The sequence below is a fragment of the Impatiens glandulifera genome, chromosome 8 (genome assembly GCF_907164915.1).
Source record: "Impatiens glandulifera chromosome 8, dImpGla2.1, whole genome shotgun sequence".
NCBI lineage: Eukaryota > Viridiplantae > Streptophyta > Magnoliopsida > Ericales > Balsaminaceae > Impatiens > Impatiens glandulifera.
This window is the reverse complement of record NC_061869.1, coordinates 12,668,878-12,740,966: the sequence shown is the minus strand read 5'-3', so window position 1 is coordinate 12,740,966 and position 72,089 is coordinate 12,668,878. Positions and strand designations below refer to the sequence as shown.

Sequence of the window (72,089 nt, the reverse complement as noted above, 5' to 3'; positions counted from 1 at the left end):
ACTGATGCTGGTCAGCCATTCTTTTACTGGTATAAAGAGATCTTTTACTTCTGTAGACTGTAGACACTTGGATTTTGTTTTTATCTGTCTGTCCTTATTTGAAAACAAATTGCATCTAGATCTAGTTTGTAGATCTCTTCAAACCTGTTTCCTTTTGATTCTCAATCGAATCTGTTTCTTTTTGTTTGAAAAAAAACAGAATTATTTGTCTGGAATGATCAAATATCATGGAATAGTTCTTATGCATCTCAATTGCAGGTTAGATATTGGTGATGGAAAAGGGATTGATCTAAAAGAATGTCCAAGGTCAAAGCTTAAGCAACAATGCATCAGATACCTTGGACCTGTAAGTAGACATCTTGGTTTGAAATGATTTGATAGCTTATTTTTCTTATGGGTTGGTATTGTTTCACCATTCAGCAAGAGAGGGAACACTATGAATACATTATTGACGAAGGGAAAATTGTTCATCTACAAAGTGGAAGGTTTCTGAACACGAATGAAGAATCGGGAAGGAAGAAATGGATATTTGTAATGAGTACATCTAAGAAATTATATGCTGGACAGGTATACTTTGAAGAACACTTTAAAATATTCTTCTTTCTGTTGGAATTTACAATATTGACTTTAATAGAGAGATGGAATTAATTTTTTCAGAAACAAAAAGGAAGATTTCATCATTCTAGTTTTCTGGCTGGAGGATCTACTTTAGCTGCTGGAAGGCTTGAGGTTGAAGATGGATCTCTTAAGGTATACCTACTTAAGTAAGCATAACTAGCTCTTATATATGCCTTGTTTTGTGTTTGCAATTGAAAAGAGTAAGATAAATGATAATTTTACATAATTTGATTCTAAGTGGCTAGGACAAATGAATGTATTCCTTACATCCACTTGATCTTTGACACATCTTTTCAGACTTATTTGAAACTATCAATGAATCACTTTGGTATGTTGATTTTCTGATTGAGAAGCTATGAATGAAGTTCTATTTCAACATTTTTGCAGGTCTCTTTGAATCAAATTCTTTTAAACCTTTTCCAAGCCCAACATCACACTGTCTTTTCCTGAAATTGTAATTCTATTGTACCCATGTTGGATTTGGACAGTACTAAGTTCAAACACATCCGAATCCACACCCCAAATGAGAAAATCGTCTCAAAATGAATCCATTACTTTATCCTCTCAACCCTTGAAGATTCAATTCCTAATTACTTTTGTTTTCAATGTGGAAGAAAGTTAAGAAAATATAAATAAAAAGTAAAAAGTTCTAAATGTCCTTAAAGTGGTCCTAATGTTTGGTTCTATTATTTGTTTAATTTCAGTCCATATCTCCTTACAGTGGGCACTACCGTCCGACCGAAGAAAGGCTCCAAAGCTTTTTGTCCTTTCTCAAGGAAAATGGAGTCAACCTTGATCAAGTTGATGTAAGCATAGACAATTAATTGTGATCTTATTCTTGTCTTAAATATAGATTCCTATTGTTTTCTTCTGTCACACTAATTTCTTTTCAAATAAACCACTCTTTCGAGAAACCTACAATTTCTACTTACTAATCTTCAGGTCCAGAAGTCAAATGAGGAATACGAGTACGATGAGGGGAAATTGTTCAAGGAAGAAGTCGCAGTCCCATTATCTGTCACTGCTAGCGAAACTGAAGAAAGTATTGAAGTTTCTGAACCAACCATAACTGATACTCAAGCTGTAACAAGGATCAACAGCTATAAGAGAACTTTTTCAGGTGGTCTGGAGAGTCCAAGAGCGGATGTGCCTAGAAAAGCTATATTAGAAAGGATAAACTCGAAGAAAGTAGCAAAGTCATATCAGCTCGGGCATCAACTGTCGATGAAATGGTCAACTGGAACAGGTCCGAGGATCGGTTGCATTGCTGATTATCCTATGGAATTGAGAGTCCAAGCGATGGAATTGACAAATCTTTCTCCAAGGATTTCTCATATGCCCTTGGCTTTCAATCTCTTATCGCCCACAGCTGCTAATGGGAACGCCGAAGTATCGCGTGAATGAATCGTTAGTTTTATTCAAATGGATTTGAGTTAAGGTTTTAAGGGTTAAAGTTGTAAGATTAACTTCTGTTTTATGTTGTTTATAAGGCCAGACAGCCTTAAGGCCAAACTAAATAATGTGATAACAAACTTTGTCATGTCTGTTTCTTATTGTAATCCAGTAAGTTTTAAGGAAAATAATCTGTTTTTAAAATATGATCTTTTGTTTATATATATTAATTTATTTATTTTTGAGAAAATATTTTACTACATTTAGTGGAGGTTATGCCTTATTAAATATAGTTATTTGTTGGGTTCTTACCAAATTATCACAATGCTAGTTAGAAATGACATTAATCCACATTAAGCATATAAAGTTTATGATAATAAATTATATTCAAAAAATAATAATTTGATTGTAAAGGCTTGGACAATGATGAGATTTAGGATGTTTTTATGTTGGTAGTACATAAGACTATAATTAATTATTTATGTAGATGAGGAGAGCTTGGAAAGTTATGGGTTGATTTCTGCATCATGATTGATTGGATGTGGGACATTGAATTTTATGATAATCTTTACTAATTAACCTTGTCACAATAATTTATTAAGAAGACAAATGACAAATGTTTTGGTATATCATGGGAAATAGTATAGTTTTGTTTTTGAATTTTGAAACATAATTATCGTATTTTAATTTTTGTAAGTAAAAATTGAACATGTAAATTTTGATCTTTTAAACACTAACTTTTACTTAATGTACCCTAATGAGTTAGTTCTTTAATAATAATAATAATAATATTCAAAATGATGGATAAAAAATTTGTAACATGGAGTCCGGTCATTAAATTACACATCAATAATGTTATTTGTCAATTGACTTAGAAATCACGAAACGTCAAAGTTGAACATCTATTGAAATGCGAGATGGATAGAAATCAACCAAGGTTTTAAAATAGTTTGGACTAAGATAGGACTAAACTCTATAGCACATTAATAATGTAACGTTTATTTGTCGTTGGTGTTTATTTTATAAATATGTTGATGTTAGATGTATATTCCTTAGCCGTGATTACAAAGAAATCGATTCCCCCGATAACTTTGAATGAGCTTAACATTCAACAAATTTAAACTCGACTTCTCACTGACTTCATGTTTTTTAAGAAATTTGAGCGAGTTGTTGACGAATATGATTTTTGACAATCTAACTCGACTGATAGAATATATATCCGAGTGAGAGTTTTCTTGTTTTTTTTCTCTCATCTATTCTTTTTTAAGTTTGTTTATTTTAAGAATTTTGATACATTTTATTTTTACTAAATTAAAAATTAATTCTCCTTAAATCAAATAAAGAGTTACAAATAAAACATTAATTTGTAATAATAAAAAATAACATATACTAAATAATAAAGATTTACAAAATATTAAAATTCTAAAGAAAATCTTCTAACAATCATACAATTTTCAAGGTGACTCCAAAAACGAATTAATGTGAGTCCATAACAATGAGTAATAAAGTAAAGCAAGTCGAACAAACCAATGAAGTGATGTCGGAAAAATCTCTACTCAAAATTCTAAGCGACAATTAAATTTGTCTTTGTCCAAGGGTCGGTAAACAACCGTGAAAAAAATATGGTCAAATGATATCATCTACAAGTATGGTCAAATTAACGAGAAACTCATAGAAATTATTAAAAGATACATGTAAAAAGAGCATCTAGACCCACTAAAGATTGAGAGTATTATTCGAATTACAAAAATTCGAGACGATAAAACCAATTCGACCAAATAAAATATCGTACCGAACAAAACATAATATCAATTCAAATTTAAGCGGTAAAAAAAAACGAGTCACCATCCAATACTAAAAAAAATGCCCAAGGAGAATTCATTAAAGGGAATGACTTTTCAATTTCTTTTAAAATAAATTATATAGAGAAAAAATACTTAATTGAATTAGAACCAACCAATACAACATAGAAAATTATATAAACACAATAACAAAGATATATTCATCACCCAAAAATATATAACTTATCAAAAAGAGTACTATTCAGGACAATTACAAAACGAATAAACAAGACTATTTATCAAAAAGACTAACTTGAAGTATTTTAGAACAAAAATAGTGGATATCGAATAACACAATACGCCATAATAATTCTTTATGTCGAGTACTATTCGGGATGATGCCTCTGGTTAAATGAAATATGTTAATGCACCATATTAGTTTCTTATGCCGAACTCATTTGTTCAAGGTTTAAGTTCTTTTCAGAATTCTCTATAATTTTATTGAGTAAAAATTATAAAGAAAAGAAATGAGAAAAAAAGCATTTTAAATAAAATCATCATGTTTATAACAAGACCAAAACATAATAAAAGTATAAAAGTATAAATATGCATTTTTTATTTTTATTATATTTAAATTTAAAAAATATATATTTTAATAATTAAATTAATTAAAAATTCAAATAACTTTTTCTTATTGATTATTTTCAAATAAATAAATTAAATAAAAACTCAAATAATTTTTTTTATGACATGGGTTATTTTCTGATTGGATCAACATTCTCTAAATGAACTAATCTATATATATATTTATTTATTATTTTCATGTGTAAATATTTCAAAATAAATAAATAAAAGATAAAATATGTGCAAAATTTTAAAATTAGGAGGATTCATGTAATCTTGAAATCATCCAAATAAATAAATAAAATTTCAGCTATCAAAATTTAAACACTCTCATTAATGGTATCAAGGGCATAAAACCATACATAAGTATCATTTCAAAATAGTACAATCAGGACTTCTTAAGCATGATTTCATATTAATCAAACAATAAACATAACTAGATAAATATTTTTTATGAAGTTCATTTCAAACAAATCATTTTTCTTCATAACATCATCGAATGGCTCATCAAATTCATTTTATTCATTTTCAAATCTTCATCCCTCAAATTATCATCAATAATCCTCCTCGATCAATTTGATTTCATTCAAATATTCGTCACTCAAAGTAATTATCAATTATCTTCCTCTAAGTATATTTCATTTAAATCATTTTCAAAACAATTATATAATCTATCATCTTAAATTAAATACTAATTTGATATCCACATGAATCTAAATTAAGAATTAATTGTAACCATGGATAACAATCCAATCTAAAAGTTCATATTCACGCCTTTCTTGAAATTTAGTAATTCAAAACTTAAAACCGAGGACAGGAAAATTGTAATAGTTTTCGACCGAGAACCATAAGTTTGATCACATTCTTTTCAACCCCAAATTGGGGTCTTTCCTGAAATTCGGTGGTAAGAGCATGTTTTAAAACTTTTATTTAGCTCTAAATTTCCAGTTCTCAGCCATTCGAAATCTAATTTGTGGGACATAGAATGTATTTCATACTAAACTAAATGTATTTTGATAATTATCTTTAGAGTTTGAAATAATTTTATGAGATTTTTAATACAAATGCTATATGTTGAGTATATATAGCTTTTAAGAAATCTTTCAGCAGAACCTAACTTTGAGGTGTTGCCATTATAATCAATAAGTCTGTTATTTCAAATTCACACATCTTGCCCATACAAAACCTTTTTAAGCTTATAAACTTTATATTCCTCTCATTTCTTTTCAAAACTATTTGTTTGCTCAACTTATACCAAAACACATCCATTTGATCTATATAAGTCAAATATAATTTATTGAATGTTCTTGAACCGTAACCCTTTAACAACCAACCTCGCCTTTTACTTATCTACTTTATCAAGTTCATTTAATTATTTTTTATTGAACTTCATAAGTTTTCATGTTTCATTTCTTACCATTGACTTGATCTCTTATTGTATTGCCTCTTTCCACCTTAATCTGTTAATTGCCTCATCATATATTATAGTATTCAACTCAACATACATTGCTAGATCTTAGCCAGCTAGGCACTTAAACATAAGTTTTTTTTCTCCTGCTAAACTCTTTTGAATTTTGAGATAATTAATATATATCTTTTTTAAAGAAGGATATCATATCATTTTCATTTATATCAGCATTTTTTTAAATCAAATATTATGAGTGATAATTGATTTTTTTAGTGGACGGTTGATAATCAACGCTAAAAAATAATTAATTGACCATTTACATATATGGACGAAATAATAAAAAATACAAATAATGAGAAAATACTTATAAGAGTAAATCCATATGAAAGATCAAATCAAATAACTTTTTATTAAAAATATAAAAAATAACTCGAGATCTAATAATTTCTTCTTATTTGCCGATAAAAAGAAGACAAACATGGACTCGAAAAAAAATATCACCAAAACTAAAAATATACTTTATCAAACAAAATACAAACTCAAATTTGAATGGTAAATAAAGAAACAGTATATCCTATAATGCCAGAAAAGTGGTTAAGGTCAAAAGAATAAATATTTTTTCAAAACATTTTTTTAGAGTAAGAAAAGAAAAGAGAAGTAAATATTAAAATTATATATATATGATTTGGAATAAAATTATAATATGTGTTATTTAAAAATAATTATTGGTGATAATTTTAAAGAAGTATATAATATCTTTGATAAAAATATTAAAAAGTACTAATATATATTAATGATAAAATAATAAATAATATTTTAAAATATAAAATATTTTAATATTTTGTTTAATGGTGTGATAGAGATTAGATAATAATTTTTTTTTAATTTAATTTATTTAAATAACTCAAACAAAAAAATTAAAAAAATTCAAATAGAATAGAGAACCTAACTATGTTCTCATCCAATGATTCTAAAAGAAGGGAAATATGGTTCATGTAACTAGTCGTGGTATATTTGTTTCCTGTAAAAAAAAATTAAAAAAAAAGAAAAAAGAAAAAGTGACAATTATAAATCACCATTTCACTGAAAAGTTGCAGAACAAGTGTCTCCATATGATGATTGTACACATCAATCACAAATAAAATACTATAAATTATTCTAATTAAAGTTGTTTTATTTTAAAATTTAATTAATCAAATTGTACTAAATTGTGACATGTCCCAAAACTATTTTTCATAATACAATTAACCATGAGAGTCGGTTTGATAGTATTGGTATAATTTTGGGTTTTTACTCAAAATTTAATATTTTTTTGTTTCACTTTATCTATTATATATAAAAAAAGTTATTTACATACTTTTCCATCTTTCTAATCTCATCTATTTTGATAAAATAATTATTAAACTTATTTATAAAAAAATTAAATCAAACAAAAAATTTACTCTAAACTCAGGTAAAAAAGTATGTATTTAACTTATTTAAATAAAGCCAAGATTTATTCAAATAAATAGTTTTGAAACTTGTTCGTTAAAATTTTAAAAAAATCAAATATAATTCAATAACATTTAATTCAGCATTTATCAATCACAATATTTAATTTATTATTTAAAATATTAAAATAATTATTTTTATCATTATATAATAATTTTAAATTTTTCTCAAAATTATCATTATTCAAGATTTTTCAAATAATTCATAGATTATTAAAAAATAATAGTATATGGAACAATATAGATCTTTTAAAATTAGATTTTTTGAGTGAAAGACTTTACAAATATCAATATTTAATGATTTTTTTTCTTAAAATATAAAATAGAAGTTATTTTTATATTTTAATTAATGAATTTGATGTTATGACGGATTAGAGAATGGATAAAATTATGTTAATTTTTTTTTTTAAGATTATTTAAAAAAACACAACCAAACAAGCCCAAGCCTCACAACTAATTAAATAACCTTGATGAATAAAAATATGATAGAAAAAAAAATATGATACACCAAATAAACATTAATTTATTTATTAAATAATTTTAAAATAAGCGATAGAACTTCATATATATTAAAAATAATATATATAACTTAAAGCTTAATTAAAAATAGTATTAGCTAAATAAAATGTGTCCATTTTATTTATAATTAAAATCATTTTAAATTGAGTGAAATTCGTATTAACTTTCTAAGATATATAGATAAATAAATATATTATATTTATTAATTAGGGGAGGATTAAAGTATTTCAGTTATAATTAAATTCTAGATTCATTTTCAAGTCAAAAACCCCTTAAAAATTAAACTAAACTAAGTGAGTAAAAGTAATATATATTGTCTAATAATTCCAAATAATAACCACCCAAAATACAAATAACTATTGAAATTAAATAATATATCTTGATTTATTAAAACACCTAATTAAAATGTAACAAGTCATGCTAGGTTTTATATTAATATATATATATATATATATATATATATATATATATATATATATATATATAATATAAATAGTAAAGAGAGAATTTAGGATAGGTAAAAAATGACCTATCGTAATTTAATTCGCTGAAAAAAACTAAATTTTTTTTATATTTTATCTGTCCTCAAACTTTATTTTTCACCAAAAATATGTCAAAAATAATGTTTAACACATTGAACTTGAAAAATAAAAAATATTATATCTAACTCAAATCAAAACTTGGAATTTTTGACTAAAAAACAAAGTGATGGGAATGATTGATACTATGAACCTTTCAATCCTTCAATAAAGTCACATGGCCATAGGCTTGTGATATTATAAATAAGCTTAATTGTATAAATATCAACAATTTCTTTTTAAATAATCAGAACAGACTCAATTTTTTTTAAAACAAATTTCAATATATCCTCTAGTCTAAAATATTCTGAAAAATTATAAAATGTTTTGTTTTAATTTCTTCTCATTTATATATAGTTAATAAATTTAAAAAAAATATAATAGGATGACATTTTCAAATAACTTTATGATCTAATGATATGATGGAAAGATACTAATCAAAGACAATACAGTTCATGTCGTTCCTCAAATAGAACTATTCTAGTTCAATTCATTTACCTCTTCAATTGGTAAAAACCGGTACATAATTAATTAATAATCCCAAATTCCACACATAATAGAGTTCAATTTTTATTACTTTTTTTTCTCATTTCAGCGTTTTCTAGCTGCGGTTTCCCTTTGAGCATTGAAGAATACTGCGGCAACAGGAGCTCCAAGGCAATTTTCCGAAGCAAACCGTCGAGTATTAAAGTTGTCTCTAGACTCGGGTTTTCGGTTAACAGATTGTCTACTATTCTGCTTGAAAATCACAAACACGAACCGGTGAATTCCTATAATAGGCCTTGGCATTTCATACTGCACCATTTCCTTTCCTAAATTAAATTTACATATGAAAAAAATGAGTTAGTAAGTGGAAAGAATTTATGATTATTGATATTTAATAATAATTAATTTTTAAAAACTATTTTAATTGATAAATTTATTTAATTTAGTTAATACTCATTTAAATGTAAAATTGTGAGTTATTTAAAGATTTAGTTCAACACTAGGAACTTGTTTGATGTTGATTTTTTATATAATTTTGATGGGTTTTGAAGTTAGTTATTTGAGATAGGTTTAAGATAAATTATTTAAATATTTTTTTGTATTTAAAATATAAATTTAATAAAAAAAAAAAGATCAAATGAGCATATACAATATTAGAAATATAGAGATAAAAACTTACCAAATGAGGAATCTGTGGTGCCAGGTATATCTGTGACAATCCTGATAAATTCTCAACCATAAAATTATTAGTCAAGAGTACATTTTTATCTTTTCTGTATGAATAAAGAATCTTTACAGTATTATATTCTAGAATGTCTTTAAAATAAATCTAAATATTATCTTATCCAATTTATTCATCAAATACTAAAATATTATCATTTTTTATATTTTTTAAATCTTTTTATTAAAAAGAAAACTAAATCTACTCAAAATCTACAATTCTTTAAATTAATTAAAATTTTAAAAAAAAATCCACTAGCACCTAACAAACTCTTGTACTTCAAGTATCCAACTCTCAATCTCATGAGAACATGAACTTGTTATTTGAGTTTATTTGGAATTAATTCACTTTTATCACATTTATTTAATTTTTAATCAAATCACTTAATTATAAACCAATAAAATATTTTAATCATTTTTTACAGAGTTAAACACACCTACTATATATATATATTGTCAATTTATACTTAAATAACTCACTTTTTAATAAGGGTATATATAATCCCTAGGAGAGGCTAGCAAAACATTCAACCGCCATGAATCTAATCGGTATTTTCAATACAAATGAAACATGTAAACCCTAACCAAAATGAAACCAAACTCAATAAGCTATAACCAGTTGGTTATTGATTGTTGGTTATGGTTATCCAAATAAGCCATAAATGAACTTAGTGTTTGTATATATACCAGTGTAAGTGCTCCCTTAGATAAGGGTCACTAGGGCCAGGAACATCTGGGTCAGTCATCACCTACAAGAAGATTAGCATAAATAATTTTTAGGGTTTTGATTGAAAGAATGATATAAAGAGAATAATGGGTACTTACCAAGGTAAAGAAGGTTCTAAGATCACCATCATGGATTTCAACCCTAGGTTTGGAAGAGAGTTGGGAAGGATAAAGTTCATGTCCATTGTTGACTTGCTTGTTGTTGTAGGTAACCGATGTTTCTATTGTGGGAATGAAGGGATCAAGTATGTCCCCTATCACTCTCCCAACTGTCAGAGGCCCAACCCTAAATGCCATAACAAACAAAGAAAGCTAAGAGAGAACAATAAAGGATTCAATGGAATGACTTCCCCTATCTAGCTAGACCTCCTATATATACTATCTCTTAGCATAAACGAATTCAGAAAGTAAAATTACGGTGAACTTGAAAAAAAATGAAGCAGAAATTGTGAATTAAATGGTCGGATCAATGTGAGTTTTTAAACAAGTAATGATTTAAATTAAAAAAAAACAAGAAATTAGGAGTTCATGAGTGTGTTTAAGTCCATTTCAGCCTTAACCCCAATAACGTAACTGAAATGACAAGAATGGTTTCTATAAAACCAAATATCAAGATTCGATTCACACTTAAAATAACTTAAGTGTTGAAGTGAATATCAATATAAAAAAAATTACTTCAACCAGGAGTGTTAAATCTGCAATATTTCTTAGCAATTTTATAATAATATTTGGTAAAAAAAATCGTTTTAAAATAGTCTATTACATAATATCCAATTACTTTATATAAAAACAATACTCAATTTAAAAAATATATGTCCAAAACGTCTCTAAATATAATATAATTTAAAAATGTGACAAATTAATTTTAAACGAAAATGATAAATTAAAATAAGATGACAAACATTTTTGTTCATTTGGAAAAAGTCTTAAATAACTAAATTTTTGATAATTCGATCCTCATATGAAAATGACCCAAATTAGAGTTTTAAATAGCAATTGAGACTATTAAAAAATAATAAAAATCGTTTAAGTATAATGACAAAATATTAAATGAGAAAATAAAAAAAATTATAAAATAAAAAAGATGAGAAAATACAAACACGTTACCCAACAAGTTATCGAGTTCGTAAATTTTCAAGAAAAACAATTAACTCTTCGTTCGACTCTAGTGATTTTCTAGAACGAATCTAAAAAAATATCACAATAATAACATTACGTATGATACACATCAAACAACTAAAATATTGAAGATTCGATGATTTCTTTCCAATTAAATAGTTTATCATAAAATAACCGAGATTGTAACAAAAATATATAGGAATTGTTGGGAAAACACCTAATAACAACGAAAAAATAGTTGTTATTTCCCTATTTGTATACCACAATGAGACAATCAAGAGAATCAAAATAAATAGCAAACAACAAAACTAAGAACACAAAGACACGTCAATTTTAAAGTGAAAATCCAACAAGGATAAAAAACTACGGGAAACGTAGGCCTCTTAAAAAACTTATTCCCTAAACTAAAGTTTTCATTGGATTCACATCAAATTAAATTTACAACAATAGAATGATGAAGTTGTCATCTAAGTACTTTTTAGTAAACACGTAGTGATCTGATGTAGTTTTACTATATCCACGACTCATCATAAACGAGTCAAATTTCTTGTACCACTATCTCGGAGCTTGTTTGAGTTCATACAATCCTTATCTCTGAATTTGAATCTCTCAAGTTGCTCCATATAAATCTCTTCTTCTGATTCACCATGAAGAAAGTAATTTTCACATCAAATTGTTCCACTTCTAGGTTCAAGCGTGCAACCAACCCTAGTGCAAGTTGGATTGAGCAATTCTTTACCATCGGAGATAATATTTCTTTAAAGTTGATTCCTTTCTTTTGACCAAAACCCTTCACATCTAACCAATCATTGGACCTAAGTTGTGAGATTTTTGGTCTTCAACATGTACACCCACTTATTCTTCAGTGCTTTCTTTTCTTGCGGTAGTTTTTTCAAGTCTACGTGTGGTTATCATGTAGGGACTGCATCTCTTTTGGCAGGGCTTTAAACCACTCATTCTTGTCATCTATTTTGGCTGGTTCTTGGTAAATTTCTAGTTCTCCTCCATTAGTGAGAAATATATACTCATTGGAAGGATAACTAACAGAGGGTTGATGCTCCCTATGAGATATTCTCATAGGTTGTTCTATTGGTGTTGATATAATTTCTTCCTCAATGTGTTCAATTGACTCGTCATTGTTAACATCATTACCGTCGCCTTCCTTAGTATCTCCCCCATGATCAGGACTCATGGCAGGTGGAGTTGTATACAAACTAACACGAATTTTAGTAGAGAGACTTGCTTCTTCAATATTGTCACTATCACCTGTAACTTGGTCTTTTAGAAACACAACATCTATAATTCTCACGATCTTCTTCGTCATCGGATCTCATAACATGTACCTGAACTCTTCGTGGCCGTACCCCATGAAGACACATGGTTTCTCTTTATTGTGAAGCTTCGATCTTTCATCTTTTAGGATATGAACGTACGCCATGCAACCAAAGACTCTCAAATGCTTATAAGATACGTCTTTTCCTATCCAAATCATATTTGTGAAGTAATTGTTCAATGTTATTGCAGGAGAAATGTTTATCAAGTCAACTATGGTTCTTGCTGCCTCCCCCAAAATTACTTGGGTAACTTTGAATGAGACAATATACACCACACTCTTTCTTTAATCACCTGGTTCATTCTTTCATCCACACCGTTGTAATAAGATATCTTTGAAGGTGTCTTCTCCAATATGATACCTATAACTAGAAGAGAAATGATTGAGATAGAGAATTTGAGATATGAAATGAGTGAGGGAATGACGTGGCGCAATCTAATTGGCTTAAAAAATAATTTTTTTTATCTCTCTTCTTACTCTTTGTCATTTTTTCAATCAGTGATATAGTGATACATCATTCACTCCATCATTTTCTTTTTCAAATTCTCTCCCTTATCACTTCTTTAACTAGAATTTGGTATAAATATTGGACATAAAAGGATAGAAAAGTTATGTTGAGACGAGGAATGAAGAATTGATGAAGGGATATAGATACTTAACTAATAAGGATAATACAATAAGGAAGAGAGAAAAATTCTAACAAGAGAATTCAACTAAAATTTTTCATATCTATTCTTAACAATTATTATTATATTTATACTACTCTATCAATAACTGTCACTTCCACCATAGTGTAATAATCCTAATATTCTTTCCTCTTGTATCACTACCCTCACATTCACTTCATTCGTCCACGAACGACAATAGTCGAAGATTCCGTTGAAAATCTAAGATATCCAGTGGCTCTTTGAACCATATGAATAACCGAAATTGTTTCTTTAGACTATCAGGTGGTTCCTCAAACCATATGAAGTATTTGTAACTCATCAACGAATTATGACAAAATTATTCGAATATAAATTTTATCATTTTGGTGGTTCTTCAAACCAAAAAAAATATCCAACTTTTGTCTTAAATTATGAAATAATTGAAATTGAGGATCGTTGACCAAGATTCGTATTTGAGACTCTCAAATGAATCAATTATCAAAGAAAATTGAGCTATGCCTTGATCAACTTGATCACAATCATATGTATCAATATATTTCGATTGCTTTCCTGTTTGTTAATCACTTTTAGTGGCATATTATTTTCCAAGACTAATTTTGGTACTTACAAGGAAATAATCGATAATTTTGAAGTACCGCATATCTCTTCTTTAAACTCAAAATTTTCGTATTTTGTCTCATATTCCACTTGAGTCTCCACTTTTTCTTCATCATCACTTGTTTGTTGGGCCACTTGAGGAACCGACTTGAGGTCTTCAATCCGTCAATATAGTTATATTTTTTCTCTAAAACATCCATCGATATTTTAAGTGTTTCACCCTTAACATTTTTTTTCTAATTGCATAATCACTTTTTGCATTGAGGTCAACATTTCTTCCATTCAGTCGAGTTGCTTATCATTTCGATCTAATCTCTTATCACTTTTCTAGAGCTTTAAACACATCTTTTAGCTCGTTTTTCATTTTGAGTTCCTTCATTCAGACAAATTTAGTTTGGGAAACTTGTCTTTCAAAAGAGGCCTTCTCTCAACAAGTGCACATGTCTGTTATTATTTCAAATAACTTAAGCTTGTTTCTTCCCTAGCAATCCTTTCTACTACTTCCACTTAAATTCATTGATAGAATTTTCAACAGAAATGCAACAAATACACAATAGAAGCACACTTATTCGATGCCTATAACATCTCAAGCCGAACCAATTCCACCTTCATCTGACTTCCATGCAATAATTAGAAATCTCAAACTAGTTCAGACCATAAATTTTCAAAATAATATTGTTTTCTAGTTCGGCCTTGAAATCCACATATACACAGTAGAAACATAACAATATATCACAGAACACACAAGTGACACCCTATCTAATAATAGTTTATATGCTCATATTTTGTTCTGCTATTCATGGTTCACCATTGCTTAAAGTATCTATTCAAAATCAATCATTATTTTCGATAAAAATTAATTGCAAATCTAGTGACATTAACTTCACACTGAGTCAATTCTTAGGGTTGAAGATTTATAGGCTTTATGATTGACAAAAAGGCACGATGATATTCCGATTAGAACTAGATTTTTACAACCGGAGTCAGACCAGTCAGACATTGATTGAGCTTCAGAACAGTTCAAACCAATTCAAAGAAGATAAGTTCAGCCGCTTGGTTAATTCTTCGCGATCGATGCGATATCATAAAATGATCGTAATGCCGTGATTTTTCTAATTATTTGTGATCGCGCGACTTACGCTGTTTTTTGCTAATTGTTCCGTCTTCTTCGTTGCTTCTTCTTCATCAATTGTTGATTCTCTTCTTATGTTATTTACTCAACGATCTCATAATTGCTTTTACTCTGATTAGAATATGCAAATTTTATTGTCCTTTGAATTGCAACAATTCAAATTTCGGATGAACTCGTCAGTATTAATCCAAGAACGATGTTTTGATATTAATGTTACTGATAGAGATTAATCCCATGGTTATTATTGATAAACAATGTTACAATATATACTAGTCAAAAGACTCTTAATAAGGTAAACCACTAATCTAGGAATCTAAACAAGGTAACCCACTAATCTAGGAATCTAAACAAGGTAACAAGATATATACAATATACTAATACACCCCCGCAGTCGAAACGGGAGATTCTCGGACGCTGAGACTGTCTCTGAAATCTTCAAATAGTATGCGCGGAAGTCCTTTGGTGAATATGTCAGCGATTTGAAAACGAGAAGGCATATGAAGAATGCGAACTTTACCTCTATCTACTTTTTCCCTTACAAAGTGTATGTCCATTTCGATGTGTTTGGTACGTTGATGTTGGACCGGATTTTGGGAGAGATAAATCGCACTTATGTTGTCGCAGTAGACCAGTGTGGCTTTGTCCAATGAGATACGAAGTTCTAACAATAAATTGCGAAGCCAACAGGATTCGGAGACAACATTGGCAACTCCTCTATATTCAGCTTCAGCACTAGAACGAGAAAGTGTGGATTGCCGTTTTGACGACCAAGACAGAAGATTATCGCCTAGGAAGACGCAATAGCCAGATGTAGAGCGACGGGTATCTGGACATCCTCCCCAGTCTGCATCAGTATATGAAACGAGTGTAGACAGTGAGGATTTGTAAAGATGAAGGCCATAGTGCTTTGTACCCTGTAAGTATCGAATGATTCTGTGTAAGGCAGCCAAGTGAGCCTCTTTCGGATCATGCATGTGGAGGCAAATTTGCTGGACTGCATATGAAATATCAGGACGTGTGAAAGTAAGATACTGTAGTGCTCCGGCTAAACTTCTGTAATGAGTGGGGTCAGAGACTGGTGGACTAGTTGATTTTCCAAGTTTGCAATTTGTATCGACCGGCGTTTGTGTTGATTTGCAAGTAGACATTCCAGCACGATCAATAATTTCTTCAGCATATTTCTTCTGACTAAGACAAAGTCCATCCTTAGTATACGATACAGCAACTCCCAAGAAATAGCTTAATTTACCTAAATCCTTCATAGCAAATTCTGCGCCTAAGCTTTTCATGAGAGTCTGACGTAACTGATCAGACGAAGCCGTAATGATAATGTCATCAACATACAAGAGTAGATAGGCAATTTCGGACCCATGTTGATAGATAAAAAGCGAATGATCAGTCGTGCTGTGTGTAAAACCGATTGTAGAGACAAAATCTGCAAATCTTTGATACCAAGCACGAGGAGCTTGTTTTAAGCCGTATAAAGATTTGCGCAATAAACAAACATGGTCGGGAAAGATTTTGTCTCTAAAACCGAAAGGCTGATGCATGTAAACTGTTTCGTTGAGATTACCATGTAAAAATGCATTCTTGACGTCCATTTGGTGAATGGACCAAGACTTCGATAAAGCAATGCTCAGAACAGTTCGTATGGTGGCTGGTTTGACAACAGGACTAAAGGTTTCTTCACAATTGATTCCAATCTGCTGAGACCTGCCATCACCAACAAGACGGGCTTTATGCCTCTCAAAAGAGCCGTCAGAGTTAGTTTTATGCTTAAAAATCCACATGCATCGTATAATATCAACACCCTGAGGACGCGGAACCAAGTCCCAAGTCTTATTACTAATTAAAGCGTTAAACTCATCGTCCATGGCGGCTTTCCAATTCGGGTCTGATAAAGCTAACTTTGGGTTTTTGGGAATAGGCGATGGAGATGTGAGTGTGTTTAGATTGAAAATGCGTTTTGGACAGACAATCCCATCCATTGCGCGGGTTCGTATTGTCCGTGTTGGATTGATGATGGTTGGTGAATGATTTGGACGGTTTGGTCTTGTGGACGGGCTGGTCGTGTTTGGGTTTGGGCCTGGTGAAGTGGTGATGGGTGATGGTGGGTTTGGTGGAGTGTGTTGAGTTGATAATGGGCTCGGTAATGGAGTGTTGTTTGGTGGGGAAATGGACTCGGTGATGGGCGGGGTTTGGATGTGTATTGGGATGGTTATTGGTTCGGATTGAGATGGGTGAGTTGAGTTTGGGTTTTGGACAAGAGAAAAGGGAAATTTTGTTTCGTCAAAAATGACGTGACGAGAGATGATAAATCTTTTTGAGGCTGGGTCGTAGCATTTGTAGCCGCGATGATTAGAGGGGTATCCTAAAAAGACACAAGGGGTAGAGCGTTTATGAAGTTTGTGAATAGTGGTTGGAGGAAGAAGAGGATAGCAAAGACAACCGAAAATTTTTAGGTGAGAGTAAGAAGGAGTTCGGTTATATAGAAGTTGAGTGGGTGAGAAATTTCGAATTTGTTTATTTGGAAGAATATTTAGGAGATAAGTGGTCATTTCGAGGGCGTGATGCCAAAAATTTAACGGGAGAGAAGCATGAGTAAGCAATGTTCGAATCATGTTATTTATGGTGCGTATTTTTCTTTCTGCTTTACCATTTTGAGGAGAAGTATAGGGGCAAGAGAGGCGAAATTGTAGACCATTTTTGTCACAAAATGTACGAAATTGACTGTTGTTATATTCAGTTCCGTTGTCACATTGGATTGTTTTAATGGGCTTTTGAAATTGTGTTTGAATTTGATTTTGAAGTGTAGAGAAGACGGAGAATACTTGGGATTTGTTTCCAATTGGAAAAGTCCAAAGGAAATTTGTGTAATCATCAAGAAACAGAATATAGTATTTATGTCCATTTGTACTTAGCACAGGCGACGTCCACAAATCACTATGAATAATATCGAATGGGGAAGTAGTATAAGAGACAGAATTGGTAAATGGTAACTTAACTTGTTTACCAAAGATGCAAGACTCACAGAGTTTAGACCCTAAAACGGGCTTACAAGAAATAGAATTTGATTTATTGAGAGAATGCAAAATATCGACACCGGGGTGTCCTAATCTATTATGCCATAAATTTGACGAAATTGCAGTAAACGAAGAATTAGTTGGGGGTTTTTGGCTTTGGCTCGACAGAGAGAGTGGGTAGAGATCCCCCGAGCTATTGTTCCTCATGATAACCTTCCCCGTCTGGAAATCCTTTACAGAAAAACCAAGTGAGTCAAATTCTACAGAGACGTTGTTATCACGAGTAAACCGACGAATAGATATAAGATTTTTAATGAGTTTGGGAGCATGTAGAACATTGTTCAGAAGTAAGGGTGGTAAGGGTGGTTTTAAGTTAGTTTTACCAATACCGCGAATCGGGATTTCCTGTCCACTCCCAACAATGATATTTTTAACACAATTTAAATTAGAATAAGGCGAGAGACTACCTGAGTTGGGTGTCATGTGTGAAGTTGCTCCCGAATCCATGTACCAAGTATCGTCAGGCGGAGTAAGGGATAAAGTGTGCATCGCCTGATTGATATCGGTTGCAACGTAACTTTGGGGCTGCTGCTGGCTCGTCTCAGCCATGTAGGCCTGCTGTGGCCGAGAACCGAGTACGCCTGCTCCTGCTGTCCGAGTGTGTTGCTGCTGATAGCCAGAACCGCGCCAGGAGGCGCCTTGTTGCTGTTGACCAGATGCGTGCCAGGGGGCGCTTTGCTGCTGCGGCCAGATCTGTTGTGTCGGGTAGGGACAAGGGGGTGCTGTCCAGCCCGCAGGCGCCCACTGTGCCCATTGCTGTTGGCCAGGAGGTGCCCAGAATTGCTGCTGCTGGTGGTATGTGCGGCTGGTGTTGCGACCGCGTCCTCTGCCGCGCTGGCTGCGTCCTCGGCCCTGGCCGGCCTGTTCCTGCGCGCTAGAGGTGCCCTGCTGCTGCTGCTGGCCGGTAGCACGGGCTGATTGGCTAGAGTTGTTTCCGCGGCCTTGGCTACGATCGTCCGAGGCAATAAAAGAGGTGTTTGTGTGGACGAATTCATCCTTCCTTGTTTCAACAAGGAGCAAATCAGATCTAGCATCGTAGAAAGATGGGAGAGGCTTCTTTTGACCTATTATGGTGGCGATTGTTTCGTAGTTTTCATTCAAACCCCCAAGTAGACGCAACACCAGTCGATTTTCAGAAACGGGGCAATCAACATTAGCAAGTTGATCCGCAATCATCTTCAATTCAGTGCAATAAGCACTCATGTTTGGGAAATCATTGAGACGAATTTGAGAAAACCTATTTTCAAGATACATAGCGCGAGAACCTGTGTTATCTTGAAATATATTCGCTAAACGTTCCCAAGCCTGAGCAGCCGTCATACCAGGTTTTTGGATCGTGTTTAGTAGATCCTTGGATATTGTTCCAAATATCCATTGCTTGACAAGGGCGTCAAGGCGTTTCCACAGAAGAGAGTCGGTCTCGGAAGATGTTGAAGGTGTTTCGGAGGCGTTGGGAGTTTTTGGTTTGAGATGTTCGTAAACATTGTGAATCAAGCAGTGGTTTTCGAGAAGGTCTGCCCAAGAGAGATATTCCTCGCTACCCATCTCTAGGGTGATAGGAATTATGGAGCGGAGATTGTTAACAGAGAAAGCAGAGTGGTATTGAGAAACAGACATGGTGGTGGGCGTCTGACTTTGATTGGAGGAGGAGTCTGAATTAGTAGGTGGGACAGACATTAGAAGTTTGTGCGTGAGGCAGCAAGGTGGGAGGAAGAGAAAAAAAAAAAAATTCGATTGATGATCTTGAGAGGATCTTTACTCTGATACCATGATAGAGATTAATCCCATGGTTATTATTGATAAACAATGTTACAATATATACTAGTCAAAAGACTCTTAATAAGGTAAACCACTAATCTAGGAATCTAAACAAGGTAACCCACTAATCTAGGAATCTAAACAAGGTAACAAGATATATACAATATACTAATAGTTACACTTATAACTAATATTAGGTATAAATCTTAAACATAAAAGATATAAGAATTACGTTGAGATGATGAGTGAAGAATTAATGAAGGGACAAAAACTGTAACTGATAGGGAGAGTACAATAAAGAAGAGAGAGAAATTCTAACAAGAGAATTCAACTTAAATCATTCCATATATATTCTTAACAACCAATATTATATTTATACTACTCTATCAATAACTATCACTTTCATCATTGTGTAATAGCCCTAATATTCTTTCCCTCCTGTATCATATACACCACACTCTTTCTTCAATCTCTTGGTCCATTCTTTCAGCCACACCGTTGTGCTGAGTTATCTTTGAAGGTGTCTTCTCTAATATGATACTGTAATCTTTATAATATCGTTCAAATTTACTTCTATATTCACCATTGTTGTTTGATTTCACTCATCGCAATTTCTTACATATTTTTCTCTCAACTCTGGAATGAAAATCTTTAAAGACCTCTAACACCTTATCTTTAGTTTTTAGAGCATAAAACCAAAGTTTTTTGGAGTGATCATCAATAAAGGTTACAAAATAATATACTCCACTAAGAGATTTTTCTTGCATACACAAACATCAATATGAATTAAATCGAGAACATTTGATTTTCTATGCGGATGAAGTGTATGAAATGCAACACTACGTGTTTTTCTAACTAAACAAACAACACATATTTTTAGATATGTACCTTGTAAATCGGGAATGAATTATTTCCTAGCGAGAGATTGAAGTCCCTTCTTAGTAGAGTGGCTGAGTCTCTTGTGTCACAAATTGATAGGATCGGCGTAATCGATAGAGACTAGGGTCTAACTATTGATGACGACTTAGGATAAACGGTTTGATAGAAATCATGTTAGGAATTTAAATCACTTTCTATTCTTCACAAACCCTTGCAAACTCTTGAACAATTCAAGTGCGGAAATGTTTGCTCAAGTTTGAAGCTAAGAACTAAAGAATGAGAAGATGACAGAATGTAAATAACACAACAATATGTTTATGGATGTTCAGAGCAAACTCTCATACGTCACACATTCTTTCATCCACCGGAAGGATTCACTACACGTTACTTAGAATCAAATACAGTTGCACGACTAGCTCACTGTTGAATAGAACAGACTCTGTTCAACTTACAGTAACTTGAAGAATATCACTCAGCTAGACAATACTTTAATTCTAACTCTCTCTTGATAAACACACAGTAAAGCAAGAAAGCAGTTCTTATGATTGTAAATTTAGTAGATCTCTCGTATGCGTATTTCTCAGAGTATCGATGGATCGACGATTCATCCGTTGTCCTTGAGGATCTTTAAATAGAGAGCAGGTACAAACGGTCAAATCTTCTATAATGACATGTGGTTAACTTTCATTGGAACGCCTCCATAGCACACAACAGACTCTGAGCACCAGAATCGTGGCCGTACCAATCTGGTAGTGCGCCAAATATTTTCTAGGATATTTCTACAAGAAACAAGTAGTGGGAAGAATATTTTCTTACGTGGCATTAGATGATTGGTTACAACTGGCTGTCGTACTGATCTGCACTGGAAAATGGAGCAGGAGTAGCATACAGCTAGTTGATCGTGGGTAGACGGATACTAGCTTCAAACAACTTCTTAAGCATGGCATCAGACGTTTTTCACTTAGACTGACAAGTCTAATGAAATTAGACGCCCACGTCTAATAATAGGATCCATTAGACCAACTGGTCTAATGGGATTAGATGACACGTCTAACTACGGTTCCCTTCAGACTAATCTGAAAGAGTTAGACTGCATGTCTAACTCTCATCTGTTAGACGACACGTCTAACTACGGTTCCCTTCAGACTAATATGAAGGAGTTAGACTGCACATCTAACTCTCATCTGTTAGACAACACGTCTAACTACGGTTCCGTTAGACTGCACGTCTAACTACGTCTGTTAGACTACACGTCTAACTACGCATCTATTAGAGTGCACGTCTAACTACGTATCCGTTAAACTACACGTCTAACTACGTGTCCGTTAGACTGCACGTCTAACTACGTCTGTTAGACTGCACGTCTAACTACGTATTAGTTAGACTGCACGTCTAACTACATCTGTTAGACTGCACGTCTAACTACGTCTCCGTTAGACTGCACGCTAACTACGTCTCCGTTAGACTGCACGCTAACTACGTCTGTTAGACTGCACATCTAACTACGTCTGTTAGACTACATGTCTAACTACGTATTTGTTAGACTGTACATCTAATTACATATCTGTTAGACTGTACGTTTAACTACGTCTGTTAAACTGCACATCTAATTATGTATCTGTTAGACTGAACGTCTAACTATGTATCCGTTAGACTGCACGTCTAACTACGTGTCTGTTAGACTACACGTCTAAGTACGTATCCGTTAGACTGCACGTCTAACTACGTATCCGTTAGACTGCACGTCTAACTCAATGCATCTAATGGCCAATCAGTCTAATTAACCTCATTCAGACTTAGTCTAATATAACATGTTTTCGATACACCTGCACCAAAAACAATTAGACGGCTTAAATTAAGTTTTATACCAACACATTATCAAAATTCCATTAGTCAAAATACTTTGACCCTTAGTCAAAATAATTTGACCCAACACAAATTAATGTCCACATCTTTCTATATTAATTTTATCTCTCCCTTGTATAATTTAGCTTGCATCACATTATCACATATAACATGTTCATCTTCGTCCCTCTAGTCATCACGATCAAACATTTGGTGAGCTTCCACTTATCTTCACCAAATAATTCTCGAACCCTTCGTCGTAGAGTTTGTCCGAAGAAATCAAGTTGAGTTGAATGTTTGGAACATGCCTCACATCTATAAGTATCAATTTGTAACTGAATCTAGTCTCTAAAAAAATTCATCAACACTCGTTATCTTCGATGAACCGAAATTACCCATTCAGAGATTGACAAAATCTCCTCTCAAATAAGTAGAGACAAAATCTCCATGAGAACTAACGTGAAAAGAAGCATCGAAATCAATCACCTAGTCTTTATCATGACTTATGATATTAATGCAACCATCCTCACACACGATGATAACGTCACCCTTTATAACCACAATGGTTTATTTTTCACCCTTCTAACCTTAATTCTGTTCTCGTTTCAATATCCAACATTCTCTCTTCATGTGCCCTAGTTTATTACAGTGATAACACTTAAGACTACGACGAGACTTTGATCTTCCTTTGTGTAAGTCATTCTTTTCTTTCTGACGTGTGGAGATCTGTTTTAACTACTTCCACGCGACTAAAAAGTTTCACCTACTAGGTCTTATGAAACTAATTCACCATTCTCTCTTCTTCTAGCCTCTTCGTTAAAAAGACTATCTTTAATCATGACAATTGTTATAATATAATTTTTTGCTGAATTTCTCAACGAAATCACTAACATTTCCCAAATGTCCGTTAATGAGCTGAGAAGTAGTAGAGGCTCTAGCTCTTCATCGAGAGTCATCTTCATCAATATCATCTAATTCACCAAGCCAATAAACTTGTTAGTATGCTTTTTCATACACCCACTATCTTTGCACTTCAACTTCACGAGTTGTCGAATTATCATCGCCTTGTTTCTTGAAGATCCCTTCTCGAACATCGACTCCAACTTCTTCTAAGTGTTTGCGCATCGTTCTCTTTTGCAATATTGGAAAATATTTTGGTCAACCCATTGCCAAATCTTAACAACTACTTCCCAATTCAAAATTTTACAATCTCTATCACTCATCGCGATTGGCTTTGTACATGCCTAAACAAATCTATATAAATCAGAAAAATCAGCAACTTGCGTTTCCACACCGATTTTTTTTCAAGGTTAGCTTTATCATCCCGATTGAATTTTGCTTCTCCATTGGACACACAAGAAATTTGATCAGTCCAACCAAATTCTTTGATACCACTTGTTAGAAAATCCTTTTTTATATATAAATGCGGAATAATTGTTCTTTTCTTCTTTGTATGACTCAATGAGAACAAAAAATTAAACTAAATAGAAAACAACAAAACTAACCACACAGAAACACATCAATTTTAGTGTTGAAAATCTAATAAGGATAAAATTAACGTGAGTTACACCAAAATCTTCTATAGTACCCTAGTGGTTCAATACTACAAAATTTTCACCCTTATTTTTGGATTACAAGAACACTGACAAGAAAAAAATCTCACCGAAGTAGAATACTCAATCGAGTATCTGAGAGAAGTCTAAACCAAGATTTGGACTAGTTAGATTGTAGAGAACTCTATGAGAATTCACAACTTGTGATTCGAGTCAAAATCGACACCGTTCGAATGCTCGATCGTCTCGCCAAAACTCTAAATATCCTTGTTTATTTTTGTTTAGAGGAGTGATAGAGGGAGAGAATTTGGAAGAGGGAATGGAGAGAAAATAACGTGTTATCACCTCATTAGTTGGAAAAAGTGTGAGGAAAGAGAGATAATTTTTTAAAATTTTTTTTCAGCCAATCAGATTGCGAAACGTCATTGCATCTCTCATTCCCTCACTCAAATTCCCCCCTAATCATTTAGAGAACTTTTTGAGGATTCACCACCTATGATTCGATTCAAAACTGACATCGTTCGAATACTCGATTGTCTCGCTGAAACTTTGAATATCTTAACTCTACTTTTGTTAATTGTCTATGTCTGATTTTTTTTGTCTTCCTTTTATATATAACTAAAATCCTTACTCTTATTATATAGTATAGAATAATATAAAATAAAAGAATATAATATATAATCATATAATATAATACATAAAAAAAAAAATACTGATATGTTATATATTAATCCAATCTTATTGGGTTGGTTATCTCATCATCCATCACATGAGTATAATATGAATGTAATCTCAACTGTTTCAATCCAAACATTTCTTATATTTAATTATGATTAAAACTTGTACGAAGATATAACATCTTGATTTGTATTTGGTTATATGATTGTGCCCCAATTATTGAAGCCGTTGATCAATATAAAAGAAATTTAAAAGAAATCCAAAAGTGACTATTTATAATAATTTTTTTTTTTTACCTTTAAGGTCCTATCACTTAAAGTTTTTTTTTGAGCCCCGTAAATATTCTATTTGTTTAAACACATAAAAAGGCAAATATATTGATTGTCCTTGTATCAAATAATAATAATAAAAAGGCTAAAGAGAATATATATATGTAGTTAGAATTGACTACATTCTTATAGTTAATATCTATGTTTAGGATGTGAAACAATTTTTATCAAACAGACCTAGGTTTTCAGATTTGTAATGTTTACAATCTCTAGATAATTATATTATCAATTTCTTTTCAATTAATGTTTAAGATCTTTAAAATTTAAACAATTAAAAAATAATAATAAAATGAACGTTATTAAAATTGTGATTAAAGAAATCCTTAACTATGGGATCATGATATCCATCCACAAAATAAATCCCGATATTTTTTTTTTAAATCGAACTTGTAATATTTGATCTTTTAAGTAAATAAAAACTAAAAAAGAAGAAATTAATAAAAAACAACAGTTTTTTCCGCGGTTGATATTGAGATTGTAAAACAAACCGTTGGAAAAACGGTTGATATAAAAGTCTGTCTATACAAAATGGTCAATATCGACCACTTAAAATTGTTGTTATTGACCCATTTATATCTAACGGTTTTTAAAACGGTTGTTGTTGACTCTCTTTGTATAATGAAACCGTTTTTTTAACTAGTGAAATGTCATTATTACGAAAATTGTGCTAGTTTTTTAAATTAAAAAATTTATTCAACAATATTGTAAATAGGATATAACCATGTGAACTAGACGAATTTTCTACTATTCCCCGCAAGAAAAAACAATTTTATTAAATATTTATCAAAACGTCGAAAACAATAGCAACAACTACCATGGAATTATGATGCAGATATTCGAGATCGCTAATGACCTCTAACGATAGTATTGCTAGCAACAACGCTATTCTCCAACATATGTTAATATCTTATTGAGATAATAGCGACGAATAGTTCTGTCCTCGCTAATTCTTTTGCAATTGCATATTTTATACTAGTGAAATACTTATCTGATAATACTCTTAGAAATGCAATTAGTTGAGAAGATAATATTCTATATTTAAAACAAACATATATTTGATATTATATTAATTTGTCATATTATGATAAATTTATTAAAAAATATTTAGCTTGAATTAATTTTTTTTCTTTTCTAAATTAGAGGATTTAATTCATTCTCCTAACTTTTCTAGCGACTAAGATTTATTATTTTTCATAATTTCATTAGAGTAAGAATCAAACCACAAAAACCAGAGACATTAAAGACGGGAATTGAGACTCACTCCTGAAAAAAAATCCATAAGTACAGATGATACTTGACCATATAAGTAATATACAACTACACGACAGATCGAATATTCATGAATGAAAAGTTAAGGACAATGGGGAGCTGGTATCGAAGAAAATATGGGAGGTAACCCGGGAAAAAGCGTAGAAAGTAGAATGAGCTTCTCTTGTATGGTCAACGAAGATTATCCCTAGACACCAGTTCATCTTATGGCTCGCCTTCTGGGAAAGACTCAGCACTCGTGATCGTATCAGCGAGCATCCTAGACACGAGCTGTCTTCTATGTAGAGGAAATGAAGAAACCATAGATCACCTATTCGGGAGCTGCTGTATTGATTTAGAGTTTTGGGACAGATTCTATAAAATCTTGGAGTTGATCAATTTCCCGAGCGAATGGAATGAAATCAAAGATGCAGCACTACTCAAAGCCAAGAAAAATAGATTTGCAACAAGCGTGTTCAAGTGCGACTTTGGAGCAGTGGTGTATAACATTTGGCAAGAACGGAATGCAATGTTATATGGCAGAACCCACATGAGCGTTGAAGGGTTATGGAAAGATATTGTACCAGATTGCAGCGTTCTCGCGGGAACGTGTACAAGAATTCCAAACACGAAGCAGAACTGGAATATCTGTAAGAACTGAAATTTACCGTTTTTTAAACTCACTAGAATTGTAAACATTGTAATCAGATAATTCATTTACGTTTTTAGCTTTTTAACTTTTATTTAAAATGTTACGACTTCAAAATCATTTTAGGCCTGTCTAGAATAATCTCTTAAACTCGTGATTTTTTTTTCCATTTTTAGAAATTTTGAATGAAATAACGTTAAGTCGTTCAAAAAAAAACCCAAAAAAACCAACCATGAGTCATATATTATAAGCAAATTACCCAATATGTTAACTAATACGGCACTTAATCTCATATATAAGAACTTATTCTTTGTTTGATATTCAGTCAAAAAAATCTTAGTATAATATAATTGTATTTTGTAGTGCAATTTTTTAAAAATCAAGTGGATCTTATTTATGAAAAATTTCATTTATTGGATCTTATTAATAATATTTTGTTTATATACATTACAATAAGTATTGATTTTATTGATATTTTTTAAATATATAATCAATCATTAGAAAGCTGGTTTGGTCTTGTTCTTTTTTTTCTAATTTTTTTAAAAATTCTTTCACTATTATATCAATATTATTATAATTATCAAATCATTTAATTAAAATATCAAAATACTCTTATTTTATTTTTATTAAATTTTAATTTTAAATCAAAAATATGTTTTATTAATTTATTTTAAATAAACTCAAATAACATATATTCTTAGATAAAACTTATAAAAATCCTAAAAAAATCAAAATCAAAATCAAACTGCAATCTTCAATCAATCAAAATTTTCCAAATTAAAAGTATAATTTTTCTAAGGATTGGGATAAGTTGGGTAGGTATGGTAGTACAAATTTATAATACATTTAATCATACGATCGAAAGCATTGAAAGGTCGATTTGAAACATAGTATGGTCTTTGTTTCACTGAACCCTAATCTCTTCTCGCCCGGCCCCCACTCTTTTCATTTTTCAAGTTTAAACTTTTCATGTGTCCAATAAATCATCGAAACAACTACTCACTCACATCTAGCTCTTCTTCGATGAAAGGATTTGTGTTTTTTTATCCGGATTTGTTTCGGATTGACTAGCACGACTTCCACCGTCATGACCCTCTTTAATTAATTTGTATTATGAATCTAATATGAAATTTGTTTGTCTACATTGCGATTTGAATTATATACTCCGCTTAGTTATTATGATAATTATTTCAAAATAGCATTTTCCAAGTGTAGATTATTAAAAATGTGGATTATTAATTGGGTTTAATTTAGATTAAATTCAATTAACTAATATTGATTCAATGCCTTGTTGTTAATTTTAACATGTCATCAAATTTAGTTGCTTATAAAAAGGATGTGGTTTATTTTCAAATAAACTAATAATATATTACCTACAATCACTTTTTTTTTGTTTCATCTCATTAACTATTTAATTTATTTTTAAGAGATTAACACTTATATAGTATTAAAAATTATAGTATTAAAAATTAATTAATAATCATCCAAAACAAAATTTTATTTAAAAAATAATATTAAAACTAGTTCAAATTTACTCGGTCCCATATCAAACACTTCTGTGATGTAATCATATTTTTTTGGATAAATTATATATTATTTGAAATTTTAATTTGTTAAATTACTATAATCCATGTGTTTTATGATTAAAATGTTAATAATATTATTAAGGGAGAAATATAAAATATTAGGTAAAGTAAAAAAAACAAATCTAGAAAAAACCCATATCAAACAAACTTATGAAGATATTACTATAAAATTTTAAAATTTCAAAGAAATAATAATTTATTAATTTCCTACCAAGACAAAACTTTCAGTCTTGTGTGACCTATTATTTAAAAAGTATGGTTTCTGAAGTTTTGTTGAATAAATCAGTTGAAATGATCACACAATGAATACTTTATAATTAATTATACATGTGCTGATAAGTCACTTCATTTTCATCTGCTTTCCCAAATATAATACAATATATATTATATATTATACTATTCACAACTGTTCCATATTTGGAAAAAAAGTTTAATTAAATTTTTTTCAATATTTGTACATTCCAGAAGATGCACAATATTCATGTTCTTTTTCTGTATTTAAATAATTCAAATATAAACAAAGATATTCAAAAAACATAAAATGAATGTATATAGATAGATGGCTGATATTTAGGTTTATTCGGATTTAAATTATTCAAATAATTTGAGTTATTTAAAAAGTAATATGATGGAGATTTTGAGAAAAAATTAAAATGTATTAATATATTATGATAAAATATATTTTATTTATTTTAAAATGGATTGTATTTGAGTATATTGGTTAATAAATTGAGTGAAGTGATGTGTACTGTAGAGGAAGTGAAATGTTATTTGATTAAGTTGAGTTATTTAAATAATTTCAATCGAAAAGACCGAATATTAAGATTTTTATGTTTGAAAAAGCCTAATATCACTAGGGAAAAAGGGTCATTACCGAGAGTAAAAATTGTCGGTATTGACCATATATATGTCGGTATAACTCAATACCGAAAGATTAAAAAATTGTCGGCATTCATTGGTATAACGACTTTCGGTAAATCTTTTTAGGTGTTTCCCGAGAGATTCGTAAATCTCTCGGTATAGCCCAAGAGAAAATACCAAAGTATTTTATAATATCTTTCGGTATATAGATTATCTCTCCGTATTTTCTCTCGTGGGCAATATCAAGAGATGATCTATTAATTCTCGATATTACCTTGAGAGAAAATACCGAGAGATAATAGATCATCTCTCGGTAATGCCCACTAGAGAAATACCAAACGTTATTCTATTATCTCTCGGTATTTCTCTCGTGTGAAATACCGAGAGATGATCTATTATCTCTCGGTATTATCCCTAAAAATGTATCAAATAGGTCGTTCCTTTTTTTACGCAAACAAACCCTATTATTAGTCAAATCAAAACATATACAATACCATTCATAAATAAAAAAATTATTATATTCCCAAAATTCTGAACCACCAAAACGTTTACAAATGTTTCAAAAAAGAACTACAATGTACAAACTAGGGGTAGGAACCTTGTCATTAGGTATGCAATTTTTGTTTATATTACTCCATTTGCGCATCCCTTTCCGCCTCCCTTCGTCGCAATTCTACATCCCTTTCCTCCTCCCTCCGTTACAATTCTGCCTCATTTTCCGCTTCCCTTTCTGCCATTTCCATTTCCCTTTTCCTTTCCGCATCTCTATGTTGGGTTTTCTATACTGTAGACCCCATCTCTCTCATTTCTGCCCGAAGATTTTCATTCTCCTCTATCAACAACTAATAAGTGACTCATTGTGAATTGTTGCCACTCCGTCAATCCTCTCGAAAGTGTGTGGGCCGCACATCGGATTCCATACCGATCACTATCCTATACAGTTGGCGTCCGAACACTTTTCCGTTAAGTCGAAGATGGAGATATCTGGTTTGTTGCTTCTCACTTCTTCCATCTCCGCGTGCATATTTTAAATTAATTTTCATTTATATAAACTATATAGTTTTATTAAATTTTCAATTATAGTAATTTAACTTACAATCTTCTTTTGTGCTCATACGTCCAGGATCGGGTTGGAGTTTTCTTTAATAGCTTCCGGGGTACGAGTCCTCTTAAAAAATTCAACGACAATGGATGTCCGTCATATTTCACTCGCCTATTGAAATAAATGATTTATCAAATTAGTAACATTCTTCATATTAAGTTATTTGAGATAATGTAAATATCAAATCTTCCTCCACATATGAAAAAGGCTTACTGCCCGTATGGTGAGGAAATTTCAATTTATTCCTGTTCTCAACATTTATACCACTGTTTTTTGTATTTAAAATAAAAAATGAAGTTAGAACTAGTGTCATCAGTTATTATTTAATTTATGAAACGTACCTTAAATTTATTAATGAAGTAATGGTGTCTACACACGAACTCCCAATTGGCTAGATCGTAGTTTGATGGGGGATTAGCTAGTACCGCTGCCTCGACTCCGTGATGAACCCGGATGTAATCCATGTTCATATTGGAGCTCCACCTATCCCATATCTGTCTGGCGTGTGCCAATTCGGTCGCTTGATGTTGATCAATATAACCATCTGTACTCTCGAATGAATCCTGAAAAATAAAACATCCGAATGTTATAAAATTTCATTTAAATGTTAAATGTAGAATTAATTTATTATCGTCATAGTACGCCAAAGTGAATCCAATTGCTTAGAACTTAATGCCTTCTACTTGAGCTAATGGTGCGAGATGGCTGCGGGGTCTCGCACCATCGACCCCAAATGTGTAGACCACAAACGTCTAGAATCACCGATTGGCGTCCTACAAATGTTTCAGTAGTGCTAATGATTTTGTTATTCGAGCACCTTCATACAAAGACCGTTTAGAATCTCTACGCATCTTCAACTAGTTCATGGTTATTTGGGACATCATTAATATTGGAGAACATATCGTGTATAAAATCTTGAATATAATATTCTTCATTGACTGTATTATTAAACTCCATTTTAGTATCGTTGAAATCTGGCACGCCATCATTCGATTGACCATCATCCAAGTCACCGACATCATCATCATCATCAACCACGTTAGTAGTAAGTCTCTTTTCTCCATGAAAATACCAGAATTCATAATTAAGATTTATTCCATAAATTATGAGGTGATTCCTCACATCGACTATTTCCTTAAAAGTCGTGTTCAAACATTTCACGCAAGAACATTTCACTTTTTATCATCTTGTACTACTCACTACAAATTTGAGGAATTTGTCAACCCCTTCCTCGTATTTTGGATGATCTCGACGTAAGCTCATTCAAGTTTTATTGGGTACTTCCATCTTTCTAATAAGATGGCAAACTAACCGCATTAATATTTACTTAACATGATCTAAATATAAATTAGACTTACATTTCTCTATTCTTCATATATATATATATAGCCTAAAATGTGTGTCGGTTCTCCATATATATACCCCAATTAATCCAGTATAATACCCTAATTAATCAAGTCAAAGAATACCACTAATACTTTAATTATACTCAACAAGTCAAACAAATTCATCAAATTAAATCAAACCCTATAATCATCATAAATGAAAGAATCAGATTCAAATCAAATCTTATACTCAATAAGTCAAACAGATTCATCAAATTAAATCAAACCCTAGAATCATCATGAATGAAGTAATCATACTCAAAATCAAAATCAAAGCCTAATTAATCTATCAGATTGAAAATCTAACCTAAATATAACAAAATCTAACATAAATCCTAACTAAATCTAACATAAATCTAACCATAATATAAACTAAACTAACTTTGTAGCAGCGACGTTGAAGAGGAGGAAGCGATGGCAGGAAGCAACGACGCGAGGAGCTCAAAGAGGCGGGGACAAGAGGAGATTGACATCGGTCGGTGGGCGTAGTCGTTCGACTTCATTGCTCGGCGTCTTCGCTCGCCTGTAGAGAGCTCGAGAGAAGAGAGGGAGGCGCAAGATCGAGTAATCGGGGAAGAAATGATTTCTCTAAATTATAAAGGTTTTTCCTAAGAGATTTAATACATCTCTCGGTATTGACCTTAATTTGTTACCGAGAGATATACACAAATCTCTCGGTATTTCTAATTTTAAGAAGAGAAATATTGTGAGATATGTGGACATCTCTCGGTAATGACTTTAACTACAGAATGCCGAAAGTATTGATATAATCTTTCGATATTTCTAGATTTTTTTCAAGTTAATTTAACACATTTCATATACTTAAAACATTAAACACATTCATCTAGTTTTAAAATTATACACAATCCCTACACATCCTTATAATCAAACTCTACACACATCATAATTATATTCAAACACAAACAAATATACATATACACTTCTTTATATAATCAAACACAATCATATACACTTATAAAATTAAACAGAATCCCTATACTTAAAAAATAACACACACTTGATTAGCTTAGGAGTTTTGACAAACTAATAAAGTAAAAAATCACTTCGATAAACAAAAAAATGAAGTGAAGAAGAATGCCAATACCGAGAGATGTTTTAAATATCTTTTGGTATTGAAGAGGAATGTCGAGAGATATACCCAATTCTCTCGATATTTCCCCTCATGCCTAGAGGTAAATACCGAGAGATATGGGTATATCTCTTTGTATTCCCTTTCAATACTGAAAGATATTTAAAACATCTCTCGGTATTGGCCTTCTTTGTTTGTTTATCTAAATGGTGTTTCACTTTCTTAGCTTGAACAACATTAATTATATACATTTCATATCCTTAAAACATTAAACACATTCATCTAGTTTTAAAATTATACACAATCCCTATACATCCTTATAATTAAATTCTACACACATCCTAATTATCATCAAACATAAACATATATATACACTTTTTTATATAATCAAATACAATCATATACAATTATAAAATTAAACACAATCCATATACTTAGAAAATAACAAACTTAATGTGCTTAGGAGTTTAGATAAGCTAAGAAAGTGAAAAAAGAAGGCCAATACTGAAAGATTTGGCAAATCTTCCAGTATTTACAGGGAATGTCGAGAGATGTGGACAAATCCCTCGGTAATGACCTTAACTACAAATGTTTGGGAAAGAGGAAATGTCGAAAGCAATGATATAATCTCTCGATACTTCTTATTCCAACACTTATAATTATTTTCGTATTTTTGGGATGAGTTCAATGCCGAAAGCAATGATATAATCTCTCGGTACTTCCTTTTCCAACACCTAGAATTATTTTCGTATTTTTGGGATGAGGTCAATATCGAAAGATTTATACACATCTCTCGATACTTCTTATTCCAACACTTAGAATTATTTTTGTGTTTTTGTGATGAGGTCAATGCCGAAAGCAATGATATAATCTCTCAGTACTTCCTATTCCAATACTTAAAATTATTTTCGTATTTTTGGGATGAGTTCAATACCCAAAGATTTATATACATCTCTCGGTAAAAATTCTTATTAACGAAAGGTTTAAAAACTTGTCGGGAAAAATTCTTATTAACGAAATGTTTTTTCATGTCGGGACCTTTACCGACATATATATACATCTGTCAGTATAATATATCGGTAAAGATCACATTTTCACTGGTGTATTAATTAAAATATTCATGTCTTAACTCATGGATTTGAGGTTTCAAATTCAATGTGACATTTAACTTTTTTTTTTCAATCATTTGCTTGATTGTCGCCGTCATTTTCATAGAAACGAAGAATAATAGTCCGTTTGAGCAAGTCTCGTGATTAGTATCTAAGAGGTTGATTTTATTACTTTCTTTTGTTAACTATTAATAATTTAAATTTTCAATTAAAATATTTTATTTTTTTTTATAATAATTCGATAAATTAAAAACTCAAATAACCAACATTTTCATCCAACCATTTTTTAAAATCCAATGCCCATATTTATTTCAATCATTATCTCTCAACAATCAATATTGATTATGTTTATTTGTTGCTCTTAATACAAATGAATGTGCTTTTACTTTTTTTAGTCAACAAATTATCATATCTTGATAGCTGTTACGTCTTCATTGTTGAAAGATCAGATGTAACAATTCTTTTGACACAACGATAGATGTTGTAAACTTTGTCCACTATGATTATTTTATTTATCGCACAAGTGAATTGATATAACCATCTAATGCAGTCAAATTGGCGACTTTATTTTGTTGCATGTATCTATCAATTGTGTATAAATCATAATTCATAAACCTTCCTCGTTATAATTACTTATTTATATTATTACATTATTCACTAAATTTATTTGACCCGTTCATAATATCTCATTAACTTCAATATCTTGAGTATGAGAATAAATATAAATATATATATAAATATATATATAAATATATATATATATATAAATATATTTATATAAATATATTTATATATATATATATATATATATTTATATATTTATATATATATATATATATATATATTTTGATAGTTGTGTTAAATAGGGAAAAACTAAGTTATTAATGTTTTAATATTTTCACATAAACTATTTAATTTTATTATGGGAACACAATCATTCAGATTTAATATTTTATTCTTATTTAAACTTATATAAATCATTACTTACTCTAAATTTTAGTGTAGAATGGAGTAACCAAGCAACTTGACAAAAAGTTATTTCCCACAATTTCCTATATATGAATAGTTAATTAGCCATGGATTTTTAATGAGTAATCAAATACTAGTCAAAAAGGTAAAACATTTTCCGACCATATTTCCATTATAATACTGTCCATCGCAAAAGATGTTTTACCATGAAATGTGCAACCAATTTTAGTACGTTTTTTTGAAATTTTTTTACGACGATATTTCCATCATAATTCTGTCTGTTTTATAATTTGGTACGTTCTTTATTAGTTTTTCAACGTATCATTTTATTAAGACTATTTTGTTCGTGTATTACTAAAATTATTTTTTATATATAGTTTTTTACCTAATTGTTTATTGAGACTATGGATGACAATGAGAAGTACATTTATTATTTCTTCCTCGTTTTACTTTGGTGATTTCTTTTACTATAATTTTTGTCTCGCTCGATTTCGAGAAATTCTCATAAGGTACCGTTTATATATATTCTCTAATATATATATATTAAAATAAAAAAGAGAATTTGTGATAAAAATTTATTGATGATTTGTTAAAATATTTTGACGATTTAACCTACGTAATTTGTGTCAAAACTAATAAACGTCGGAAAAAGTAATGAAAATAGAAAAATACGTAGAAAAAATTTAAGAAATTTAGGATTTTTCTCGGAATTTCTGAACAAAAGTTTTCATCGAAATTTCCTCCCAAACCTAATCTACCCCAGATAAGATATTTCAATCTTCCCTTCTTCTTTCTGGCCAATTCCATTAGTCACAAACCTAATATCGAGCTTCACTACTTCCACTTCCAAGATGTTGGTGCCTATTCTGTCCGAGGAATGCTATCACTTCCCTTAGTCTAGTATCTTCTGCTTCTTCTGTCTCTCCTCTATCCTTCGAACATCGTCTTAGTCTTCAGAACCATGCACTGAAGTTCCTTCATAATCACATCACGTCAGATAAATTTAAAACTTTTGTTACTAATTCATTTTATTTCTTTGGAAGTTGAGCTTATTGTGCACTATTTCAATGATTAATTAATTGAAAGAAGATGTATTGTGATTTGCATATGCTAGTCTTTCTTCAAATATTTCTACATACGGATATCTTTTGTGATGCTCCATTTTTAGGAACTGCAGGGCCCTCTAAAACCTAGATTATATACAGTTGGAACTCCGGGAAGATATTACGTTAAGGTGCACTATTAGGTTTAGCTTCTTCATCAGTTGCAGACTCCATATATATAGAAAATATTTCTATTTTAATTAATTGAGGTCATAGCTATTTTTTAGTCATGAAGAATCTGATATGAGGGATCATGTTCCACTCAATTTACTTTAATAATATATAAACTCTTCAATATTATAATTTTTTTAGTTCGATTTGACAAATATGAGATTCTAATTAATTGTTTTAACATCTAAATACTATTATTTTTGTTGTCATTTGTTAAAGCAGATGATTTTCAAGTAGTAAAAAATGGTACCACCAAATTCTTGATATTGAGTTTATCAGGTATACAAAAATATTTATGTTAAAAGAAACTAACTTTGTACTAACTTTGCTAGATATGCTAATTGGTATGTAGAATCATTATTTAATGAGAATGGAATATGCAGAATAAAAAATGCTAGCAATAATTCCTCATATCGACTCTTTCTCTATCTATTTAGATATGAATTAATTTATATAAATTATCTGAGTGGGTGCACATTATAAATATGAGAGAAGATCGACTTTGAATGTACAACAAAAATTTGTTAAATTTTCAAGGATTAAATGACGAGTTCATTAAAGGGATCGACGAGTTTATTCATTTTTATACACAAAATACTAAATTTATGAATGAATGACATACTTTATGCCCATATAAAAATATAAAAATCGTAAGTTTCAAGATTCAGAAACTTGTAGAAGTCATCTTTATCGAAGTGGCTTCGTTGAGAACCATTATACATGGGTATGTCATATGGGGAACCTCCAACTTGTTTTGTGCAATTTTTGGGTAGACAAGTTAATGTTGAACCAAATTTTAATGTTGATGAAACTCATTTGCATTGTGAAATGATCTTCAATACTGTTGTTAGTTGTGATCTGCCAATACAAAATGAAGATGAAAGTTCTTCCTCACACGTTCCTTTAGATGATTTTATTTTATTGAAGAAGATAAGTTGAAAAATCAAGATGAAGTGGCTAAAAGAAAAATTAAGTTGAATAAGACAAGATGAATGCAAGTTAAAGTGGCTAAAAAAACCATATTTGTCATATCTTCATATAAAGAATGATTCCAGTTGCTTTCAAGAAATTACTGCCAAATTATTGATTTCACTGACAGATTTGAGTAATGTTTTTTTATAACTTTTCTCTACAGCGTTAGGTATCTCAAATATTGAAAAATTAAAGATGATATTCTAGTGATTTTTTATAATCTAGAAAGAATATTTCCTCCGTCTTTCTTTAACTCAATGAAGCATATTTTGGTACATCCTCCTTATGAAGTCAAAGTTGGAGGTCCCGTTCATTATACATGGATGTGTCCATTTGAAAAGTAATATATATATAATATTTATATTATATATTGTTTATGATTTGAAGGTGAAAACTAAAGCAAAGTGGAAGCCTCTATTCGCAATTCTGATCTCGTTGAAGAAATATCTACATTTGCGTCACATTATTTTGAACCTCATGGATAATCAAAAAGAAAAAGATACTAAAAAAATGCAGAAAGTGAAATTAATAGATCTATACCTTCACATTCTATATTCAATTTTCTTTGACGGGTAGTTCGATGCCCATGTATTTGAATGCTGAAGAACATTGAGCCGCACATATGTATGTTCTATTAAATTGTCACGAAGTAGATCCGTACATATCTGTATTATTATTATTACTTTTATAAATATACACAATATAACATATTATAAATTTATAATTTATATGGTATATTATAATTCCCTCGATACTGGTGATGATTTTGCAAAGTGATTTTCTATATAAGAATTTAAAACTATTATATATCTAATTTCAGATTATGTCCAAAAGCCCATCAATGAGTTGTTATATATATATATATATATATATTTCATTATTAAGGATTTGTTTGGCACTATAAAATATGGATCAAACAGATCTACAATGAAGAATGGAGTATGTGTCCATGCTAATCATGATTATTATGGATTTTAAGATGAAGTTATTAAATTAGAGTATCCCGGTTCACATCTCGGGGTAGTGCTATTTAAATGTTCTTGGTTTTATCCCATTAGAGTTATCAATGTTCAAAAGAAATATATATATGTTAGTTGGCATAAATTCTACCGAACCGAACAATAAATATGAACAATTTAAATTAGCACAACAAGCAGTTTCAATATATTACTCTCCCGATCCGAGTAATAAGAAAGACAACATAGAATGGTTGGCTATTTTTAAAACAAAGACAAGAAAAAAAGTTGACAAATGTTGGAACGAAAAAGGATATCAACAAGAAGAAATGACAGTATCTTGACATTCCAATTTATGAAATCAGAGATTTGTGTGATCATGATGGTGCTCATGATGATGATGAAGCAATCAATCAGTTTGATACTAATGTAAATGAAGAATTATAGTTTATTGATAATGAAGATTGGAGTGATGAACCTGAAATATAAAATATAGGTAATTCCTTATTTGACATTAATCTAAATTGTTGTTTTTTATAATATTTTGACAATTAAAATCAATAGGTATCATAGTAAATTTATTATTAAGAATTATCAATCATGAGTCAATACATGATCCAATAAAACATCAATACATTCAAATATTGAATTGATGTAGAGTAAAATACACGAGTTTACCTAACAATATAATGAAGCAAATATATAAAATGAAACAAATCTAATAATTCACCAAGTACAAAATAAATATTTCATTCCATATTGAATTGAATTGCATTTGATCTTGAACAAAAAAAAAAATCATTTTAATGACAAATTAATAAGAAATAGTGTAAGAGTGAGTAAATATTCGCTTCACAAATTATATAAAAATAAATATTTTTTTCTTTGAAAACATAGAATATAATCAAATATTTCTTGAACTAAGTACAAATTATATACCAAGTGGTATTAATTATGTAGTTAAATACCGAGTGGTATTTATTATGTATACTAAATTGAGTAGTTAGAATGTGTTATATAAAAATTAAAAAAAATAAACAAAATAGGTTTAATTTGAGAATTGTTTACCTAACATAAAAAAAGTATAATTTTTTTTTTAACGAAACTTGAAGATAATGAATAGGGTTAAAATGATCTTGCACCGCATTCTATTTTGATTAAAAAAAAGAGGACAAAGAAATAAGGTAGAAGGGATTGTGCGCCTAAGGTTGGGCTGACAAGGCCCATGCGCATACTCCGAAGAAACCCTTACACTCTCAATCTATAAATATATGTTAAACTAGCTTACACTCAACACAATTAAGCATATTTATCCGCATTCCATTCAAGATGTTTCGTCTTCTTTATATTAAAACACTCATCATGTTGATTTCATTGATGTTTTTAGAATTACCTTACCGTGTTTCGTCATTTGTGTCATGAATTCGATTTAAATTTTGGGCATATTATATATTTTATACGAGGTTGATTCCTTCTTATTTACATTACATTTGGTTGGACCACCACTGATTTATTCAAAATGTTAAAGTTGGTGCCACCAATTTTGTATGAATAGGTTTTTGTACTTGATTTGAGTCGTGGCCTATTAGTGTACTATTCAGATCTTTATTATTTTCTTGAGAATACATTAAAATCTAAGAGTACGTATTTGAGACTAAATATAAAAATAGAGTTATTACACATTTTGTATTCATGAATAAATGTTTAAATGATGAAACTAAAAATAGCAAGGGAATTTCATGTCTGAGTATGTACATTATTTTTCACTTTAACTTCATTGGTTGGATTCAAACTCACGACAGGTTAATACTTACTGAGGTGTAATCGATATAGTATTGAGTCGGCATATGAAAGAAGTATGCGATTGAGATAATATTGAAAGATCAACAAATCTACGACCAGACATGGACATGGACATGGGAATCCAAAATATTGGTGAGTTGGTTCATGCCTATTTTAATTGAAGTTCTTTATCGCATTGATCTCGTCAAATTTAATAAGTTCTCTCATTAACATTCATAGATTGTTTTTAAGGAACCTTTATATTTTTTTAAAGGAGAACTTAACAAACAAAAATCAGCTAGGATGCATGTGTAATTTAAGTTAAAATAAAAATGTGACAACTTATATTTTCTATATAATTTAAATAGATTTTATTGTTTTAATTTTGATGCACTGAAGTTTCCAATCTTCGGGCCACACCATCTTAGATGTTATTAGGTGTTATTGTTCCAGTACCTAAGAATCTTAGGTGCTCTTTATTTCAATATCAAATGTTATGCTAACATTTTCTAAGATCACATTTTAAATTCAATTGTGGAAGGCATCCTAAAAAAATTTATATTGCATTATTTTTTAGACCATGTTTTATCGTTCAAAGAGCTTATCACAATATTATCCAATCATGGTACCTCAAATTACAAGAATCTTATTTTCGGAAAAAAAGTCATATATTTGATTTGCACTTCTGTAAGGGCGTACTTCACAATATTCAACCAGCGCAAACCCTTCAGTTCAATATTCTTAGTGGGAAATAAAATTGAAATCCTCTCTTCATACATGATTATCGTGATCAAAGCAAAGAGATGTGGGATAACGAGCATGTTTTCGAACACTGAATGCGCAAGTTTAAGTGAGATTGAGCTGTACGAGATGATTAAATGAAGAGGGATTGGAGTTGTGAAGATGGTTGTGAGTTATCGATTGTTGAAGAAGAGCTTGAAATTGATGGAAGAATCATTTCACATGTAGGAGGGCTTGAAACCGATATCAAAATAAGGTTTTGTTGGCATTTCAAACAACATCAAATCTTGGCTATGATGGGAGAGGAGTACCTTATTATGAGAGTCAACAATTGTTTCATTTCTTGCCAACTAAGAAACAACGACAAAGCTCCTTAGGGGTAGATTCGTAAATAAAAGGTTTTTTATTGGCAAAAATATTGGACAAAACATAGGCCCACTTTAATTTATATTACATATAATTTATGTGGTCAAAATACACACAAGGAATAATGAAACATTGAATATCAAGAAAAGATGGTAAAAAGTTTAATTTTGACCAGATAATAAATTAGTTTGAATTGGTCAATTTAGTTGAAATTGTTACAATAAAAGTTAGAAAATTTTTAATTTTCTATATTTGAAGATTGCCAAATCAAATTAGATTGCAATTGATGACTATGATATTTTTGAGTCAATTTTTAAAGTAATTATTTATCGAATTTTTCTTCACTATTATCTATAAATACAATTCTTATTAGTGAAGTGGAGACACATATCAAACTTCTTCAAATTTTGAGAGTGTAATGGAAAACATCCCTAGCAACGCAAGAGCAAACAAGCGTTCAAAAGGTCGTCAGAGAATTCCCATGGACCGACGCCGAGAGAGGGAAGAAGATCGACAGGTCACTTTCTCCAAACGCCGTAGTGGTTTGTACAAAAAGATCAGCGAATTGAGCCTCGTTTGTGCTATCGATTTTATTATCATGATCTTATCTCCAACGGGGAAACTCTACTCATTTGCTTCTCCGAACATGGAGTTGATTGCAATGAAACTACTCAATAACAAGAAACTCGAGAGCAATATGGAAACCAATTCTCTTATGGAGACGTCTGTTAGAGAAAATCTGGCTAGACTAACTAGCCAACTTATTGAGGTAAAGAATCTATTGGATAAGGAGAAAGAAAGAGAAAAACAAATAGATAAAATGGATAAAGCACGTAAAACGAAATCGATTATTGATACTCCTGTTTCGGATCTCAATGAGGGTGATGCTAAAATGTTAGAGAATTGGCTTAAAAAGGTTGGAAGTGATTTGCATGCAAGGATAAACCAATTTAGCGTAAACTAAAGTACGTTGTTTGTTGTGGAAGACAATTGTAATGTGTTAAGAATGAAAATGCGTTATGAATGAAACAAATATTTAAGACATTTAGTTAAATTTTCTTGTTACTAATACTTATAATTCATTTTCAATGTACATTTTATTATTGTAAAAAATATATCTTCAAATATTAATATTAATTAGCAATTCAAGTAACATAAGTTTAATTGTTTTAATTTTTACACTTAAATTGATTTTTTTACAAGTATGAAAATTAATGTATCATAAATTGATTTTTATATTTAACATTAATATAAATAAAAACTATTCAAAATATATAACTTAGCTCAATTGTCAAAATTTATAACTATAAACTTGAACTTGAAATAGTGGTAATGACTAATAACTATGTGAGTGGTCGTGTTAACTTTCAAAAATACAAAAATAAAAATAAAACAATGTTTTAATATAATATTATTATTATTTATTTATTCATTAAACTTATTATTTTTGACTTTTAATTCAATATACTTTCTTTAAATACAGAAGGTCTTTTATTAGATTTTAAGAGATTTTGGTAAACTTAAAACTTTATAAGTAGTGACTAAATAACAAATCTTAATTTCTTTTCTTTTATGAATTTACTCAATTCTCAATTGTTAGGAAATATAGTAGTTTAAGGTGAGCTTTTGGAACCTATGATCAAAACATGCTTAAAAAATACTAGTAATGCATCATATACCAGTTAAACAACACAAATAGAAACACATTATTTATGTTATTTAGAAATTAAGATGGGTAAACAAAATATTTATGATTTTTTAAGGAATTTAAATTTCAATAAATATTATTATTTGAACTTGAAAAATAAATTATTCAGATTAAATAATTATTTGAACTTATCCGATAAATATAATAAAATTCTGATTATTTGAATATTTATTTTTTATTTTTATTTTTAAATGATTATTATATAATAAAAATATAAGAATCGTTTTTTTAGAGCATAACAACAAATAATAATTTTAGAAAATAAAAATAAAAGAAATAAAAGTCAACAAACATAGAAATAAAAAATAATATGATTACGTTATTTAAGATGTTATTGAGCTTTTAGATTCTCAAGAATAACGAATATTTTCATCGGTACTAATGATGCCTAAACGCGCCAAAAGTTGGCGCCTTTTATTCGTGGGGTTTTATGGGAGTATACTGATTAGTTTTGTAACCAATCATCATTATATTCGGTACTACACCGATTGGTGTAAACCCATCTGTATTATTTACATAATTCCGATTGGTTTACAAACTAATTGCTATTATGTTAATAATTCCCATTATTGGTCTTTAAACCAATAGGTGGATATGCTTGCGATTACCCATTTTTTACTAGTGGTTAATCGTTATTCGTTAGAATTTATGAGTTCAATTTTTTTTACTATCGTGGAGGCAAATCTATATTTTGTCAAATAATTATATAGTTTTCGTTTTGGACTTTTCAGTGAGTGAAACTATGATTTTTATAAAAAAATTATCATTTGTAAGTATAATGTATGTTAATGACTTATGACTTATAAGTATTCTATGGCTAGTATGTATCTTGTTCTAGTTAAATATTTATTAATTTTTTGTTAGTTTATTTCAAATTTGAATATTTATGTATTAAGAATTATAAAAAGGTATTTATAAATGATTGTTATTTTCTTCTTAAGTCAACTAAAATCTATTAGAACTATAAATAATATATTTTTAGGGGAGCAACAATGAAATTACATTCTCACTACATCTTGAATGTCCAATTGCATGTATTGAATATATTCTTTGTTTGTTTCAGAATATTATTTATTATAAATTTATGTATTTATTTAATTACAAAAGACGTAAAATCTAACCAAATTATTGTGATTTTATATGCTTAAAATTAATTTAATTTTTTTCAAACAAAACCTCCCTAATTAAGAATTTAGAGGCATAAAAACTCACCCTCTTCTTCTAACAGAGGGGCTGGTTAGGTAGACAATGAAGGAAGGCAATTGACACTTGTGTCTACATAAGAGGAATGCCAAATTCAATAGTGAATCTTGTGTTTGATGAACATATATATTTGTATAAAAAATATATTGTTTTTACTTTATAACGTGATTTGACACTAAAAATGTTTAATAATAATTTTGATTTTTTTCTTTTGAGTTTAAATAAAACGTTTACAACTTCTAAAAATTTAATTCCTGAATTGCAATTACCACTCGATTTTTAAATTGAAAGGTATCATAGTAAATTTATTATTAAGAATTGTCAATCATGATTCAATAAATGATCCAATAAATATCAATACACTCAAATATTGAATTGATGTAGTGTAGAATACAAGAATTTACCTAACAATATAATGGAGCAAATATATAGAATGAAACAATCTAACAATTCACCAAGTACAATATAAATATTTAATTCCATATTGAATTGAATTGCATTTGATCATGAGAAAAAAAAATCATTTTAATGACAAATTAATAAGAAATAGTGTAAGAGCGTGAGTAAATTTTTGCATCACAAATCTTATATAAAAATAAATATTTTTTTCTTTGAAAACATAGAAAATAATTAAATATTTCTTGCACTAAGTACAAGTTATATACCAAGTGGTATTAATTATGTAGTTAAATACCAAGTGATATTTATTATGTATTCTAAATTGATATTTATTATGTATTCTAAATTGAGTAGTTAGAATGTGATATATAAAAATTGAAATAATAAACAAAATGGGTTTAATTCGAGAATTGTTTACCTAAAATAAAAAGTATTATATTTTTGTTTAACAAATAATGAATAGGGTTAAAATGATCATGCACCGCATTCTATTTTGTTTTAAAAAAAGAATAGAAAGAAATAAGGTAGAAGGGATTGTGTGCCTAAGGTTGGGCCTACAAGGCCCATGCGCATACTCCGAAGAAACCCTAACACTCTCAATCTATAACTATATGTTAAACCAACTTACGCTCAACACAATTAAGCATATTTATCCGCGTTCCGTTCAAGATGTTTCGTCTTCTTTATCTTAAAACACTCATAATGTTGATTGCATTGATGTTTTTAGAATTACCTAACCGTGTTTCGTCATTTATATCATGAATTCGATTTAAATTTTGGGCATATTATATATTTCATATGAAGTTGATTCCTTCTTATTTACATTACATTTGGTTGGACCACCACTGATTTATTCAAAGTGTTAAAGATGGTGCCACCAATTTTGTATGGATAGGTTTTTGTACTTGAATTGAGTCATGGTCTATTATTGTACTATCCAGATCTTTATTATTTTCTTGAGAATATATTGAAATCTAGGAGTACTTATTTGAGACTAAATAAAAAAATAGAGTTATTACGCATCTTGTATTCATGAATAAATGTTTAAATGATGAAACTAAAAATAGCTAGGGAATTTCATGTCTGAGTATGTACATTATTTTTCACTTTAACTTCATTGGTTGGATTCAAACTCGCGATAGGTTAATACTTACTGAGGTGTAATCGATATAGTATTGAGTTGGCATATGAAAGAAGTATGCGATTGAGATAATATTGAAAGATCAACAAATCTACGACCAGACATGGACATGGGAATCCAAAATATTGGTGAGTTGGATGATGCCTATTTTTATTGAAGTTCTTCTTTATCGCATTGATCTCGTCAAATTTAATAAGTTCTCTCGTTAACATGCATAGATTGTTTTTAAGGAACCTTTATATTCTTTTAAAGGAGAACTTAACAAACAAAAATCAGCTAGGATGCATGTGTAATTTAAGTTAAAATAAAAATGTGACAACTTATATTTTTTATATTATATAAATAGATTTTATTTTTTAAATTTTGATACACTGAAGTTTCCAATCTTCGGGCCACACCATCTTAGATGTTATTAGGTGTTATGTTATTAGGTGTTATTGTTCCAGTACCTAAGAATCTTACGTGTTCTTAATTTCAATATCAAATGTTATGTTAACATTTTTTAAGATCACATTTTAAATTCAATTGTGGAAGGCATCCTAAAAAAATTTATATTGCATTATTTTTTATACCAGGTTTTATCGTTGAAAGAGCTTATCACAATATTATCCTATATTGGTAGCTCAAATTACAAGAATCTTATTTTCGGAAAAAAAGTCATATATTTGATTTGCACTCCTGTAAGGGCGTACTTCACGATATTCAACCACCGCAAACCCCTCAGTTCAATATTCTTAGTGGGAAATAAAATTGAAATCCTCTCTTCATACATGATTATCGTGATCCAAGCAAAGAGATGTGGGATAACGAGCATGTTTTCGAACACTGAATGCGCAAGTTTAAGTGAGATCGAGCTGTACGAGATGATTAAATGAAGAGGGATTGGAGTTGTGAAGATGGTTGTGAGTTATCGATTGTCGAAGAAGAGCTTGAAATTGATGGGCGAATCATTTCACATGTAGGAGGGCTTGAAACCGATATCAAAATAAGGTTTTGTTGGCATTTTAAAACAACATCAAATTGTGGCTATGATGGGAGAGGAGTACCTTATTACGAGAGTCAACAGTTGTTTCATTTCTTGCCAACTAAGAAACAATGACAAAGCTCCTTAGGGGTAGATTCGTAAATAAAAGGTTTTTTATTGGCAAAAATATTGGACAAAACATAGACCCACTTTAATTTATATTACATATAAATAATATTGTATATTTTTTTAAAACTAGATAAATAATACAAATAAAGAAATATGTTATGATGTTGATGTTAGATGTGTGAGTAAATAAAAATATTATATGTGGTTCATGTCTATATTACAAGAATAACATAGTAAGATTGAAAAAAATAATAGTCAAAGAAAAACAAATACATATAATTTATGTGGTCAAAATACTCACAAGGAATAATGAAACATTGAATATCAAACAAAAGATGGTAAAAAAGTTTAATATTGACCGGATAATAAATTATTTTGAATTGGTCAATTTAGTTGAAATTGTTACAATAGAAGTTAGAAACTTTTTAATTTTCTATATTTGAAGATTGCCAAATCAAATTAGATTGAAATTGATGACTATGATATTTTTGTGTCAATTTTTAAAGTAATTATTTTCCACACTATTATCTATAAATACAATTCTTATTAGTGAAGTGGAGACACATATCAAACTTCTTCAAATTTTGAGAGTATAATGGAAAACATCCCTAGCAACGCAAGAGCAAACAAGCGTTCAAAAGGTCGTCAGAGAATTCCCATGGACCAACGCCGAGAGAGGGAAGAAGATCGACAAGTCACTTTCTCCAAACGCCGTAGTGGTTTGTACAAAAAGATCAGCGAATTGAGCCTCGTTTGTGCTATCGATTTTATTATCATGATCTTATCTCCAACGGGGAAGCTCCACTCATTTTCTTCTCCGAACATGGAGTTGATTGCAATGAAACTACTCAATAACAAGAAACTCGAGAGCAATATGGAAACCAATTCTCTTATGGAGACGTCTGTTAGAGAAAATCTGGCTAGACTAACTAGCCAACTTGTTGAGGTAAAGAATCTATTGGATAAGGAGAAAGAAAGAGAAAAACAAATAGATAAAATGGTTAAAGCACGTAAAACGAAATCGATTATTGATACTCCTGTTTCGGATCTCAATGAAGGTGATGCTAAAATGTTAGAGGATTGGCTTAAGATGGTTGGAAGTGATTTGCATGCAAGGATAAACCAACTTAGCGGAAACTAAAGTACGTTGTTTGTTGTGGAAGACAATTGTAATGTGTTAAGAATGAAAATGCGTTATGAATAAACAAATATTTAAGACATTTAGTTATATTTTCTTGTTACTAATACTTATAATTCAATGTACTTTTTATTGTAAAAAAATATATCTTGAAATGTTAATATTAATTAGCATTCAAGTAATAAGTTCAATTGTTTTAATTTTTACGCTTAAATTGATTTTTTTACAAGTATGAAAATTAATGTATCATAAATTGATTTTTATATTTAACATTAATATAAATAAAAACTATTCAAAATATATAACTTAGCTCAATTGTCAAAATTTATAACTATAAACTTGAACTTGAAATAGTGGTAATGACTAATAACTATGTGAGTGGTCGTGTTAACTTTCAAAAATACAAAAATAAAAATAAAACAATGTTTTAATATAATATTATTATTATTTATTTATTCATTAAACTTATTATTTTTGACTTTTAATTCAATATACTTTCTTTAAATACAGAAGGTCTTTTATTAGATTTTAAGAGATTTTGGTAAACTTAAAACTTTATAAGTAGTGACTAAATAACAAATCTTAATTTCTTTTCTTTTATGAATTTACTCAATTCTCAATTGTTAGGAAATATAGTAGTTTAAGGTGAGCTTTTGGAACCTATGATCAAAACATGCTTAAAAAATACTAGTAATGCATCATATACCAGTTAAACAACACAAATAGAAACACATTATTTATGTTATTTAGAAATTAAGATGGGTAAACAAAATATTTATGATTTTTTAAGGAATTTAAATTTCAGTAAATATTATTATTTGAACTTGAAAAATAAATTATTCAGATTAAATAATTATTTGAACTTATCCGATAAATATAATAAAATTCTGATTATTTGAATATTTATTTTTTATTTTTATTTTTAAATGATCATTATATAATAAAAATATAAGAATCGTTTTTTTAGAGCATAACAACAAATAATAATTTTAGAAAATAAAAATAAAAGAAATAAAAGTCAACAAACATAGAAATAAAAAATAATATGATTACGTTATTTAAGATGTTATTGAGCTTTTAGATTCTCAAGAATAACGAATATTTTCATCGGTACTAATGATGCCTAAACGCGCCAAAAGTTGGCGCCTTTTATTCGTGGGGTTTTATGGGAGTATACTGATTAGTTTTGTAACCAATCATCATTATATTCGGTACTACACCGATTGGTGTAAACCCATCTGTATTATTTACATAATTCCGATTGGTTTACAAACTAATTGCTATTATGTTAATAATTCCCATTATTGGTCTTTAAACCAATAGGTGGATATGCTTGCGATTACCCATTTTTTACTAGTGGTTAATCGTTATTCGTTAGAATTTATGAGTTCAATTTTTTTTACTATCGTGGAGGCAAATCTATATTTTGTCAAATAATTATATAGTTTTCGTTTTGGACTTTTCAGTGAGTGAAACTATGATTTTTATAAAAAAATTATCATTTGTAAGTATAATGTATGTTAATGACTTATGACTTATAAGTATTCTATGGCTAGTATGTATCTTGTTCTAGTTAAATATTTATTAATTTTTTGTTAGTTTATTTCAAATTTGAATATTTATGTATTAAGAATTATAAAAAGGTATTTATAAATGATTGTTATTTTCTTCTTAAGTCAACTAAAATCTATTAGAACTATAAATAATATATTTTTAGGGGAGCAACAATGAAATTACATTCTCACTACATCTTGAATGTCCAATTGCATGTATTGAATATATTCTTTGTTTGTTTCAGAATATTATTTATTATAAATTTATGTATTTATTTAATTACAAAAGACGTAAAATCTAACCAAATTATTGTGATTTTATATGCATAAAATTAATTTAATTTTTTTCAAACAAAACCTCCCTAATTAAGAATTTAGAGGCATAAAAACTCACCCTCTTCTTCTATCAGAGGGGCTGGTTAGGTAGACAATGAAGGAAGGCAATTGACACTTGTGTCTACATAAGAGGAATGCCAAATTCAATAGTGAATCTTGTGTTTGATGAACATATATATTTGTATAAAAAATATGTTGTTTTTACTTTATAACGTGATTTGACACTAAAAATGTTTAATAATAATTTTGATTTTTTTCTTTTGAGTTTAAATAAAACGTTTACAACTTCTAAAAATTTAATTCCTGAATTGCAATTACCACTCGATTTTTAAATTGAAAGGTATCATAGTAAATTTATTATTAAGAATTGTCAATCATGATTCAATAAATGATCCAATAAATATCAATACACTCAAATATTGAATTGATGTAGTGTAGAATACAAGAATTTACCTAACAATATAATGGAGCAAATATATAGAATGAAACAATCTAACAATTCACCAAGTACAATATAAATATTTAATTCCATATTGAATTGAATTGCATTTGATCATGAGAAAAAAAAATCATTTTAATGACAAATTAATAAGAAATAGTGTAAGAGCGTGAGTAAATTTTTGCATCACAAATCTTATATAAAAATAAATATTTTTTTCTTTGAAAACATAGAAAATAATTAAATATTTCTTGAACTAAGTACAAGTTATATACCAAGTGGTATTAATTATGTAGTTAAATACCAAGTGATATTTATTATGTATTCTAAATTGATATTTATTATGTATTCTAAATTGAGTAGTTAGAATGTGATATATAAAAATTGAAATAATAAACAAAATGGGTTTAATTCGAGAATTGTTTACCTAAAATAAAAAGTATTATATTTTTGTTTAACAAATAATGAATAGGGTTAAAATGATCATGCACCGCATTCTATTTTGTTTTAAAAAAAGAATAGAAAGAAATAAGGTAGAAGGGATTGTGTGCCTAAGGTTGGGCCTACAAGGCCCATGCGCATACTCCGAAGAAACCCTAACACTCTCAATCTATAACTATATGTTAAACCAACTTACGCTCAACACAATTAAGCATATTTATCCGCGTTCCGTTCAAGATGTTTCGTCTTCTTTATCTTAAAACACTCATAATGTTGATTGCATTGATGTTTTTAGAATTACCTAACCGTGTTTCGTCATTTATATCATGAATTCGATTTAAATTTTGGGCATATTATATATTTCATATGAAGTTGATTCCTTCTTATTTACATTACATTTGGTTGGACCACCACTGATTTATTCAAAGTGTTAAAGATGGTGCCACCAATTTTGTATGGATAGGTTTTTTAACTTGAATTGAGTCATGGTCTATTATTGTACTATCCAGATCTTTATTATTTTCTTGAGAATATATTGAAATCTAGGAGTACTTATTTGAGACTAAATAAAAAAATAGAGTTATTACGCATCTTGTATTCATGAATAAATGTTTAAATGATGAAACTAAAAATAGCTAGGGAATTTCATGTCTGAGTATGTACATTATTTTTCACTTTAACTTCATTGGTTGGATTCAAACTCGCGATAGGTTAATACTTACTGAGGTGTAATCGATATAGTATTGAGTTGGCATATGAAAGAAGTATGCGATTGAGATAATATTGAAAGATCAACAAATCTACGACCAGACATGGACATGGGAATCCAAAATATTGGTGAGTTGGATGATGCCTATTTTTATTGAAGTTCTTCTTTATCGCATTGATCTCGTCAAATTTAATAAGTTCTCTCGTTAACATGCATAGATTGTTTTTAAGGAACCTTTATATTCTTTTAAAGGAGAACTTAACAAACAAAAATCAGCTAGGATGCATGTGTAATTTAAGTTAAAATAAAAATGTGACAACTTATATTTTTTATATTATATAAATAGATTTTATTTTTTAAATTTTGATACACTGAAGTTTCCAATCTTCGGGCCACACCATCTTAGATGTTATTAGGTGTTATGTTATTAGGTGTTATTGTTCCAGTACCTAAGAATCTTACGTGTTCTTAATTTCAATATCAAATGTTATGTTAACATTTTTTAAGATCACATTTTAAATTCAATTGTGGAAGGCATCCTAAAAAAATTTATATTGCATTATTTTTTATACCAGGTTTTATCGTTGAAAGAGCTTATCACAATATTATCCTATATTGGTAGCTCAAATTACAAGAATCTTATTTTCGGAAAAAAAGTCATATATTTGATTTGCACTCCTGTAAGGGCGTACTTCACGATATTCAACCACCGCAAACCCCTCAGTTCAATATTCTTAGTGGGAAATAAAATTGAAATCCTCTCTTCATACATGATTATCGTGATCCAAGCAAAGAGATGTGGGATAACGAGCATGTTTTCGAACACTGAATGCGCAAGTTTAAGTGAGATCGAGCTGTACGAGATGATTAAATGAAGAGGGATTGGAGTTGTGAAGATGGTTGTGAGTTATCGATTGTCGAAGAAGAGCTTGAAATTGATGGGCGAATCATTTCACATGTAGGAGGGCTTGAAACCGATATCAAAATAAGGTTTTGTTGGCATTTTAAAACAACATCAAATTGTGGCTATGATGGGAGAGGAGTACCTTATTACGAGAGTCAACAGTTGTTTCATTTCTTGCCAACTAAGAAACAATGACAAAGCTCCTTAGGGGTAGATTCGTAAATAAAAGGTTTTTTATTGGCAAAAATATTGGACAAAACATAGACCCACTTTAATTTATATTACATATAAATAATATTGTATATTTTTTTAAAACTAGATAAATAATACAAATAAAGAAATATGTTATGATGTTGATGTTAGATGTGTGAGTAAATAAAAATATTATATGTGGTTCATGTCTATATTACAAGAATAACATAGTAAGATTGAAAAAAATAATAGTCAAAGAAAAACAAATACATATAATTTATGTGGTCAAAATACTCACAAGGAATAATGAAACATTGAATATCAAACAAAAGATGGTAAAAAAGTTTAATATTGACCGGATAATAAATTATTTTGAATTGGTCAATTTAGTTGAAATTGTTACAATAGAAGTTAGAAACTTTTTAATTTTCTATATTTGAAGATTGCCAAATCAAATTAGATTGAAATTGATGACTATGATATTTTTGTGTCAATTTTTAAAGTAATTATTTTCCACACTATTATCTATAAATACAATTCTTATTAGTGAAGTGGAGACACATATCAAACTTCTTCAAATTTTGAGAGTATAATGGAAAACATCCCTAGCAACGCAAGAGCAAACAAGCGTTCAAAAGGTCGTCAGAGAATTCCCATGGACCAACGCCGAGAGAGGGAAGAAGATCGACAAGTCACTTTCTCCAAACGCCGTAGTGGTTTGTACAAAAAGATCAGCGAATTGAGCCTCGTTTGTGCTATCGATTTTATTATCATGATCTTATCTCCAACGGGGAAGCTCCACTCATTTTCTTCTCCGAACATGGAGTTGATTGCAATGAAACTACTCAATAACAAGAAACTCGAGAGCAATATGGAAACCAATTCTCTTATGGAGACGTCTGTTAGAGAAAATCTGGCTAGACTAACTAGCCAACTTGTTGAGGTAAAGAATCTATTGGATAAGGAGAAAGAAAGAGAAAAACAAATAGATAAAATGGTTAAAGCACGTAAAACGAAATCGATTATTGATACTCCTGTTTCGGATCTCAATGAGGGTGATGCTAAAATGTTAGAGGATTGGCTTAAGATGGTTGGAAGTGATTTGCATGCAAGGATAAACCAACTTAGCGGAAACTAAAGTACGTTGTTTGTTGTGGAAGACAATTGTAATGTGTTAAGAATGAAAATGCGTTATGAATGAAACAAATATTTAAGACATTTAGTTATATTTTCTTGTTACTAATACTTATAATTCAATGTACTTTTTATTGTAAAAAAAATATATCTTGAAATGTTAATATTAATTAGCATTCAAGTAATAAGTTCAATTGTTTTAATTTTTACGCTTAAATTGATTTTTTTACAAGTATGAAAATTAATGTATCATAAATTGATTTTTATATTTAACATTAATATAAATAAAAACTATTCAAAATATATAACTTAGTTCAATTGTCAAAATTTATAACTATAAACTTGAACTTGAAATAGTGGTAATGACTAATAACTATGTGAGTGGTCGTGTTAACTTTCAAAAATACAAAAATAAAAATAAAACAATGTTTTAATATAATATTATTATTATTTATTTATTCATTAAACTTATTATTTTTGACTTTTAATTCAATATACTTTCTTTAAATACAGAAGGTCTTTTATTAGATTTTAAGAGATTTTGGTAAACTTAAAACTTTATAAGTAGTGACTAAATAACAAATCTTAATTTCTTTTCTTTTATGAATTTACTCAATTCTCAATTGTTAGGAAATATAGTAGTTTAAGGTGAGCTTTTGGAACCTATGATCAAAACATGCTTAAAAAATACTAGTAATGCATCATATACCAGTTAAACAACACAAATAGAAACACATTATTTATGTTATTTAGAAATTAAGATGGGTAAACAAAATATTTATGATTTTTTAAGGAATTTAAATTTCAGTAAATATTAATATTTGAAGTTGAAAAATAAATTGTTCAGATTAAATAATTATTTGAACTTATCCAATAAATATAATAAAATTCTGATTATTTGAATATTTATTTTTTATTTTTATTTTTAAATGATTATTATATAATAAAAATATAAGAATTGTTTTTTTAGAGCATAACAACAAATAATAATATTAGAAAATAAAAATAAAAGAAATAAAAGTCAACAAACATAGAAACAAAAAATAATATGATTACGTTATTTAAGATGTTATCGATTTTGTAGATTCTCAAGAATAACGAATATTTTCATCGGTACTACTGATGCCTAAACGCGCCAAAAGTTAGCGCCTTTTATTCGTGGGGTTTTATGGGAGTATACTGATTAGTTTTGTAACCAATCAGTATTATATTCGGTACTACACCGATTGGTTTAAAGACCATCTGTGTTATTTACATAATTCCGATTGCTTTACAAACTAATCGCTATTATGTTAATAATTCCCATTGGTCTTTAAACCAATCGGTGGATATGCTCGCGATTACCCATTTTTTACTAGTGGTTAATCGTTATTCTTTAGAATTTATGAGTTCAATTTTTTTTACTGTCGTGGAGGCAAATCTATATTTTGTCAAATAATTATATAGTTTTCGTTTTGGACTTTTCAGTGAGTGAAACTACGATTTTTATAAAAAAAAATTATCATTTGTAAGTATAATGTATGTTAATGACTTATGACTTATAAGTATTCTATGGCTAGTATGTATCTTGTTCTAGTTAAATATTTATTAATTTTTTGTTAGTTTATTTCAAATTTGAATATATATGTATTAAGAATTATAAAAAGGTATTTATAAATGATTGTTATTTTCTTCTTAAGTCAACTAAAATCTATTAGAGCTATAAATAATATATTTTTAGAGGAGCAACAATGAAATTACATTCTCACTACATCTTGAATGTCCAATTGCATGTATGGAATATATTCTTTGTTTGTTTCAGAATATTATTTATTATAAATTTATGTATTTATTTAATTACAAAAGACGTAAAATCTAACCAAATTATTGTGATTTTATATTCTTAAAATTAATTTAATTTTGTTTCAAACAAAACCTCCCCAGTTAAGAATTTAGAGGCATAAAACTCACCCTTTTCTTCCAACAGAGGAGCTGGTTATGTGGACAATGAAGGAAGGCAATTGACACTTGTATCTACATAATAGGAATGCCAAATTCAATAGTGAATCTTGTGTATGACGAACATATATATTATTAAAAATATTGTTTTTACTTTATAATGTGATTTGACATTAAAAATGTTTAAAAATTATTTTGATTTTTTCTTTTGAGTTTAAATAAAACGTGTACAACTTAATAAATTTAATTCCTGAATTGCTCGACTTTTAAATTGAAAGGTGTCATAGTAAATTTATTATTAAGAATTATCAATCATGATTCAATACATGATTCAATAAATATAAATACACTCAAATATTGAATTGATGTAGTCTAGAATACAAGAATTTACCTAACAATATAATGGCGCAAATATATAAAATGTAACAATTCACCAAGTAAAATATAAATATATCATTCCATATTGAATAGAATTGCATTTGATCATGAGCAAGAAATTCAATTTAATGATAAATTAATAAGAAAAAGTGTAAGAGCGTGAGTAAATTTTTTCTTCATAAATCTTATATAAAAATAAATATTTTTTTCTTTGAAAATATAGAAAATAATTAAATATTTCTTGAACTAAGTACAAGTTATATACCAAGTGGTATTAATTATGTAGTTAAATACAGAGTGATATTTATTATGTATTCTAAATTGAGTAGTTAGAATGTGATATATAAAAATTGAAATAATAAACAAAATGGGTTTAATTCGAGAATTGTTTACCTAACATAAAAAGTATTAGATTTTTGTTTAACTAAACTTGAAGATAATGAATAGGGTTAAAATGATCTTGCATCGCATTCTATTTTGTTTAAAAAAAAATAGAAAAAAATAAGGTAGAAGGGATTGTGCGCCTAAGGTTGGGCCGACAAGGCCCATGCGATACTCCGAAGAAACCCTAACACACTCAATTTATAAATGTATGTTAAACCAAATTACGCTCAACACAATTAAGCATATTTATCCGTGTTCTATTCAAGATGTTTCGTCTTCTTTATCTTAAAACACTCATCATGTTAATTGCATTGATGATTTTAGAATTACCTAACCGTGTTTCGTCATTTATATCATGAATTCGATTTAAAATTTGAGCATATTATATATTTCATATGAGGTTGATTCCTTCTTATTTACATTACATTTGGTTGGACCACCACTGATTTATTCAAAGTGTTAAATTTGGTGCCAGCAATTTTGTATGGATAGGTTTTTGTACTTGATTTGAGTCATGGTTTATTAGTGTACTATCCAGATCTTTATTGTTTTCTTGAGAATTTATTGAAATCTAAGAGTACGTATTTGAGACTAAATCAAAAAATAGAGTTATTACACATGTGTTATAATTCGAAATAAATGTTTAAATGATGAAACTAAAAATGGCTAGGGAATTTCATGTCTTAGTATAGACATTATTTTTCACTTTAACTTAATTGGTTAGAATCTAACTCACGACAGGTTAATACTTACTGAGGTGAAAATATGGTGTGTAATCGATATAGTATTGAGTCGGCTTAAGAATAAAGTATGGGATTAAGATAAAATTGAAAGATCAACAAATCTACTATGATCCATGGACATGTGAATCCAAAATATTGGTGAGTTGGTTGATGCCTATTTTAATTGAAGTTCTTCTTTCTCGTATTGATCTCGTCAAATTTAATAAGTTCTCTCATTAACCTGAATAGATTGTTTTTAAGGAACCTATACATTTTTTAAAATAAGAACTTAAAAAAATCAGCTTGGATGCATGTTTAATTTATGTTAAAATAAAAATGTGACAACTTATATTTTTTATATTATATAAATAGATTTTATTATTCTTTAATTTTGATACACGGAAGTTTTCAATCTTCAGCCCACACCATCTTAAATATTATTAGGTGTTATTATTCCAGTATCATATTAGGTGCTCTTTATTTCAATATCACATGTTGTGCTAACATTTTTTAAGATCACATTTTTAATTCAATTATGGAAGGCGTTCTAAAAAAAATTATATCGCTTTATTTTTTAAACCAGGTTTTTTCGTTGAAAGTGGTTATCACAATTACAAGAATCTTACTTTCAAAAATAAAAATCATATATTTGATTTGCATTTCTGTAAGGGCGTACTTCTCAATATTCAACCATCGCAAACCCCTCAGTTCAATATTCTTAGTAGGAATTAAAATTGATATCCTCTCTTCATACATGATTATCGTGATCCAAGCAAAGAGATTTGGGATAAAGAGCATGTTGTCGAACACTGAATGCGCAAGTTTAAGTGTGATCGAGTTGGACGAGATGATTAAATGAAGAGGGATTGGAGTTGATGAAGATGGTTGTGAGTTATCGATTGTCGAAGAAGAGCTTGAAATCGACGGGCAAATCATTTCACATGTAGGAGGGCTTAAAACGATATAAAAATAAGGTTTTTGTTGGCATTTCAAACAACATCAATTCGTGGCTATGGTGGGAGAGGAGTACCTTAATACGAGAGTCAGCAATTGTTTCTTTTCGTGCCAACTAAGAAACCGTGACAAAGCTCCTTATGGGTAGATTCGTAAATAAAATATTTTTTTATCGGCAAAAATATTGGACAAAACATAGGCCCACTTTAATTTATATTACATATAAATAATATTGTATATTTTTTTTAATTAAGTAGAAATAAATAAATAATACAAATAATAAAATCTGTTATGATGTTTATGTTAGATGTGTGAGTAAAGAAAAAATATATGTAGTTCATGTCTATATTACAATAATAACATTGTAAGATTGAAAAAAAATAATAGTCAAAGAAAAACAAATACAAATAATTTATGTGGTCAAAATACTCACAAGGAATAATGAAACATTGAATATCAAACAAAGATGGTAACAAAGTTTAATATTGACCGGATAATAAATTATTTTGAAATGATCAATTTATTTGAAATTATTACAATAGAAGTTAGAAATTTTTAATTTTCTATATTTGAAGATTGACAAATCAAATTAGATTGAAATTGATGACTATGATATTTTTGTGTCAATTTTTAAAGTAATTATTTATCGATTTTTTATTCACTATTATCTATAAATACAATTCTTATTAGTGAAGTGAAGACATATCAAACTTCTTCAAATTTTGAGAGTGTAATGGAAAATATCCCTAGCAACTCTAGAGAAAACAAGCGTTCAAAAGGCGGTCAGAGAATTCTCATGGACCGACGTCGGGAGAGGGAAGAAGATCGACAAGTCACTTTCTCCAAACGCCGTAGTGGTTTGTACAAAAAGATCAGCGAATTGAGTCTCGTTTGTGCTATCGATTTTATTATCATGATCTTATCTCCATCGGGGAAGCTCCACTCATTTGCTTCTCCGAACATGGAGTTGATTGCAATGAAACTACTCAATAACAAGAAACTCGAGAGCAATATGGAAACCAATTCTCTTATGGAGACGTCTGTTAGAGAAAATCTGGCTAGACTAACTAGCCAACTTATTGAGGTAAAGAATCTATTGGATAAGGAGAAAGAACAAATAGATAAAATGGTTAAAGCACGTAAAACGAAATCGATTATTGATACTCCTGTTTCGGATCTCAATGAGGGTGATGCTAAAATGTTAGAGGATTGACTTAAGAAGGTTGGGAGTGATTTGCATGCAAGGATAAACCAACTTAGCGAAAATTAAAGTACGTTGTTTGTTGTGGAAGACAATTGTAATGTTTTAAGAATGAAAATGCGTTATGAATGAAACAAATATTTAAGACATTTAGTTATATTTTCTAGTTACTAATACTTATAATGCATTTTCAATGAACTTTTTATTGTAAACAATATATCTTCAAATGTTAATATTAATTAGCATTCAAGTAACATAAATTAATTTTTTTTTAATTTTTGCTCTTAAATTGATATTTTTACAAGTATGAAAATTCATATATCACAAATTTATTTTCATATTTAACGTTCATATAAATAAAAACTATTCTCAATATATAACTTAGTTCAATTGTCAAAATTTATAACTATAACTTTAAGTTGAAACAGTAGTAATGACTAATAATTATGTGCGTGGTCATGTTAACTTCAAAAAATACAAAAAGAAAAAATAAAACAATGTTTTTATATATTATTATTATTATTATTATTATTATGTATTCATTCATTAAACTTACTATTTTTGACTTTTAATTCTTTATATTTTCTTTAAATATTGAATGTCTTTTATTGAATTTTAAGAGATTTTGGTAAGCTTAAAACTTTATAAGTAGTAACTAAATAATAAATCTTAACTTCTTTTCTTTTATGAATTTACTCAATTCTCAATTGTTAGGAAATATAATAGTTTAATGTGAGCTTTTGGAACATAGCATCAAAACATGCTTAAAAAATACTATTAATGCATCATATACAAGTTAAAAAAGACAAATAGAAACACATTATTTATGTTATTTGTAAATTAAGATGGGTAAACAAAATATTTATGATTTTTTAAGAAATTTAAATTTTAGTAAATATAATTATAACTTGGAAAATAAATTGTTCAGCTTAAATAATTATTTGAACTTATCCAATAAATATAATAAAATTCTGATTATTTGAATATTTATTTTTTATTTTTATTTTTAAATGATTATTATATAATAAAAATGATAAGAATGGTTTTTTTTAAAGAATTACGACAAATAATAATATTAGAAAATAAAAATAAAAGAAATAAAAGTCAACAAACATAAAAATAAGAAAATAATATAATCACGTTATTTAATATTTTATCGAGCTTATAGATTCTCAAGAATAATGAATAACTTCATCGATACTACTGATGCCTAAACGCGCCAAAAGTTGGCGCCTTTTATTCGCGGAGTTTATTGGAGTATACCGATTAGTTTTGTAACCAATCAGCGTTATATTCGGTACTACATCGATTAGTGTAAAGACCCATCTGTATTATTTACATAATACCGATTGGTTTACAAACCAATCACTATTATGTTAATAATACCGATTGTTCTTTAAACCAATCGGTGGATATGCTCGCGATTACCCATTTTTTTTACTAATGGTTAATCGTTATTCTCTAGAATTTACGAGTTAGATATGGATTGAATAATTTGGTTATATTTATTTTATTACCATTAAGTATCCATCACATTTTTTAACAAATTATCCGTGAACTCTTTTTGATCGTTTTATAGGAATCTATATATATATAATGATGCTTAATTTTTAAAGTGTCCGGATTGCCGGGTCGAGAGTTGTGGTTAATTTGGATACTTGGATCGGATTGTGGGTTGACCCGCCTTTAAATTTAAAACGGTTAAAAATAAAATTAAAAATACTAGAGATATGTTTCGAACTTGCAACCTAACAAAATAAGTACAACTCTTTAACCAACTAGGCTACTAAGACTTTATATTTTAAATACAACACCAAATTTGATAAACGCGGGACGTTTTAATATTAATATAAGTTCAACTTTTTAACTAACTAATCTATATATATATAATGATGCTTAATTTTTAAAGTATCTGAATTGCCGGGTCGAGAGCTGTGGTTAATTTGGATACTTGGGTCGGATTGTGGGTTGACCCGCCTTTAAATTTAAAACGGTTAAAAATAAAATTAAAAGTACTAGAGATATGTTTCGAACTTGCAACATAACAAAAACAAGTACAACTCTTTAATCAACTAGGCTACTAAGACTTTATATTTTAAATTCAACACCAAATTTGATAAACGCGGGACGTTTTCATATTAATATAAGTTCAACTTTTTAACTAACTAATATATAATGATGTTGAGTAAATTGATATTTGGGTCGGATTGTGAGTTGACCCACCCATAAACTTAAAACGGTTAAAAATAAAATTAAAAATGTTATCCGTAATTTTTTTCACGGTTTTTATATTATTACGCGTGCAAATGCACGGGCTAAATACTAGTTGTATTAATAGTATTTTAAAATAAAAATACATTAATAATTGAGTTACAATAAATTAACAAAATTCGTCAAATTGTTTATATTATTAATATTGTTTTTCAAATTATGTCCGATCAATTTTTTTTACTGTCGTGGAGGCAAATCTATATTTTGTCAAACAATTATATAGTTTTCGGGCTTTTCAGTGAGTGAAAGTACGATTATTATAAAAAAATTATCATTTGTAAGTATAAAGTATCGTTAATGACTTATGACTTTGAGTATTCTATGGCTAGTATGTATCTTGTTCAAGTTAAATATGTATTATTTTTTTGTTAGTTTATTTCAAATTTGAATATATGTATTAAGAATTATAAAAAGGCATTTATAAATGATTGTTATTTTCTTCTTAAGTCAACTAAAATCCATTAGAACTATAAATAATATATTTTTAGGGGAGCAACAATGAAATTACATTCTCAATACATCTTGAATATCAAATTGTATGTATTGAATATATTCTTTGTTTGTTTCAGAATATTATTTATTATAAATTTATGTATTTATTATTATAAAAGACGTAAAATCTAACCAAATTATTGTGATTTTATATGCTTAAAATTAATTTAATGTTTTCAAATAAAACCTCCCTAATTAAGAATTTAGAGGCATAAAGACTCACCCTTTTCTTCCAACAGAGGAGCTGGTTAGGTGGACAATGAAGGAAGGCAATTGACACTTGTATCTACATAAGAGGAATGACAAATTCCATATCGAATCTTGTGTTTGATGAACATATATATTTTTATAAAAAGAAATATTGTTTTTACTTTATAATGTGATTTGACACTAAAAATGTTCAAAAATAATTTTGATTTTTTCTTTTAAGTTTAAATAAAACATTTACAACTTCTAAAAATTTAATTCCCGAATTGCAATTACTACCCGACTTTTAAATTGAAAGGTATCATAGTAAATTTATTATTAAGAATTATCAATCATGATTCAATACATGATCCAATACACTCAAATATTGAATTGATGTAGTGTACAATACAAGAATTTACTTAACAATATAATGGAGCAAATATATAGAATGAAACAAATCTAACAATTCACCAAGTACAAAATAAATATTTCATTCCACATTGAATTGAATTGAATTGCATTTGATCATGTACAAAAAATTCATTTTAATGACAAATTAATAAGAAATAGTGTAGGAGCGTGAGAAAACTTTTGCTTCACAAATCTTATATAAATATAAATATTTTTTCTTTGAAAACATAAAAAATAATTAAATATTTCTTGAATACAAGTTATATACCAAATGGTATTAATTATGTAGTTAAATACCGAGTGGTATTTATTATGTATTCTAAATTGAGTTGTTAGAATGTGTTATATAAAAATTGTAACAATAAACAAAATGGGTTTAATTTGAGAATTGTTTACCTAACATAAAAAGTATTAGATTTTTGTTTAACGAAACTTGAAGATAATAAATAGGGTTATTCTATTTTGTTTAAAAAAAGTGGAGAAAGAAATAAGGTAGAAGGAATTGTGCGCCTAAGGTTGGGCCGACAAGGCCCATGCGCATACTCCGAAGAAACCCTAACACTCTCAATCTATAAATATATGTTAAACCAGCTTATGCTCAACACAATTAAACATATTTATCCGTGTTCCATTCAAGATGTTTCGTCTTCTTTATCTTAAAACACTCATCATGTTGATTGCATTGATGTTTTTAGAATTACCTAACCGTGTTTCGTCATTTATATCATGAATTCGATTTAAATTTTGGGCATATGAAAATATATTTCATATGAGGTTGATTCCTTCTTATTTACATTACATTTGGTTGGACCACCACTGATTTATTTAAAGTGTTAAAGTTGGTGCCACCAATTTCGTATGGATAGGTTTTTCTACTTGATTTGAGTCGTGGCCTATTAGTGTACTATTTTAATAAATCAAATAATATAGTTATTACACATCTTGTATCATTCTAAATAAATGATTAAATGATGAAACTAAAAATAGCTAGGGAATTTCATGTCTTAGTATGTACATTATTTTTCAGTTTAACTTCATTGGTTGGATTTAAACTCACGACAGGTTAATACTTACCGAGGTGTAATCGATATAGTATTGAGTCGGTATATGAAAGAAGTATGCGATTGATATAATATTGAAAGATCAACAAATCTACGACCAGACATGGACATGGGAATCCAAAATATTGGTGAGTTGGTTGATTCCTATTTTAATTGAAGTTCTTCTTTATCGCATTGATCTCGTCAAATTTAATAAGTTCTCTCATTAACACGCATAGATTGTTTTTAAGGAACCTTTATATTTTTGTAAAGGAGAACTTAACAAACAAAAATCAGCTAGGATGCATGTGTAATTTAAGTTAAAATAAAAATGTGACAACTTATATTTTTTATATTATATAAATAGAATATATTTTCTTAATTTTGATACACTAAAGTTTTCAATCTTCGGGCCACACCATCTTAGATGTTATTTTACCAGTACCTAAGAATCTTAGGTGCTCTTTATTTGAATATCAAATGTTATGTTAACATTTTTTAAGATCAAACTTTAAATTCAATTGTGGAAGGCATCCTAAAAAAATTTATATTACATTATTTTTTTGACCAGGTTTTATTGTTGAAAGAACTTATCACAATATTATCCTATCATGGTAGCTCAAATTACAAGAATCTTATTTTCGAAAAAAAGTCATATATTTGATTTGCACTTCTGTAAGGGCTTACTTCACAATATTCAACCACCGCAAACCCCTCAATTCAATATTCTTAGTGGGAAATAAAATTGAAATCCTCTCTTCATACATGATTATCGTGATCCAAGCAAAGAGATATGGGATAACGAGTATGTTGTCGAACACTGAATGCGCAAGTTTAAGTGTGATCGAGCTGGACGAGATGATTAAATGAAGAGGGATTGGAGTTGTGAAGATGGTTGTGAGTTATCGATTGTCGAAGAAGAGCTTGAAATTGATGGGCGAATCATTTCACATGTAGGAGACTTGAAACCGATATCAAAATAAGGTTTTGTTGGCATTTCAAACAACATCAAATCATGGCTATGATGGGAGAGGAGTACCTTATTACGAGAGTCAACAGTTGTTTCCTTTCGTGCCAACTAAGAAACCATGACAAAGCTCCTTATGTTTTTATCGGCAAAAATATTGGACAAAACATAGGCCCACTTTAATTTATATTACATATAAATAATATTGTATATTTTTTTTAATTAAGTAGAACTAAATAAATAATACAAATAATAAAATTTGTTATGATGTTTATGTTAGATGTATGAGTAAAGAAAAAATTATATGTAGTTCATGTCTATATTACAAGAATAACATTGTAAGATTGAAAAAAACTAATAGTCAAAGAAAAACAAATACTAATAATTTATGTGGTCAAAATACTCACAAGGAATAATGAAACATTGAATATCAAACAAAGATGGTAAAAAAGTTTAATATTGACCGGATAATAAATTATTTTGAATTGGTCAATTTAGTTGAAATTGTTACAATAGAAGTTAGAAATTTTTTAATTTTCTATATTTGAAGATTGAAAAATCAAATTATATTGAAATTGATGACTATGATATTTTTATGTTTAAAATTTTTTTTAAAGTAATTATTTATCGAATTTTTCTTCACTATTATCTATAAATACAATTCTTATTAGTGAAGCGGAGACATATCAAACTTCTTCAAATTTTGAGAGTGTAATGGAAAACATCCCTAATAACTCTAGAGCAATCAAGCGTTCAAAAGGCCGTCAGAGAATTCTCATGGACCGACGTCGGGAGAGGGAAGAAGATCGACAAGTCACTTTCTCCAAACGCCGTAGTGGTTTGTACAAAAAGATCAGCGAATTGAGCCTCGTTTGTGCTATCGATTTTATTATCATGATCTTATCTCCATCGGGGAAGCTCCACTCATTTGTTTCTCCGAACATGGAGTTGATTGCAATGAAACTACTCAATAACAAGAAACTCGAGAGTAATATGGAAACCAATTCTCTTATGGAGACGTCTGTTAGAGAAAATCTGGCTAAACTAACTAGCCAACTTGTTGAGGTAAAGAATCTATTGGATAAGGAGAAAGAAAGAGAAAAACAAATAGATAAAATGGTTAAAGCACGTAAAACAAAATCGATTATTGATACTCCTATTTCGGATCTCAATGAGGGTGATGCTAAAATGTTAGAGGATTGGCTTAAGAAGGTTGGGAGTGATTTGCATGCAAGGATAAATCAACTTAGCGGAAATTAAAGTACGTTGTTTGTTGTGGAAGACAACAATTGTAATGTGTTAAGAATGAAAATGCGTTATGAATGAAACAAATATTTAAGACATTTAGTTATATTTTCTTGTTACTAATACTTATAATTCATTTTCAATGTACTTTTTATTGTAAAAAATATATCTTGAAATGTTAATATTAATTATCATTCAAGTAACATAAGTTCAATTGTTGTAATTTTTACGCTTAAATTGATATTTTTACAAGTATGAAAATTAATGTATTATAAATTTATTTTCATATTTAACATTAATATAAATAAAAACTATTCACAATATATAACTTAGTTCAATTGTCAAAATTTATAACTATAAACTTTAAGTTGAAACAGTGGTAATGACTAATAACTATGTGAGTGGTCGTGTTAACTTTCAAAAATACAAAAATAAAAATAAAACAATGTTTTAATATAATATTTTTATTATTTATTTATTCATTAAACTTACTATTTTTGACTTTTAATTCAATATATTTTCTTCAAATACAGAAGGTCTTTTATTAGATTTTAAGAGATTTTGGTAAACTTAAAACTTTATAAGTTGTGACTAAATAACAAATCTTAATTTCTTTTCTTTTATGAATTTACTCAATTCTCAATTGTTAGGAAATATAGTAGTTTAAGGTGACCTTTTGGAACCTATGATCAAAACATGCTTAAAAAATAATAGTAATGCATCATATACCAATTAAACAACACAAATAGAAACACATTATTTATGTTATTTACAAATTAAGATGGGTAAACAAAATATTTATGATTTTTTAAGGAATTTAAATTTCAGTAAATATTATTATTTGAACTTGAAAAATAAATTGTTCAGATTAAATAATTATTTGAACTTATCCGATAAATATAATAAAATTCTGATTATTTGAATATTTATTTTTTATTTTTATTTTTAAATAATTATTATATAATAAAAATATAAGAATCGTTTTTTTAGAGCATAACAACAAATATTAATTTTAGAAAATAAAAATAAAAGAAATAAAAGTCAACAAACATAGAAATAAAAAATAATATGATTACGTTATTTAAGATGTTATTGAGCTTTTAGATTCTCAAGAATAACGAATATTTTCATCGGTACTAATGATGCCTAAACGCGCCAAAAGTTGGCGCCTTTTATTCGTGGGGTTTTATGGGAGTATACTGATTAGTTTTGTAACCAATCATCATTATATTCGGTACTACACCGATTGGTGTAAACTCATCTGTATTATTTACATAATTCCGATTGGTTTACAAACTAATTGCTATTATGTTAATAATTCCCATTATTGGTCTTTAAACCAATAGGTGGATATGCTCGCGATTACCCATATTTTACTAGTGGTTAATCGTTATTCGTTAGAATTTATGAGTTCAATTTTTTTTACTATCGTGGAGGCAAATCTATATTTTGTCAAATAATTATATAGTTTTCGTTTTGGACTTTTCAGTGAGTGAAACTACGATTTTTATAAAAAAATTATCATTTGTAAGTATAATGTATGTTAATGACTTATGACTTATAAGTATTCTATGGCTAGTATGTATCTTGTTCTAGTTAAATATTTATTAATTTTTTGTTAGTTTATTTCAAATTTGAATATATATGTATTAAGAATTATAAAAAGGTATTTATAAATGATTGTTATTTTCTTCTTAAGTCAACTAAAATCTATTAGAACTATAAATAATATATTTTTAGGGGAGCAACAATGAAATTACATTCTCACTACATCTTGAATGTCCAATTGCATGTATTGAATATATTCTTTGTTTGTTTCAGAATATTATTTATTATAAATTTATGTATTTATTTAATTACAAAAGACGTAAAATCTAACCAAATTATTGTGATTTTATATGCTTAAAATTAATTTAATTTTTTTCAAACAAAACCTCCCTAATTAAGAATTTAGAGGCATAAAAACTCACCCTCTTCTTCTAACAGAGGGGCTGGTTAGGTAGACAATGAAGGAAGGCAATTGACACTTGTGTCTACATAAGAGGAATGCCAAATTCAATAGTGAATCTTGTGTTTGATGAACATATATATTTGTATAAAAAATATATTGTTTTTACTTTATAACGTGATTTGACACTAAAAATGTTTAATAATAATTTTGATTTTTTTCTTTTGAGTTTAAATAAAACGTTTACAACTTCTAAAAATTTAATTCCTGAATTGCAATTACCACTCGATTTTTAAATTGAAAGGTATCATAGTAAATTTATTATTAAGAATTGTCAATCATGATTCAATAAATGGTCCAATAAATATCAATACACTCAAATATTGAATTGATGTAGTGTAGAATACAAGAATTTACCTAACAATATAATGGAGCAAATATATAGAATGAAACAATCTAACAATTCACTAAGTACAATATAAATATTTTATTCCATATTGAATTGAATTGCATTTGATCATGAGCAAAAAAAATCATTTTAATGACAAATTAATAAGAAATAGTGTAAGAGCGTGAGTAAATTTTTGCATCACAAATCTTATATAAAAATAAATATTTTTTTCTTTGAAAACATAGAAAATAATTAAATATTTCATAAACTAAGTACAAGTTATATACCAAGTGGTATTAATTATGTAGTTAAATACCAAGTGATATTTATTATGTATTCTAAATTGATATTTATTATGTATTCTAAATTGAGTAGTTAGAATGTGATATATAAAAATTGAAATAATAAACAAAATGGGTTTAATTCGAGAATTGTTTACCTAACATAAAAAGTATTATATTTTTGTTTAACAAATAATGAATAGGGTTAAAATGATCATGCACCGCATTCTATTTTGTTTTAAAAAAAGAATAGAAAGAAATAAGGTAGAAGGGATTGTGTGCCTAAGGTTGGGCCTACAAGGCCCATGCGCATACTCCGAAGAAACCCTAACACTCTCAATCTATAACTATATGTTAAACCAACTTACGCTCAACACAATTAAGCATATTTATCCGCGTTCCGTTCAAGATGTTTCGTCTTCTTTATCTTAAAACACTCATAATGTTGATTGCATTGATGTTTTTAGAATTACCTAACCGTGTTTCGTCATTTATATCATGAATTCGATTTAAATTTTGGGCATATTATATATTTCATATGAAGTTGATTCCTTCTTATTTACATTACATTTGGTTGGACCACCACTGATTTATTCAAAGTGTTAAAGATGGTGCCACCAATTTTGTATGGATAGGTTTTTGTACTTGAATTGAGTCATGGTCTATTATTGTACTATCCAGATCTTTATTATTTTCTTGAGAATATATTGAAATCTAGGAGTACTTATTTGAGACTAAATAAAAAAATAGAGTTATTACGCATCTTGTATTCATGAATAAATGTTTAAATGATGAAACTAAAAATATCTAGGGAATTTCATGTCTGAGTATGTACATTATTTTTCACTTTAACTTCATTGGTTGGATTCAAACTCGCGATAGGTTAATACTTACTGAGGTGTAATCGATATAGTATTGAGATGGCATATGAAAGAAGTATGCGATTGAGATAATATTGAAAGATCAACAAATCTACGACCAGACATGGACATGGGAATCCAAAATATTGGTGAGTTGGATGATGCCTATTTTTATTGAAGTTCTTCTTTATCGCATTGATCTCGTCAAATTTAATAAGTTCTCTCGTTAACATGCATAGATTGTTTTTAAGGAACCTTTATATTCTTTTAAAGGAGAACTTAACAAACAAAAATCAGCTAGGATGCATGTGTAATTTAAGTTAAAATAAAAATGTGACAACTTATATTTTTTATATTATATAAATAGATTTTATTTTTTAAATTTTGATACACTGAAGTTTCCAATCTTCGGGCCACACCATCTTAGATGTTATTAGGTGTTATTGTTCCAGTACCTAAGAATCTTACGTGTTCTTAATTTCAATATCAAATGTTATGTTAACATTTTTTAAGATCACATTTTAAATTCAATTGTGGAAGGCATCCTAAAAAAATTTATATTGCATTATTTTTTATACTAGGTTTTATCGTTGAAAGAGCTTATCACAATATTATCCTATCATGGTAGCTCAAATTACAAGAATCTTATTTTCGAAAAAAAAGTCATATATTTGATTTGCACTTCTGTAAGGGCGTACTTCACAATATTCAACCACCGCAAACCCCTCAGTTCAATATTCTTAGTGGGAAATAAAATTGAAATCCTCTCTTCATACATGATTATCGTGATCCAAGCAAAGAGATGTGGGATAACGAGCATGTTTTCGAACACTGAATGCGCAAGTTTAAGTGAGATCGAGCTGTACGAGATGATTAAATGAAGAGGGATTGGAGTTGTGAAGATGGTTGTGAGTTATCGATTGTCGAAGAAGAGCTTGAAATTGATGGGCGAATCATTTCACATGTAGGAGGGCTTGAAACCGATATCAAAATAAGGTTTTGTTGGCATTTTAAAACAACATCAAATTGTGGCTATGATGGGAGAGGAGTACCTTATTACGAGAGTCAACAGTTGTTTCATTTCTTGCCAACTAAGAAACAATGACAAAGCTCCTTAGGGTTAGATTCGTAAATAAAAAGTTTTTTATTGGCAAAAATATTGGACAAAACATAGGCCCACTTTAATTTATATTACATATAAATAATATTGTATATTTTTTTAAAACTAGATAAATAATACAAATAAAGAAATATGTTATGATGTTGATGTTAGATGTGTGAGTAAATAAAAATATTATATGTGGTTCATGTCTATATTACAAGAATAACATAGTAAGATTGAAAAAAATAATAGTCAAAGAAAAACAAATACATATAATTTATGTGGTCAAAATACTCACAAGGAATAATAAACATTGAATATCAAACAAAAGATGGTAAAAATGTTTAATATTGACCGGATAATAAATTATTTTGAATTGGTCAATTTAGTTGAAATTGTTACAATAGAAGTTAGAAACTTTTTAATTTTCTATATTTGAAGATTGCCAAATCAAATTAGATTGAAATTGATGACTATGATATTTTTGTGTCAATTTTTAAAGTAATTATTTTCCACACTATTATCTATAAATACAATTCTTATTAGTGAAGTGGAGACACATATCAAACTTCTTCAAATTTTGAGAGTATAATGGAAAACATCCCTAGCAACGCAAGAGCAAAAAAGCGTTCAAAAGGTCGTCAGAGAATTCCCATGGACCAACGCCGAGAGAGGGAAGAAGATCGACAAGTCACTTTCTCCAAACGCCGTAGTGGTTTGTACAAAAAGATCAGCGAATTGAGCCTCGTTTGTGCTATCGATTTTATTATCATGATCTTATCTCCAACGGGGAAGCTCCACTCATTTTCTTCTCCGAACATGGAGTTGATTGCAATGAAACTACTCAATAATAAGAAACTCGAGAGCAATATGGAAACCAATTCTCTTATGGAGATGTCTGTTAGAGAAAATCTGGCTAGACTAACTAGCCAACTTGTTGAGGTAAAGAATCTATTGGATAAGGAGAAAGAAAGAGAAAAACAAATAGATAAAATGGTTAAAGCACGTAAAACGAAATCGATTATTGATACTCCTGTTTCGGATCTCAATGAGGGTGATGCTAAAATGTTAGAGGATTGGCTTAAGAAGGTTGGAAGTGATTTGCATGCAAGGATAAACCAACTTAGCGGAAACTAAAGTACGTTGTTTGTTGTGGAAGACAATTGTAATGTGTTAAAGAATGAAAATGCGTTATGAATGAAACAAATATTTAAGACATTTAGTTATATTTTCTTGTTACTAATACTTATAACTCATTTTCAATGTACTTTTTATTGTAAAAAATATATCTTGAAATGTTAATATTAATTAGCATTCAAGTAATATAAGTTCAATTGTTTTAATTTTTACGTTTAAATTGATATTTTTACAAGTATGAAAATTAATGTATCATAAATTTATTTTCATATTTAACATTAATATAAATAAAAAACTATTCACAATATATAACTTAGTTCAATTGTCAAAATTTATAACTATAAACTTTAAGTTGAAACAGTGGTAATGACTAATAACTATG

The 72,089-nt window shown here is 29.1% G+C and overlaps 8 protein-coding genes across 8 annotated transcripts in view; 7 read left to right on the top strand and 1 right to left on the bottom strand.

Annotated features, from left to right (window-relative positions):
- Positions 1-2,216, top strand: part of LOC124912077 (IQ domain-containing protein IQM3) — a 3,001-nt gene extending 785 nt beyond the window's left edge. Inside the window, exons 3-8 of the mRNA XM_047452635.1 lie at positions 1-29; positions 259-346; positions 421-567; positions 658-750; positions 1,323-1,424; positions 1,561-2,216. The exon at positions 1-29 is cut by the window's left edge and continues 60 nt beyond it. Coding sequence (XP_047308591.1) covers positions 1-29; positions 259-346; positions 421-567; positions 658-750; positions 1,323-1,424; positions 1,561-2,022 — 921 coding nt within the window. The 3' untranslated portion in view covers positions 2,023-2,216. The remainder of the gene's footprint in view (positions 30-258; positions 347-420; positions 568-657; positions 751-1,322; positions 1,425-1,560) is intronic.
- A 6,785-nt stretch (positions 2,217-9,001) lies between these two features.
- LOC124912315 (CEN-like protein 2) lies at positions 9,002-10,639 on the bottom strand. The gene is made up of 4 exons (XM_047452913.1): positions 10,442-10,639; positions 10,304-10,365; positions 9,576-9,616; positions 9,002-9,222 (listed from the first exon to the last, which is right to left on the bottom strand). Exons 1-4 carry the CDS (start codon positions 10,637-10,639, stop codon positions 9,002-9,004), a joined length of 522 nt encoding a protein of 173 aa, XP_047308869.1.
- A 31,185-nt stretch (positions 10,640-41,824) lies between these two features.
- On the top strand, positions 41,825-42,370 carry LOC124913023 (agamous-like MADS-box protein AGL62). The gene has a single exon (XM_047453649.1). The coding sequence runs from the start codon at positions 41,825-41,827 to the stop codon at positions 42,368-42,370; it is 546 nt and encodes a 181-aa protein (XP_047309605.1).
- Positions 42,371-47,545: 5,175 nt separating this feature from the next.
- On the top strand, positions 47,546-48,091 carry LOC124913022 (agamous-like MADS-box protein AGL62). The gene has a single exon (XM_047453648.1). It carries the CDS (start codon positions 47,546-47,548, stop codon positions 48,089-48,091), a length of 546 nt encoding a protein of 181 aa, XP_047309604.1.
- Positions 48,092-53,254: 5,163 nt separating this feature from the next.
- On the top strand, positions 53,255-53,800 carry LOC124913021 (agamous-like MADS-box protein AGL62). Its single transcript, XM_047453647.1, has one exon. It carries the CDS (start codon positions 53,255-53,257, stop codon positions 53,798-53,800), a length of 546 nt encoding a protein of 181 aa, XP_047309603.1.
- A 5,105-nt stretch (positions 53,801-58,905) lies between these two features.
- Positions 58,906-59,385, top strand: LOC124913020 (agamous-like MADS-box protein AGL62). The gene has a single exon (XM_047453646.1). It carries the CDS (start codon positions 58,906-58,908, stop codon positions 59,383-59,385), a length of 480 nt encoding a protein of 159 aa, XP_047309602.1.
- A 6,072-nt stretch (positions 59,386-65,457) lies between these two features.
- On the top strand, positions 65,458-66,003 carry LOC124913019 (agamous-like MADS-box protein AGL62). The gene has a single exon (XM_047453645.1). It carries the CDS (start codon positions 65,458-65,460, stop codon positions 66,001-66,003), a length of 546 nt encoding a protein of 181 aa, XP_047309601.1.
- Positions 66,004-71,161: 5,158 nt separating this feature from the next.
- Positions 71,162-71,707, top strand: LOC124913018 (agamous-like MADS-box protein AGL62). Its single transcript, XM_047453644.1, has one exon. It carries the CDS (start codon positions 71,162-71,164, stop codon positions 71,705-71,707), a length of 546 nt encoding a protein of 181 aa, XP_047309600.1.
- Positions 71,708-72,089: the final 382 nt, after the last annotated feature.

What these genes read in the sequence shown, in the direction of transcription:
- LOC124912315 (XM_047452913.1), bottom strand. Translation starts at nt 10,639, where the DNA reads ATGGCATTTAGGGTTGGGCCTCTGACAGTTGGGAGAGTGATAGGGGAC. An exon ending in CTAAGGGAGCACTTACACTG is followed by an intron (nt 9,617 to 10,303) that starts GTATATATACAA and finishes AGAATTTATCAG; the next exon opens with GATTGTCACAGATATACCTG. An exon ending in CACCACAGATTCCTCATTTG is followed by an intron (nt 9,223 to 9,575) that starts GTAAGTTTTTAT and finishes AATTTAATTTAG; the next exon opens with GAAAGGAAATGGTGCAGTAT.
- LOC124913023 (XM_047453649.1), top strand. Translation starts at nt 41,825, where the DNA reads ATGGAAAACATCCCTAGCAACGCAAGAGCAAACAAGCGTTCAAAAGGT.
- LOC124913022 (XM_047453648.1), top strand. Translation starts at nt 47,546, where the DNA reads ATGGAAAACATCCCTAGCAACGCAAGAGCAAACAAGCGTTCAAAAGGT.
- LOC124913021 (XM_047453647.1), top strand. Translation starts at nt 53,255, where the DNA reads ATGGAAAACATCCCTAGCAACGCAAGAGCAAACAAGCGTTCAAAAGGT.
- LOC124913020 (XM_047453646.1), top strand. Translation starts at nt 58,906, where the DNA reads ATGGAAAATATCCCTAGCAACTCTAGAGAAAACAAGCGTTCAAAAGGC.
- LOC124913019 (XM_047453645.1), top strand. Translation starts at nt 65,458, where the DNA reads ATGGAAAACATCCCTAATAACTCTAGAGCAATCAAGCGTTCAAAAGGC.
- LOC124913018 (XM_047453644.1), top strand. Translation starts at nt 71,162, where the DNA reads ATGGAAAACATCCCTAGCAACGCAAGAGCAAAAAAGCGTTCAAAAGGT.